The sequence below is a fragment of the Gnatocerus cornutus genome, chromosome 3 (assembly GCF_029298725.1).
Source record: "Gnatocerus cornutus isolate USDA-ARS CGAHR chromosome 3, icGnaCorn1.1, whole genome shotgun sequence".
Classification (NCBI taxonomy): domain Eukaryota; kingdom Metazoa; phylum Arthropoda; class Insecta; order Coleoptera; family Tenebrionidae; genus Gnatocerus; species Gnatocerus cornutus.
The window spans coordinates 2,651,429-2,723,517 of record NC_142235.1 but is presented as its reverse complement, the minus strand read 5'-3'; the positions used below and the strand labels follow the sequence as shown (position 1 = coordinate 2,723,517).

The 72,089-nt window shown below is 31.3% G+C and overlaps 5 protein-coding genes and 1 long non-coding RNA gene across 11 annotated transcripts; 4 read left to right on the top strand and 2 right to left on the bottom strand.

Moving 5' to 3' along the window:
• Positions 1–6,708: 6,708 nt before the first annotated feature.
• Positions 6,709–9,225, top strand: TwdlT (TweedleT). 3 transcript variants are annotated; one of them, XM_088033093.1, is made up of 6 exons: positions 6,709–6,735; positions 7,297–7,465; positions 7,516–7,617; positions 7,666–8,027; positions 8,248–8,341; positions 8,390–9,225. In XM_088033093.1, the coding sequence occupies exons 1-6, from the start codon at positions 6,721–6,723 to the stop codon at positions 8,542–8,544; spliced, it is 897 nt and encodes a 298-aa protein (XP_087889219.1). In that variant the 5' UTR covers positions 6,709–6,720; the 3' UTR covers positions 8,545–9,225. The 3 variants fall into 3 exon arrangements, with proteins under 3 accessions (XP_087889219.1, XP_087889217.1, XP_087889218.1); XM_088033091.1 differs by having other exon boundaries at positions 7,297–7,473; positions 7,515–7,617; positions 8,248–9,225; XM_088033092.1 differs by lacking the exon at positions 6,709–6,735 and adding an exon at positions 7,156–7,182 and having other exon boundaries at positions 7,534–7,617; positions 7,675–8,027; positions 8,248–9,225.
• Positions 9,226–14,802: 5,577 nt separating this feature from the next.
• On the bottom strand, positions 14,803–57,650 carry LOC148176836 (uncharacterized). Its single transcript, XM_088033199.1, has 4 exons — positions 57,435–57,650; positions 25,573–25,689; positions 25,344–25,509; positions 14,803–15,509 (listed from the first exon to the last, which is right to left on the bottom strand). Exons 2-4 carry the CDS (start codon positions 25,591–25,593, stop codon positions 14,803–14,805), a joined length of 894 nt encoding a protein of 297 aa, XP_087889325.1. The 5' UTR covers positions 25,594–25,689; positions 57,435–57,650.
• On the bottom strand, positions 38,698–39,448 carry LOC148176838 (uncharacterized). The gene is made up of 2 exons (XM_088033116.1): positions 39,277–39,448; positions 38,698–39,225 (listed from the first exon to the last, which is right to left on the bottom strand). The coding sequence occupies exons 1-2, from the start codon at positions 39,289–39,291 to the stop codon at positions 38,749–38,751; spliced, it is 492 nt and encodes a 163-aa protein (XP_087889242.1). The 5' UTR covers positions 39,292–39,448; the 3' UTR covers positions 38,698–38,748.
• On the top strand, positions 48,316–52,442 carry TwdlE (TweedleE). Its single transcript, XM_088033132.1, has 3 exons — positions 48,316–48,380; positions 51,609–52,034; positions 52,086–52,442. The coding sequence occupies exons 1-3, from the start codon at positions 48,366–48,368 to the stop codon at positions 52,203–52,205; spliced, it is 561 nt and encodes a 186-aa protein (XP_087889258.1). The 5' UTR covers positions 48,316–48,365; the 3' UTR covers positions 52,206–52,442.
• Positions 57,640–59,808, top strand: LOC148176835 (uncharacterized). Of its 4 annotated transcripts, none has more exons than XM_088033077.1 (3): positions 57,640–57,970; positions 58,030–58,468; positions 58,518–59,808. In XM_088033077.1, exon 3 carries the CDS (start codon positions 58,531–58,533, stop codon positions 59,767–59,769), a length of 1,239 nt encoding a protein of 412 aa, XP_087889203.1. In that variant the 5' UTR covers positions 57,640–57,970; positions 58,030–58,468; positions 58,518–58,530; the 3' UTR covers positions 59,770–59,808. The 4 variants fall into 4 exon arrangements, with proteins under 4 accessions (XP_087889203.1, XP_087889205.1, XP_087889204.1 ...); XM_088033079.1 differs by having other exon boundaries at positions 57,640–57,980; positions 58,030–58,458; XM_088033078.1 differs by having other exon boundaries at positions 57,640–57,980; positions 58,030–58,463.
• Positions 59,809–59,884: 76 nt separating this feature from the next.
• On the top strand, positions 59,885–62,832 carry LOC148176834 (uncharacterized). Its single transcript, XR_015769841.1, has 3 exons — positions 59,885–60,010; positions 60,079–60,491; positions 60,676–62,832. It is a non-coding gene; the product is annotated as an uncharacterized LOC148176834 (long non-coding RNA).
• Positions 62,833–72,089: the final 9,257 nt, after the last annotated feature.

Genomic DNA, 72,089 nt, shown 5'->3' with positions numbered 1-72,089 from the left:
AATTAGCAGTGAATAGATACAAAGAAAGATATCAATATACAAAAGAGATTTCAATGATAGCGTAGTAAATGAATTTTTACGAGAGATTTCAATAATAGAACAGGTAACAAACCGACTATGAATATGATATAAAATTATTTACAGGGTGATTTTTTAAAAACGGCAGGCGTTGTAGAATTTTTATTTATGAACCGATTTTAAAAATTAAAAAAACAAACTAAATGGTTTTTAATTTATTATAAACTGATGAATTTAGAATTTTTCTAAATGTCTTAGTATCTTTTCAGCGAAATTCAACTTTCTTATTTTAAATTGACACCCACATTTTTTTTGCATAATTTAGAAGATATTAATTTTCTTGATTCAGAAATGTGTAATATATTCCACTTTTACAAAAAATATTTTTAAAAAATTATCAAAATAGAAAAAATAAGCAATAAAAGTTAATAAAATCTAAGTGCATAATGTCAATTGTGCAATGGCAAAAACGGGATGGCGTTTCAACAGTATTTTAATTAAATTAGGTAGATGTTTTTTTCTGATTTGTAATTATTATTGTCTTTTGTTATCAATAATTTCAAAAAAGATTGTCAATCCTTTCTGTTATTTGCTGCTTTTTGACATTACAATAATGGTTATTTGACAGCACGAACCTAGATTTTATTGACTTTTATTGCCTAAATTTTTTAATTTTTGATATATTTTTTAAAAATATTTTTTGTAAAAGTTGAACATACTACACATTTCTGAATCAAGAAAATTAATATCTTCCAAATTATGAAAAAAAAATATGGGTGCCAATTTAAAATAAGAAAGTTGAGTATCGCTTAAAAGATACTAAGACATTTAGAAAATTTTTAAAATCATCAGTTTATAGTAAATTAAAAACCATTTAAATTGTTTTTTAAATTTTTGAAATTGGTTCATAATTCAAAAATTCATAAAAATTCTACAACGCCTGTCGTTTTTTTAAAAATCACCCTGTATTATATTTATATAAAAAAATTACCACCTCGAACTATGCGAATGTGAGTGCAATAGAATCCCGGAACCAAAATCCGGGAATTATAACGGAAATAATTATAACATTGGCACTCCTCCTGCTTCGCCGACACACATCCAAATTGATTTCCACACTAATTACTTGGTGTCTAATTTAAACAATCGAAATGGTACGTCAAAACATAAACATAAACAACGATTTTACACCTCTTGATTGCTAAAATCGTCCTCTTGCACTGCCGAACGGAACAATTATATCGGATCGCTTACGGGGCCTTAATTAGTTGCGATACGGAACTGATCGCGTTTCACATTGATTGTTGTTTGTAATTAATCTAAACTACGGATAAAGTGCAGTGGAGGCGGCGAAGGAGGCGCAGATATTTGAATTGAATTTTCGAAATTATTTCAAAATTTACCTACAATAATTTTGCTGTCCGAAAAAATTCAAATTTCTGAAATCTGAATCATCAATTTTTCCAAAATTAACGATGTTGTTGTTATGGAATTTGTCTATTTGATCTAATTTTTTGTAAATTGGTGATCTTACTAGAAGAGACAAAAAGAACAGCGCGTATAAATTTCGCTCTTGTGACACCAAAAATGAAGAAATTACAGTGTGTTGAAAAAATTTGAGTCTTCTATTTTTGCCTGGTTTTTCAGATGATAGAGATAAGGATCTAGAAGGTTTACAAAGGAATGTACCAATAAACGCAATTACGTAATTAGTTCGGAAAAAGTGGACGTTTCACTTAAGAAAATTTCCATCAAATTATAGCCCAAACCTCTATAAAGTTACGTCATTTTGACTATATCTTTAACAATAACAATTGGACATAAGAGTGTCATACATATGAAGAAAGCTGATTTTGCCGTAATGAAAACCTACTAACAAAATTTTTATTAACACTTTGTCATCGCCAATAATTGACTTTCACAAATCAGTAATTCATCTCGTATTGGCCACCCACTCAATACGTGACATTAAATTGACATCACGAACGACATATGTCTACAAACGATTCCGCAGAGTCTTCATATAACCGTTTTCTTTCGCCTCTATAAATCTTGTAGAAATCGAGACAGAAAGTTAATGTGGATAATCTGATGGCCTGAAGCAACGAAGCACGTAAGAACTACCTGAGGCACAATTACACTATTAAATAACATTATAATTGACCACCTTCCGATAGTAACAAAAGAGCATTTTATGCAGAAATTTCGAAATGAGACTTAATAACAAAATCTCAATTACACGCAATAAATAATAACATTACTTCAGTCGGCGAGTTCTCATCGTATTTTTCTTCTTTCCATATGCAGTTGCGAAATTCGGAACATCCATTGTATAAAAACTGGATGAATTCTCAACCTAAATTTCATCTCAAAGCTGATATTTGCGAATTAATTGTACTCGCTGCTAATGTGAGAAGATCTGATTTGACACAGATTAGCAGCGCCGGACTTTGATAAAAATAGGCCAGACAGTGACATTTAGCGAAAAATATGAGCTCTTTGAAAGCAAAATTCGCTTCTCACAAATGTGATGGATTACACCTTGTGACAAATATAATGGTGTTGAGCAATGAGGTCGTGAAAAAACGAAATTTTCTAGTGCTTGTTATGAAAGATTTTAGCAATCGTTCTCAGATGCAGTTCTGCAGACCAAGGTTCAGAGTTGAAAGTTTTTTCTGTTACGGTAAAATTAAGAAACGACCTCTTAACATGAAAACGAATAGTGCAAACACAAAAAGAAATTTATTCCAATTTTCTTAGCAAACACATTATCGAGATTTTTATTTTTTTATTTGAATGCTCGTGCGCCTACGTGTTATTATCAACGCCAATAAAACGTTTGGTGCAATCATTTCTTTTGTCGTCTAAGTATTTGCTCAATTGAAAGAAATAAAAGTGAGAACTGAAGTCTTGTGTCAATATTGACAAGAATGTATACAAAACAAGACATTAATTTTATTATCGATAAAACAACAACATAATCAGATTTATAATCATTAACTAATAGATTTCGAAATGTTCTGTGATGAAATAATATCGTTAAGTTCCATTCGAAGCGAGCAGTGCGGTTTGAACGTACGCGGCTTCTTACATGGTACTGCACACGAAAAAATTACTTTTTTCAGTGCCAACTGCGATTGGAAACTCAACGAGTTCAGTGTAAACCCAGAAGACGTTTTTCGCCATTTATTGAGAAGAAAATTTTCGATTTGGTTTATAAAGATTTTTTGAGAATTCTTTAAAATCTTGAAGATTTCAAAGCATGCAAAAAACTCAACAATTATTTTATTTTTAAATTTCAAATCTTTGTTTATGTCCGTTTTTGTAAATCTCCCTGATTAAATGCAAAAATTAATTTTTTTCCCACATTTTTTTAATATGGTTTTACAAAATGTGTTTGTTTTAGTAGTCAAACAGTTTTGAACGAAATTTGTACTAAAGCATTGAAAAATCATTGCTAAAGTAAAATTGTCTAAATCCGAAGCCCTTTTGCTCCATCAGGTTCGACTTCAGAAATATTATATTATATAATATATTTTTGGACTAGGACTATAAAGTGACATTTTACGGATGCAAAATCATATTTCCCATTGACCTCTAGTAATAAACCACTCAATATCGTTTCTGTGTTCCATTTATTTTGGATCTATCGTCAGTTAGAATAAATTTCGCCATTATTTTGTATTTGTTTGCAATGTGTATTTTTCACAATCAAACCCTTGAATTTCGAAAATTTGAAAACCCTTAAATTTCGAAAATTTGAAAATATATTCTGAGGATAAAGATAAAGACAATTTTAAAGAAAAAATGTATAAAAAAAGAGAAAAATCTATGAAAGTGTAAAATACCAGAAATTAAATCAACTAAGAAAATCTAAAATTCGATGAACGAGACGAAAAATGAAATCAAATAATAATATCACTAATCAATAAATTTTGGAAGAAATTAGTACTAGAACCGTAAAAATAATTGTGAAAAACGATCGGTTCTTAAAAACTATTTGCCACTTTTTTGCAGAAAACTTCCTTCATCGAAAAATATTAATTTTTTTAATTGGGTTTATTTCATAGCGGCAAAAAAAATGATGGCGAAGATCGCATCTTTCTATCTGTCAGAGTTTCGGACTTATTAAAGTTTATGCACTTTGGAACTAAAAATTCACTATCTGAAACTTTAAAAGCTTCTAACACAGTTATTTGTGGACATGCGTTAAATATTAACATATGATTTGGATTTGCGTGAAATTCTGTGTAAAATGAGCACAATAATTAAGCAAGAAATTGACCAAATTAGATTTAGATACATATTTTTTTTTAAATTTAAAATTTGAAATTCTTGATATGTGACAACTGATTTTTATTGGCCCGAAGGCAAGTAAAACGATGGTACAAACCGCATCGTTCTATCTGTCATAGTATATTTTTGACATTTCTGAAGTTCCAGACCTGACACATAGATGGCACCACTTTTGAGTCAAAATAAGCGCTAAAATTCAAAAAAATATGTTAATTAACTCAAAAACCTGTAATTTTTAATATTTTTAAAGTTCCAGACTTGACACATAGATGGCGTAACTTTTGGGTCAGGTCAGGTCAAATAAGTAAAAAAGCGCTAGAAAAACGATGATAAAAACCGCATGTTTCTAACGGTCTTAGTTTCGGACTTATCAAAGTTTAACATTTCGGAACTAAAAAAATGACACTTTAAACGCTTCTAGCTCAGTTACATATTTGCAGACCTATGTTAAAGAATGAATATGATTTGGATTTTACGTGAAATTCTTCGTAAAATGAGCACCAATACTTTAATTTTGCTCTGCAAATAAGCGAGATATTGACCGACTTAGATTTAGATAAGTACCTATATAATTTTTCGAAAAAAACCGAATTTTAAATTTGGGATATGTGACTACTGACTCTTATTGGCCCAAAGGCAAGAAAAACGAAATTAAAACCGCATATTTCTTTCTATCATAGTTAAGGAGATATAAAGCTTTAAAAATTGAAAAAACATTAAACAAAAAAAAGTTTTTTATTTTTGAAAACCACCGATTTTAAATGATGTGTCCATTATTTTAAAGATGTAAGAATCTGTTTAAATTCAAAGACGTAAAATGTTCTAGATAATCACAGAATTAACAAACTGCAAATTTTCAACTTTTCAAGAAGCAACAAATTTAGCCTTTTGTTTCCAAATAAAGTCTCTAATTTTTGCAAATACTGCAAAGTGTGCCAATTTTCTTATAGATCGTCATAATAAAGAAACGAAGAGTTTTCCAAATTAGGCAGAACTAAAAATTTACGAATTTTTAAGTCTCCTAGAAGAAAAACTGTTGCTTTAAAAAAATCTCGAATTTCGGTTTAAAGCACAGATTTTCCGAAATGTCTTCATTTTCTTGTCAACCTCATTTATTTAATTACACGAACGAAAATTTTCCCAAATCGACAAATATTAAAAAAAATTGAAAATTCTCAAACTGATTTAAACCAGAAAACTTTTTATTTTTGAAAACTCCCAATTTTGAAAAATATGTCAATAAATAATCTGTTTGCATACAAAAACGAATCATATTCTAGGTATCCACAGAATTAACAAAACTGCAAATTTTCAATTTTCCAACGACCAAAAATTTTGTCCTTCGGTTCCAACCAAAATTTCTAAATTTTACAAAGACCACGGATTTTACGAAAATTTGCAATTTTCTTAGAGTTCGCATATGTCTCAATAACGAAATGATAATTTTTCCAAATGCACACGGGAATAAAAAACCCTACGAATTTTTAAATCTCTTAGAATAAAAAAAAAAATTGTTAAACGCAAACATTTTCGGAAATTTTTCTTTTATATTTCATTTCATTTTCCAAAATTTGCAAGTAAGAATAAATGAATAGATGTTAATACAACGTTATGCAAGCGTATCATAAAACGGCGGGAAATAACTAATTTGAATCGTTCATTATATCTCAAAATTAGTAAGAAGATTACAAAACTGAAAATTACTTAATTCGTTTATTTACACCTTCACTGTTTGAGCTACCAAAGCTGGTAACACAATAAACCACCTTCATAAAATTTTGACCTTTTATACTTTAACACTTGGGTAAAAGTATCATGCAAATTACCATTTCTAACTCTTCAACACAAAAATGATTCATCAAAACGTGCCAAACATGAACAAAACTTTCGGTCAAACCGGAAATGTCCAACCATCTGTCGACGAAAAAAGCCACGATTAGCTTAATTGCAACTTAATTTTAAACAACAATCAATATGTAGTGACATAACTTTTTAAAAATCTTCCGCTTATCTTACATATTTTTTTGCAATATGTAATACTTTTCATCTGTTGCAACATGATAATACAAATTTTAATGTCAAATTACATAAATAGCCAAATAGCCTCACGCACGTATCGAGAAATTCGATTCTACATTTAGATCACAATAAATGAGGGCGAGGAATCCTCAAATCTGCACGAGACGTTGACCAGTTCGCAGAGAATACGATGTACTTTTGACTTTTTAAGTTTAAATTAGACCTTATTGAAACATAGTAAAAGTAATTTTTCTTTATAAAGTGAATGTAAAAGCTCCTATGACGATGTGCAGTGTGAATCTTCAGTGGCAGTGGGGGCGCTATCTATTTAAACTATGTGGGATAAATCGCATTCATCATTTGATCATAGTTTAGTGGTTTACCAAGATGAAACCATTCGTGGTACGTACTTAATTTTTATTTTGTATTTTGTGGGTTTGAGTGCGGTAAAGAGTGATTTTCTAAAGGATACTGCTAACTTTGGATTGCCTTTTAACGATAAATTTTGTTCCGGTTGCTTTTTTTAAACATTATTATTATATTTTATCAGTTTTTTTTGTACTTTCGTCTATAATTTTCCACGCGACATTTAACCTTTGCAAGCTACCAAACTTTCTTCGTCGCTGACTAATAAATATGTTTGAACAAATAGCTTAATTGAGGCTTCATCTTCCACTTTATTTGTATAACATTTTCACACGATTTCTATCTATTTAATTGTATAACTAAAGATCTCGAGTATTGCTAACACGCAAAGAAGCGTGTGAAAGATCCTCATTGTTGAACACTGTCCACTTCTTCCAGATTTAATTGTTTTAAAAGATGGTTCTTTTCCAAGCGATAGGAAAAGTAAGTTGTTTTTACGTGTGAAAGTAATTTTAGTTCGTTTGTCAAATCGACCCAGACTTCGCATGTCCCACACTTTCTCCATAAAGGTTTAGGTCTAGGTCATTTTTTTTCCAGTTATTGACAACTCTGGTGGCGTTAGCCAGCGCTAGACCCGAAGCTGGTTACAGCTACAGCCCTCCATCTAGCTCGTACGGAGCTCCATCTGGAGGCGGCGGAGGCTTCGGCGGCGGCTCCGGTATTGGAGGAGGTTTCGGAGGTGGCCATGGAGGCGGCGGCGGAGGCGGTACTTACTCCTCACCCCAAACTTTTCCCCATTTAATCGTAATTTGATAGGTGGCGGCTTCGGCGGAGGTTTCGGCGGAGGAGCCGGAGGCGGATTTGGCGGTGGAGCCGGAGGTGGTTTCGGCGGTGGATCCGGTGGCGGATTCGGAGGCGGTACGATCCCCCGGTTTTCTCTTTCCGGAGTACAGGTTTTTTTTACAGGAATTGGAGGAGGCGGCGGCGGCGGATTCGGTGGCGGATTCGGAGGTGGTTTCGGCGGTGGTACCACCGTTCAGAAGCACATCTACGTCCATGTTCCTCCACCAGAGCCTGAAGAGTTCAGACCACAAAGACCTATCTCAGTAGGACAAGCGCAGAAGCACTACAAGATCATCTTCATCAAGGCCCCAAGCGCACCAGCGCCAACTGCTCCAGTTATCCCAGTTCAACCACAAAACGAAGAGAAGACTTTGGTCTACGTTTTGGTTAAGAAACCTGAAGAAGCACCAGAAATTAACATTCCCACGCCCGCGCCAACTCAACCCAGCAAACCGGAAGTTTACTTCATCAGATACAAGACACAGGTAAATTGGGTCGAGTGAAAGAATGGGTGATGTCATGATCAGAATACAATTAGGTTTAGTGCACTTTCATATCACAGATCTTCTTCCGAAGACAATTTCTCTAATCATCTGTTAAACGGGTGAAAGTACAATTAAAGATGCACACTGTGACTTTCTTCGTGGGATATTGTTGACACGTTTTTGCCGAAAGTGAAATCTTCTGACCTTTGATTCTTTGCAGAAGGCTGCCGGAGGCGGTGGTGGACACGGAGGAGGCATCGGCGGAGGCATCGGAGGTGGCATCGGCGGAGGTATCGGAGGTGGCATCGGTGGAGGTAAACCCCATCACTCAACTCTCATCATATCTAATCAAATTTTCACAGGTCTCGATGGTGGTATTGGCGGAGGTCACGGAGGTGGCATCGGCGGTGGCATCGGAGGAGGTCACGGAGGCGGTATCGGAGGTGGCATCGGAGGTGGTTCCGGTGGCGGTATCTCTTCCAGCTACGGTCCTCCTGGCAAGTCTGGTCCATACTAAGATACTCAGTTACCTCGGGGGCGGCGTTAGTTTCTAACGTCGCCGTCTTCATCGGGTGCTCCATCTTTTCCCACAAGAAACTGATGGGGTTTCATAATTGTGATGCGAAAGTAAGGGTGAAATTTTTCAAATCCGTCGTTTCAAGACTTAGTTCGCCGTATTTGAATCTTCACCTTTGGGGGATTTGGAAATTTCATTTTTTGCTTTCGTATTTCTTGTAAATATCGTGCAATGTGTTATTTTATATTTTTGTATATTAATTCTAATGAATACGGTGACAAATAAATGTATTTTTTTAAAGTTTGTCCATTTTTTTGCACACGCTCTCTCCAAAAAAAGAGTGAACAAAAACGAATCAAGTTGGTTTTCTTAAAATCACGGATTTTAGAAACTTTAACACTCTAGAAAAATTTCCTCAACTTCTTCGAATTAAAAAATATTCACTGATGTAACCATACATGAAAATATCCAGAGTTCAATTAAAAATGACATTAAAAAGTATGTCATTAATAACTTATTTTTTTCGTATAATAAAATTAACGCTTTTCATATGTCAAATGTCAAATGCGATTGTGTGGGTTAATAACACACATACATTGATTACGACGTTTTCTTCTGTCAAAGAAGTAACAACATGCTATTTTTTTTAATTGAACATTCGAAATACCAAATAATTTTAGTTGGTTTTTTATCTTAATTAATACATTAAATAATAATATAATATACTTAATTGATTAAGCATTCCTGAAAGATTTATAATTAAACCAGCAATAATTACAGCCACAATTATTTCGTCTTTGAAATGTCGAATTTTTGCGTTAATCCGAAAGTAAAAGTTACAAGCGAAAATATCTTGCTCAAAACGAGAAGCAAATTCTCAGTATTTTGTAATTAATGAAAAAATTACCTTAAACATTTCGGTATTTACTTTCCTAATCGATATTTACTAAAAAAAAGTAAAACTCAAATAAATGCTCATCATCAATAAAGTGTAAGTGTTACTCTTTAATCCTACTTTCATGTATTTGCTGTATTTATATTTAGAGACTTACATCAAATAATAATAATAATAACTAAGTATAAAATTTTGTTATTCTTATCGTTTGCATTTAAGTAAAAAATTTAATAATTATTATCTTTTTAGTTGACTGCGTATTAATGACAATGTTAAAAAAATATCTTGTTTAAAAACGGATGCATTAATAGACGTCATTACGTAACTCATTTAGCGATTTGTTTGGTTCACTTGCTGTCGCTCATTCGTGCTTTAAACAGTTTCGATGATTGACCGCCTACATTAACAAACTAGTTTATTAAATAAACTTATAACTAATTTTTCTAGAAACTGCTATAATTCTAATAAATTCAGCACGAGTGCTAAAATTGGCCTCAACAACGAGTTAGCAATCAAGTTGACACATTACCTACTTCTCTTCTTCAATGTTTTTTTACTGTGACACCAAAAATTGAAATGAGTCATTTTTAAACGATTTTTAGTGGCTTCTTTTTCCAGCACGATTATTGGTGTCACAATAAAAATCACCAAAAATTCTTTAAATATAAATCTTTGTGTTTTCTCAACATAGAATAAACTCATTTTAATGCCGTCAGATAAAAATTTACATGAATAATGTATTACTGGTTGCATTTACAGTTTTTTTTGTTCTGACACTACGAGTTTTTTTTCTGGACGTGCAACTTTTATTTCGACAATGCCACTTATGTAAAAGAAAAAGTAAAAAAAACCGAAGGTAAAGGACACAAAAAACAATTTTGAAAACATTTTGTTATCCGAATGAACCAAAAATTCTAATTTTTAATTTTAAATTTGATATCTACGTATTTTTAAACACCAATAATCGCGCCATCTATACAACTCCATGAAAGTTGATATAAATATCTAAAACAAAATCTTCCTCTTTTGTTACCTAAATTGCTGTTATATTTCATCGGAACTCTTACTAGTTTTGAAAAATATAGATTTTTACAAAATGTTGATTAACTTGAGTATGAATAATTATTAATTTATCTCATAAAAAGAAAATGGTATTTGGTCACATGTAAAAAATCAAACAAGATGTGTGTATTATTAGTTGCATAGCATGAACGTTAATTTAACGCATAAATAATAGAATGAAAACTATGTTGTTGGGTTGCATGTTTTTTAAAACACGAATTTTAATTACATTTTCATTATTTTTTTGGTGTAACATTTCTGTAAAATTCTTAAAAATGATTTCAATCCTGTGGGTATACTTTAGAATGTTGCAACCTAACACAGTTAATAAATGAGTTAAAAATAGCAACATTGAACTAACTGCAAAAAAATACGAATTTGTATGAAAAATAAAAAAATAATGGTTTGCTCCAAAAATAAACAAAAAAAAATAAAAATAAAAATTTTCCATAACGTTTATCTGTTGCTTTAGAATGTTGCTACCAAGCACAGTTGATAAACAAGTTATAAATAGCAACGTCCTCAAATATTATCGCTGTAGCACAAAGCCAAAAATGCAGATTTTAATGTTAAATTGTGAAAACTTTTGGTTCGCCGTAAAAAGAAAATTTTCCAAAATTTGTATCTGTTGCTCTAGGATGTTGTAATTCAACACAGTTCATAAATAAGTTAAGAGCAGCAAAATCCTCAAATTTCATCAACGGGACCATAAATTTAAATATTTATGTGTTGAATTTAAAAAAAACTGAGGTTTGCTCTAAATTTTTTTTTTTTAAATTTGTATCTGTTGCTCTAGACATTTGAAATTCAGGACAGATAATAAATGAGTAAAGGTAGCAAAATCCCCAAATTTCATCGCTGTAGCGCTGATAGGACTAAAAATACAGATTTTTATGTAAAATTTTGAAAAATTATGGTTTGCGCTAAAAAGAAAATTTTCCAAAATTTGTACCTGTTGCTCTAGAGCCTTGTAATTTAGGATAGTTTATAAATAAGATAAAAATAGCAAGTTCTCCAAATTTCATCGACATATCATTAACAAAATTAAAAACACAAATTTTTACGTAAAATTTGGAAAAAATGTGGTTTTGCGCTAAAAAGACAATTTTCCAAAATTTGTATCTGTTGCTCTAGAGCCTTATAATTTAGGACAGTTTATAAATAAGATAAAAATAGCAAGTTCCCAAAATTTCATCGTTATATCACTAACAGAATCAAAAACACAGATTTTTAAGTAGAATTTAAAAAAAAATAGGTTCGTTCTAAAAAGATATTTTTAAAAATGGGTGCTTATTGCTTTAGAAGTTTAATCTAGCACAGTTAAATAAGTTAAAAATAGCAACTTCTCCAAATTTCATCACAGTAACACTAGAGTCAAAAATACTGATTTTAATGCAGAATTAAAATAAAATTGGTTTGATCTAAAAAACAGTTTTTCTAAAATTGTAACTGTAGTGTAAAATTTTGTAATTTAGGGCAGTTAATAAATGAGTTAACAGTATTACGATCCCAAAATTTCGATGCTGTAGCTCTAACAAAACCAAAAATTAATTCAAGTAAATTCAGACTTTTATGTCAAATTTTAAAGAATGTTAGTTCACACTAAAAAAGCAAAAAATACTCAAAAATGTTCCAAAAAGAAAAAAATCTTTAATTTGTGTCTGTTGCTCAAGAATCTTGTAAGTCAGGACAGATGATAAATGAGTTAAAATCAGCAAAATCCCTAAATTTCATCGCTCTAATACTAACAGAACCAAAAATACAGATTTTTATGTTTGAGTTTAAAAAAATTAGAATTGCTCTAAAACAAAAATTTCCAAAATTTGTGTCGGTTTCTTTAAAATGTTGCTACTTAACTCAGTTTATAAATTAGTTCCAGGTATCAAAGTCCACAACTTTTATTGCTGTAGCACTTGCAAATCCAAAAATACAAATTTTAATCTAAAAGTTTTTGGTTCGTTCTAAAAGTTAAAATCTACAAACATTCTATGTGTTGTTCTAGAAATATGAATCTTGATACAAGATACAATTAATAATAAATGAGTTGAAAAGAGCAAGTTTCTCAAAATATAGATTTGAAATTAAAAATTCATAATATTAATTAACTTATAAATATAAAATTATAATCTTGATACAGTGAATAAATTAAAAGTTCCCTAAATTTCATCGTTACGGCACTAACAAAATCAAAAACACAGATTTTTATGTAAAATTTTGAAAAATTGTGATTTGCGCTAAAAAGAAAATTTTTCAAAATTTGTATCTGTTGCTCTAGAGCCTTATAATTTAGGACAGTTTATAAATAAGATCAAAATAGCAAATTCTCCAAATTTCATCGTTATATCATTAACAGAATCAAAAATACAGACTTTTATGTAGAATTTTAAAAACTTTGGTTCGCTTTAAAAAGAAAATGTAATTTTTAGGTAATTGTGATGTTTGTGGTATCAACCCCTAATTTATTTTTTTTAATATAAATATGTTAAAAATATCTCAGTTGTTATTTTAGATTCAATGCAAATTGTCTTTAAAATTTGAGAAAAAAATTCTGTTTTATCAAGTTAGTTTAAAATTTCATTACGTCAAAATTGGGAACTACGTTTACACCCACCTGTCAACATCTTGTGTCACAAATGACATCTATCCTTTGGCTTGCTTTAAATTGTAACAAAAGTCTTACTTGGTGAAATTGTCGCTTTCTCGATGTTAATTAAGGATTTCTGGTGTCCATAAAGTGCAACTTGCCCGTTTTAATTAAAATGAACCTTTCTAAGAGTGAATGAAGTGACTTCTGAAATTTTAGTGTAAACGTAGTTTGCCACTGCGCTGTCATAATTTCAAAAACTAACTTGATAAAACAACGGTTTTTTCGCAAATTTTAAACAGTTTGCATTAGATTTAAAATAAAAACTCAGATACTTGTATCACAGTTATGTTGAAAAAAAAAATTGAATTTGCGAAAATTTCCGCAAAAACTCAAAAATCGCTAAAAATTATACTTCTTAGGCGTCGCGACGCCAACCAAACCGTGATAAAAAACAAATTTTTGCGTCAGCTTCTCGAGCTTTGTCAACTATGAGCGCATGCAAATTTTCAAAATTGTAACTTTAAAATTAAATCGATTTTGGGGGTGGACACAAGTGTGGCCGGACCCTGTATAATAACCAAAAATACACGATCTGAGAATTTTAATGCTTCTATTTCAGTTATTTGTGAACTTACGTTAAAAAATTACAGATAAGAGATAAATCATATGCAGAAAAGCGCAAGAAAAACTTTGGCAAACACCGCATCTTTTTATCTGTCTTATTTTCGGAGTTATCGAGGAACTAAAAATTTACTACCAGAGACTTTAAGTCCTTTTTTTACAGACACGTGTTTTGTTACTAGTTTTCCAATTTTCAGTGCATCTGCCGATTTTTTGCACAATTTCTTGTTCTTGGGAAGTGCATGTGAACATTTTCAGAGGTGTAGTTTGAATGACTCTAAATTCCAGATTAAAATAGGAACTTTTTTTAAGAGCTTTGAAAGTAAATTCTTTGATCAAGAACCTATGGCTGTGTAAAAAAACATAGTGCGCATTTATAAAGGGGTGCAGATCATCGACACCGCCCTCTGAGAGTTTACTACACCTTGTTCCAACGACTATCAACAGATGTCGCTCACAAGGCAAAGAATTCAAATGATGCAACTGACTGCATCAGAGATGAATTTGAATGAAACATCCGTCCTTGGTCAGGGTCAAGCCGCTGCCATCGAACGCTAACAAGGCAATGCATCTATCACCGACTATCTCTTTCACAATTTTCCCTTTAAAAAACATCCATTAGAATGAACAACTCAAAGAATTTTTCCCACGTGATTATCCTTCGATAATGCGACCAGTTTGACGAGGAATTAAATCAGAGCAGTCGTCCACAAAACAAGTGAAAGTCGATTTCGAAACAATCGTCCATCCTGTGAAATAATAATTAAATCACGCCGCAGCGATTAGGTAATACGCGCACAAACGGCACTTGTGGCTACCTTCACTGGATTCGTGAGCAAATTTGGCGAAATTCTTGTTTGCCGAAGACATTCTATTTGTTTTGCCGATGTTAATAAAATAGACTGGACGATGCTTATGTAACTTTCACTTAATTGCGGGTACCTTCACTGCAATATTTTTTCGTTACTGTTAAAAGTATGACATAACGTCTCTAATCAGCTGATGAGAGGATTGAGGATGACCATATCACTGCTAAAGTGAGAGAGTTTATTCAGTCAATTACATAATAAATTAATACAATAAATAATTACAACTACTGTGGAGACACCAAGCCACCGTACGAATTGAATTTGCCACCAAAAGCACTCGCGGGATTTTCTAAAGGAAGATCTGCAATGTTTCCGACCACAACTCTCCTCTCAGCGACATCCACAAGTTTGTTGTGGATCTTCTTCTTCCTGACTACTTTAACAATCTTCTTATGGGCTTCTTCAGGCCGCAGCTTCGATACGAAGAGTTCGGGCTCAAAAAACTGACGCTGAATCTCAAAATGTGGTAACGTGCTAAAATGGTAGTCGACAGGCTGGTGACTCTTAACGATTTCAGAAGTTGGATTTTTGAAAACGTGAGTCACTTCACGGAACGGAAGGAAGTTGAAACCATTTTCACCAAGTTTTTCCGTTTTCCTGCCAAAATTTGCCGAGCGATGGTAGTGGGGCAAACTGTTGAAGATGTAAATCTCCGCTTTTTCGGTCAAGACGGGTTCAACGATTTTCCGGTCGACCTGGCTGACGGAAGAAAATTGGACGCTTCCTTCCTCCGATTGTAACTTTTTAATAAGCAAATCTTGTGCAACCGCTTTGCCTTTTTCTTTAAAAATGATCGCATGGTCGAAGCGTGGTAAAGTGTTGAATATGAAGACTTCGGCTGGTTGAATGGGTTTTTCGTCTTGTTTCTTTGGTTCTGTGTGTTGTTCTATCTTTCTAGAGTTTTCCCAGGTCGATACTGGTCTGTATGGACCTAAAATTGAAAAGAAGTATGTAGTAATACATCTTAACTTTCTCGGATTTCTAATATTAATAATTAAACTTTGTTGATGTGTTTACGTTCAACAAATGTGTTCTTATAAAATTTTAATATGACTCATGCTAAGCGTAATGTGCAATTACTTCACTTTAACATTCAGTCATAATTAGAGTTTTCTAATTTCTAAGTCTCTTTCGGTTGAAAAATCTTGTGAAAGAGTTTAGTTATTTAATTCCAACAGTTTACGACTAATTTATGCATGGAAGATAATCTAATCTCGTTAGTTTATTAATATTTGAATTTTATGTTTTAATATTACGTCATAATTTATAGTGATGATGTACAATTACACTTACAAATAATAACATTTATTATATAATAATGTGACATATACACGTACAGTTTTTATGTGCATTTGCTATTGTGGAAAAGATGTCTATAATTTTAATGATGTCATTAAAAGCACCTGGAAATAATTTATAACCAAATGTTTCTAAAACGACGGAAAATTCTTCAATTCGTTCTATATAATTTGATACCCTTAATTCAAAACGTGTTTCGTAAGAAAATCTAATATTTTGTCCATTTACAAACGTTCATATTGCGTGTCTTAACACACATTTGCCACACTTATATCATAAATAGTTATTATGACATAAAAGTATACTAGTGGCAAAAACTAATTTTCAATGCAGAAATCGCAATAAAGTTGACAGCATTTGTGAGTCTGCGAACCTGTCAATTTTGTGTAGTCTTCAATTCACTTGCGATTACCTACTTCAAATAAATTGCATAATTTACTTTACTTGTTACTTTAGGACTTTCACTACATAATACATACTTACAAAGTATGTGTTCATAAAGACAGTTTCCCATCTTGTAAGAAAAAAATGCAGTTTGTTAATATTTCAGTCTGTTTGCATATTATGAATAGTTCAGAGCATGAAATCTCAAAAATTCAAACTTTAATTGGGTATATTTATTATATGAACAAGGGTTAAAACTTGTTTCAGGGTGAACCTGAATAAAGTGCAATGATTTTAACCACAATATCAGACACCGCTGTAGATAATGATTCCGCAAAAAAAAGTCGAAATTCGAATGGGGCAAAACCCCCTGGATTACCCGTAATTCGACGTAATTCCCAAAGACTGCAAAAACCGTTCGAACAAAGAACGCTCTTATCTTATGTGTTTAACTTTCACTTAATTACGGATTTTAAACGCAAGACAAATTTCAAAAATTAAGTATGACAAAAAATGAATTTAAAATAAAATAAAATAAAAAAAGAACCAATCTTTATTTCGATTGGTTTGTAAGGTGACTTTTGCCGACTCGCTTTGTGAACCAAACTAAAATTTTAATTAGAAACAAAATAATGAAAAAGTTACCTGGAGTTAATAAGAAAAATACCCAAATGCCCTCACCCGTAAACAAAACACTTTTTATAATTTTAGGTTTATCACAACACTTTTAAAGAAACTTTTGGCAATGAATAAAAAATCTAACCCAAACAATTCAAATTTGAACAAATCGGCACTATAAAAACCATATTTCTCTACCACGATTATTGCTAAACTGAGGGGAACTCAAATAAAGGCATTTTTGCCACTTGTTTATTAGCGTTTTTATTCCCATCTTATGAATGGCCTGGACTGGTGGTAAACTTAAACTAGAGCTTAAACTAGTGGCGCACCCAAATTTCTGCAGAAAACTTTAGTTTAAAATTTGGTCATCATGTCAAAAACGACGTTTAATGCCTTTGAGTTATGCATCAATTCAAAGAGCAGCCCAAAATTTATCAACCGGCCGGATATCAGATCAAAAGGTCAAATAGTATTACAATAGAAATAGCGGTAAAAAAAAACAAAAATTCAAAATGTTTCATCGTGTTAGTCGCAATTTTTTTTGCCCAAAAAATCAGCCATTGAATTTTGCATAACTTAGACTGGAATCGCGAGAAAAACGATTTCAAAAATTGCATCTTTCTGTCAAAATTTCGGAAGCTTCAAACCTTTGGCCGTATGACATTTACTCAAAATTTCAAACAGCTCTAATTCAGTTATTTATTGGCGAGACGAAAAAATATAAACTGTTTTGGATTTAGCGTGAAATTCTGCGTAAAATGAGACTCTACTACAAATAAACTAGATATTGACCAAAATACATTCTCAGAAGGTGTTTTGGGGGACATTTTCAAGAAGCTTTTTTAGAGTGAAAACGACGTTTAATACCTTTGCGTTACATTAATCAAAAAAGCAACTCGAGATCGACCAACTACCCGAATCTCAAATTGATTGGTCAAATAGTATACGAATGGCGATCAAAAAAACAAAAATTCAAAAATTTTTATTGTTTGAGTCGCAAAAAAATCTAATTTGGGAAATCTGACAGCGGATGCTAAATAAAAATAGAGCGAGAAAAACTATGGAAAAAACCGTTTCTGTCGTAGTTTCGAAGATATGGAGCAAATAAATTGAAATTGAAATTTAAAATTCATTTTTTAATGGTCATTTTCGTTCTCATTTTCCTGAATTATTTCGATTTTTCACTCTTCATTTTGTGTAAGTTTCGATATTTTCATACTTCGCATTTTTTGGGTTTTTTTTAGTATCGTCCGAATTTTTTCTATTCTTTACATTCTGCCTAATTTCTTTATACACTTTCTAAATTTCTATTTATAAAATTTATAAGTTATATTAGGTACTTTTAGTGGTATTGGAGAAATATAAGTAATAAAAGTAATAAAAGTAATAAGTAATAAAAGAATAAACAAACACTCGCCAATCTGTTGAAAAGTTAGCTCAAAATGGAGAACTGGATGTCACTGAAATTTTATTTTTGGTGTCTTCACATAAACTTTTCTTTTAGTTTCAACGTACAAATAAAAATCTGTAAAATTTGTTTATCTTTTTCAAAAATCTTGTAATTTAGCACACCTAAGAAAGAAACATGTCAAAAGTGACACTGGTTCCAAATTTCGTTCCTGTAGTGTTAAAACTGTTGGAACTACAAATTTGTAATTTTTAGTTTCAACCTAAAATTCAAAATTTCAAAAATTTGTTTGTTTTTTTTTGTAACATTTTCTTATTTGGCAGTTATTTGGCATGTTAATGTTGCAAATTATGGAATATAACAAAAATTTGCAACTTTTGGTTTCACCTCAAAAATAAAACTACAATTTATATGTATTTCTTGTTCTATAGCTTTATAATTTAGTAGACCTGATAAGCGTGTCAAAAGCGACAGAGCTTTGCATTTAATTCTTTATCTTTAAAACTTTTAAAATAGAGTTAAACTAGAATTCAAAGAAATCGCCAAATTTTGGTTTTATCCTACTAATGAAAACTACTTATTAAAAAACTTTATAACTTGGTTTACCTAATAAGAATGTCAACATTGACAAATTCTAAATTGCATTCTTGTAGCGTTGTTTCGGAATTATAGAATTTATTAAAAATTCAAAATTTTGGTTTCATTCCAAAAATAAAAAGACAACAATTTGGTGGCAGTAACCGATAAAAATGGTCATCAATTTTACGAAAAGTATGTGTTTATTACTTTAGAATTACTTTTAATTCTTCAAAAAATATGCGACGTCGTTCAAAAAATAGATTAATTCTTTGTCCAATTTCTCTTTAATTCAGTTATTTGTTGGTGTATGGGAAAAACAAAACAGTTTTAGATTTAGCGTGAAATTCTACGTAAAATGAGCCCCTGTAACATAAATTTTCTTAACAAACAAAACTAGCTATCGACCAAAGTAGATTTTCCAGAAGATGGTTTTGGAGTCATTTTCAAGAAGCTTTTTCGCAGCGAAAATGAAGTTTAAGACATTTGAGTTTACATCAACTTAAGGTCTATTAACTGGTCAAATTTTAGATCGTTAGGTCAAATATTTAGTATACAAGCGGCAATCGAAAACCACAAATTTAAAATTTGTCATCGTTCGATTGTCAAATTTTGTTTACCCAAAAAATCGATCAACTAATTTTGTATATCAGAGAGCGAATTTTAAGCGAGAAAATCGCGAGAAAAATGATTTGAATCAATTTCATTTTCGGAGCGTCGACATTTCTAAAGCTTCAAAATTTTGGCCCTCTAGCGACTACTCGAAATTTAAAACCGAAAAATTAAGAACAGTTTTCGATTCGTAGTAAAGTCTGCGTAAAATGAGCTCCTACAACATAAATTTGCTTAAAAAATTAACTAGATGACGACCAAATTACATTTTTGGAACCAACGAATTTTGAATTTTGGAGAGGCGGATTATAAGTAAAAAAAACGCAAGAAGCATTTTCAGAGCAAAAACGACGTTTGATACCTTTGAGTTATCCATCAATTCACAGAACAGCTCAACCGGCCGGATATCAAATTAAAAAAGGTCAAATAATATACAAATGGCGGACAAAAAAAACACGAAAATTCAAAATGTTTCATCGTGTTAGTCGCAATTTTTTTGCCCAAAAAAATCAGCCATTAAATGTCAAAATTTCGGAGATATGGCGCACCGACATTCAAACCTTTGGCCGTATGACAATTACTCGAAATTTCAAACACCTCTAATTCAGTTATTTATTAACGTAAGGAGAAAATAAAAACTGTTTTGGATTTTGTGTGAAAGTCTGCGTAAAATGAGACTCTACTACAAACAAACTAGATATTGACCAAAATACATTCTCAGAAGGTGTTTTTGGGGGCATTTTCAAGAAGCTTTTTTAAAGTGAAAACGACGTTTAATACCTTTGCGTTACATTAATCAAAAAAGCAATTCGTGATCTATCAACTGTCCGAATCTTAAATAGATTAGTCAAATAGTGTACGAATTGGTATCAAAAAACCAAAAATTCAAAAATTTTTATTGTTTGAGTCGCAAAAAAATCGAATTTTGGAAATCTGACAGCGGATGCAAAGTGAAAATTGTGCAAGAAAAACTATGGAAAAACCGTTTCTGTCGTAGTTTCGAAGAAATGGAGCAAATAAATTGAAACTGAAATTTAAAAATTATTGTTTTTTAATAGTCATTTTCGATCTAATTTTCCTGAATTATTTCGGTTTTTCACTCTTCATTTGTGATATTTTCATATTTTTTGTCTCTTTTTTATTGATTTTTTTTCTATTCTTTACATTCTGTCTATTTTTTTTGTACACTTTCTAAATTCATATTTATAACATTTATAAGTTATATTAGGAACTTTTAGTGGTATTGGAGAAATATAAGTAATAAAAAAATCCAGCAAATCTAAAGGAATTGAAAGAATATAAAGAAAGTCCAATTCACAAAATGATTAAAAATATAAATAATGTGCGTAGAATCCAACATAATTAAATTAGAAGCGAATTGTAAAATTACATAAAATTGAGAAAGCCAGGCCCAATAATTAAAAAAATTCCTCCAAAGTTTACAATAATTGAAAACTGAACATTCTAAACGAACTGACTAAAAAAGCAAGCGAAGCGTCAAAATAAATATAAGAATTTATAAAATAAGATCAAAGAATAAAACCTAAACTTTATAGATAGAAAACAAGAAAAAATCAAGACAATACAGGGAACTGTTTATTATTCAGCGAACAATCGAAAGGCGGAAATATCCATTGAAAATGTGAACGAAGCAGAAGTGAATTTAAAATTCTGTGGTGGGTGTTAGTTACATGATATTTTTTCAAAGCCAACTGCAAATGGAAATTTAATAGAACACACCATGTATATCATTAGGTTAAGGTCATTAAAATTGCGTTGAAGTTTAAAATAGCAGTTGTGGATGGCCAAGGGGTAATTGTTTTGTAAAAATTGTATGTCTAATAAGCGATAAAAGTATAATATACTGCTCATATAATTTTTTATACGTTTTGGTTTAATGTTGTAAATTCAAATGAGTCCACTAAAGTATCAATTTTTCGGACTGCGTTAAACAAAAATAAGTCGGATACAATTACTTCATATGTTTTATAAACAAATTCTAAAAAAAGATTTAATCAATTTTTTGAACGACGTCGCATATTTTTTGAAGAATTAAAAGTAATTTTATAGTATATTAAGTATTAAGAACGATAAGGACACTTTACCGATCGAAGACAATTGTTTGGAGGAGGAGCGCAGCGACGACTCCAATTATTGTCTGAGATCGGTATAGTCCTTAACGTTCGTGATGCTTATAATATTTTTTGCCCGATAGACAAATTTCGATTATTTTTATAAAACTAAAAATGTTACAAATAATTGACATTAATTGTTCTTCATTAATTCCTGAAAAGTCAAAATTTCGGTCTGAGAATGGATATAAATCCTTCTTTTTTAATGACTATTTTTAAATTTTTACTTACCGTTCTAGGACGGTAAGTAAATTTTGTACTTACCGTTTTGTTTATCTTGGTAACCAGTAAACTCAACTTACTGTTCCAACAGCAGGCGCGGTAACTAAGCAAAATTGTTCTATCGTGCAAAAAAGTAATAAGCACATACTTTTCGTAAAATTGATGACCATTTTTATAAAGAAAATTTATTGGATCAATTCTTGGTGTTGACAAATTATCAAAATTAAAATTTATCCCAAACACCAAATTTTCAAAATTTACTGTCACCAAATTGTTTAGTCTTTTTAATTTTGGAATGAAACTAAAATTTTGAATCTTTAATGAATTTTATAATTCCGAAACAACGCTACAAAAACGAAATTTGTAGAATTTGTCAATGTTGACATGCTTATTAGATAAACCAAGTTATAAATTTTTTTAATAAGTAGTTTTCATTAGTAGGATAAAAGCAAAATTTGGCGATTTCTTTGAATTCTAGTATAACTCTATTTTAAAAGTTTCAAAGATAAAGAATGAAATGGCAAAGCTTTGTCGCTTTTGACACGCTTATTAAGTCCACTAAATTAATTATAAAGCTATAGAACAAGAAATACATCTAAATTTTAGTTTTATTTTTGAGGTGAAACCAAAAGTTGCAAATTCTTGCTATATTCCATAATTTCGAAGTTTGCAACGCTATAGTAATAAAATAAAATTTTAGGTTAAAAGTAAAAATTACAAATTTAATAAAATTCCGCAGCTCCGACAGTTTTAACACTACAGGAACGAAATTTGGAACCAGTGTCACTTTTAGCATGTTTCTTATTTGTGCCAAATTACAAGATTTTTGAAAAATATAAACAAATTTTACAGATTTTTATTTGAACGTTGCATCTAAATGAGAAGTTTATGTGAAGACACCAAAAATAAAATTTCAGTGACATCCACTTCTCCATTTTGAGCTAACTTTTCAACAGTTTGGCGAGTGTTTGTTTTTTCTTTTATTACTTATTACTTTTATTACTTTTATTACTTATATTTCTCCAATACCACTAAAAGTTCCAAATATATGTAGGTTATAGGTAACTTATAAATTTTATAAATATGAATTTAGAAAGTGTATAAAAAAATTAGACAGAATGTAAAGAATAGAAAAAATTCGGACGAGACTAAAAAAAACCCAAAAAATGCAAAGTATGAAAATATTAAAACTTACACAAAATGAAGAGTAAAAAATCGAAATAATTCAGGAAAATTAGATCGAAAATGACCATTAAAAAACAAAAAATTTTATATTTCAGTTTCAATTTATTTGCTCCATATCTTCGATACTACGACAGAAACGGTTTTTCCATAGTTTTTCTCGCGCTATTTTTATTTAGCATCCGCTCTCAGATTTCCAAAATTAGATTTTTTTGCGACTCAAACAATAAAAATTTTGAATTTTTGGTTTTTTGATCGCCATTCCTATACTATTTGACTAATCAATTTGAGATTCGGGCAGTTGGTAGATCTCGAGTTGCTTTTTTGATTAATGTAACGCAAAGGTATTAAACGTCGTTTTCACTCCGAAAAAACTTCTTGAAAATGTCCCCAAAAACACCTTATGAAAATGTTTTTTGGTCAATGTCTAGCTTATTTGTAGTAAAGCCTCATTTTACGCAGAATTTCACGTTAAACCCAAAACAGTTTTTATTTTCTTCTTACGTTAATAAATAACTAAATTAGAGGTGTTTGAAATTTCGAGTAATTGTCATACGGCCAAAGATTTGAATGTCAGTGCGCCATATCTCCGAAATTTTGACAGAAAAATGCAGTTTTCGAAATCGTTTTTCTCGCGATTCCAGTCTCAGTTATGCAAAATTCAATGGCTGATTTTTTTGGGCAAAAAAATTGCGACTAACACGATGAAAAATTTTGAATTTTCGTTTTTTTTGTCCGCCATTTGTATACTCTTTGACCTTTTGATCTGATTTCCGGCCGGTTGATAAATTTTGAGCTGCTCTTTGAATTGATGGATAACTCAAAGGTATTAAACGTCGTTTTTGCTCTAAAAATGCTTCTTGCGTTTTTTTTGCTTATATTCCGCCTCTCAGAGATCCAAAAATTCGTTGGTTCCAAAAATGTAATTTGGTTGACATCTAGTTTATTTTTTAAGCAAATTTATGTTATAGGAGCTCATTTTACACAGAATTTTACTACGAATCGAAAACTGTTCTTCATTTTTCCTCATCGCTTTTTGGTAGATCAATTTTTTGGGTAAAAAATTTGACAATCAAAAGATGAAAAATTTTGAATTTGTGGTTTTTCGATTGCCGCTTGTATACTAAATATTTGACCTAACGATCTAAAATTTGGTCACTTGATAGATCTTGAGCTGGTTTTCTTATAGATGTAAACTCAAATGTGTTAAACGTCATTTTCGCTCCGAAAAAGCTTCTTGAAAATGTTATAATTGTAAGTTTTAAACGATAAGATTGCCGAAAAGGCAGGATTTCAATCATTTCAATGATTATTAAATTAGCTTTCCAAAACATTGAGTAATATTAATAAAAATAAGGATTTACTTTTACTTACCAATTTATAAGCAAATCCTTAGTTCTATATTAATAAAAATTTGATCAAGTACTTATGAAAAAGATTTTACTTATACAGGTGTCCCAGAACTCGCGCCCCAGAGAGAAAAGGCTTATGGAGGCAGATAGATAGATAGATAGATAGATAGGTTGATTTTAAAAAAACGGCAGGCGTTGTCGAATTTTTATTTATGAACCGATTTCAAAAATTTAACAACAAATTAAATGGTTTTTAATTTACTATAAACTGATGATTTTAGAATTTTTCTAAATGATATTAATTTTCTTGATTCGGAAATGTGTAATACGTTCAACTTTTAACAAAAAAATATTAAAAAAAATATCAAAAATAAAAAAAAATAGACAATACAAGTTAATAAAATCTAGGTGCGTTTTTTGCATCGATAAAATCTTTCCAAGAATAGAATGCGTTCCTAAACGAATAAATAATTCTGTGGGATTAAAAACCACAAACGTTAATAAAACGTTCAAAAGTCCACTTTTTCAACACAAATTTTTTCCAAAATTTATCTAAAATTTGTTAACTAGTGTCATCAAACTTGACAGAGAATTTAGCGAATTATTTTGGCAAACAAATTTCTATTAAAAGATTAATTTCAATTATTGCAAGAGTGATACATTTGAAGGACCGAAATAGACATGAAACCATTAATACCTATAAAATTATTCAAAATACAGTCTGAACAATTTTAAGTATTTAACTGATTTCTTAATTAATTCATTAATTTCCTTAATTAATGTTTATGTGACTGTAATAAGTATAATATTTCTGATTTCGAGCGCGAAATTGTAAAAAACTCAAAATCAATTTACGTTTAGCCTCTAATATACAAATAATAATAATAATTTATGCTTTAAACTGAAAACATGATGCCAAATCATTGACGTCAATGCGTATCGTAATAATTCGCCTTATAATTAAAATAATTACATACCTGATTTCGGTTTCGAACGATAAATTGCATAATCGTCGTAATAAGCATTACCACCAGCAAAATGACTCAAGAAAAATGGGTTAGAAGTAAATCTCGAAACTAAACTTCTTTTCACTTTTCCTGATTGAAAACTTCTGGCTCCCACTACCATCACAAAAAGAAAAATCTGTAAATACAGATAAATTATTACTTAGTTTTTATTGCCTATTGCATCAATAAACAAACTTACGAAATTTTTCATCGTCTTCATTTTACAGTCACTTCACGATAGATTGTGCACAAATGACTGAAATCCGGTGGTTGGCCAATAACCAAATTTCACTGCGTTTCCCCAAAAGGCACATTCCTTTAATCATACAGTTCAATTCATCTACTCATTAGACAACGTCATTTGGAAAATTTAGTCATCACTTTCCAATAAACAATCTTATTAGGTAATGTGCGGCTACTCATGTTGTAATTAGGAATGTTGATTGAGATTAATAAATTTTTCTGTTTAGGCATGTGTGGCTCGGTAATAATTTCTTGAAACAGTTTGTTCAATGATTGATGCCGATTTTTATCGTGTGTCCTTAGTTGGTCTAAACGAGTGAAAAGTAAGAGTAAAAATGTTTGTTGTAATCATCTTTTGAAAGTATATGAACTTTCCAATCAGTTCGGATCGTATTTGGCGAATTTATGACAAGGTCGGGACTAGAATATTACTCACGCATGGTTTTCTACAAAATTTTGAGAAAAAAAAATTGTGCAAAAGCATTACATTTCGCTAAAATTTTACGTAATTAGATACACTTATTAATGACCCACCAAACTTTATTGTTTAAATTTAAAACTATCCAATTTGGGGTTTAGATAAAATTTTCGATTTCAGGTTTTCTCCAAATCAAAAATTAAAGTAATAAGCCAGTTTCATAATCACCGCTTAAAGCCGGCTTTAACTAAAGTTTTGTTTTAAAGTATTGTTACAACAATGTTTGTTTCTATAGCAAAATATCACTTTAAATTTTAAAGGAACATAAAATAGTATATTAAAACACCGAGTTTCATAAGGCAATTTTTTAGGCACGAATCCAAGTTTATAAAACGAGCGGCAAAGAGGTTTTTATATTATTTTTCGTAATTTGTTGTTGTAACAGAGCTATTTTTGCTATTTTTGCATTCGTTTTCAGTGCTAGAATATCCATTTCGATACGGAATGTTAGAATAGCTTTGTTTCTATAGCAACTTGGGAATGTTTAAAATACAAATTAGGAAAATGAATATAAAACTCGCCCTAAGACAACCAAATTTTATTGTTTAAACATTCAAACTGTCACACGTTTTGAGCTCGTCTTTAAAATGATGAAATTTAATTAAGTACATATTTTAAGTCTTAAATAAATGTTTTAATAGAAAATTTTAAAATTTGTAATTGTGTGAGAAATGGAAACTTTTTGCTCTATTCCATAATTTACCACACTCTAAACTGCGTTCAAAATGTTAAATTTACCAAAGATCATTTTTTAGCCTGAGATATGACTAGCGTTTAAAATTTAATAATACTCCTAGAATATGTATTATTTGGGTTATTCTAAAATACACCATTGACTTAAAATTTTGAAATTTTATGCTCTTAATAAACTCCTTTAAGGAAATCCTAAAAAACATTGGCCAAGAAATTAAAAAAAAAGTGTATTGGAGAAGAAACTAGACATTTGTCTAGTGAAATAAGCTTTCTGATTCCTAATCTGAAGTCACTTTTCCACTGTCAGGTCCGGATTCAAAGATATTCTTAAAAAATATTTTTTTAGGTTTACTGTACAAAAATTCATTTTCTTCATTTTTTCTTGAAAACTTGTAAAGACATGGGATTACTCGACAATGTTTTGAAAAGCTAATTTTACAAACTTTCCAAACACCTATAAAACTCATTATTAGGGTAAGAACTTTCTATGATATTTTTGAAAAACTGAACTTTGTTTTGAGCTGATTTAGTGAATTTAAATGTAATTTAGAATACATATAAGAGATTAAGATCTTGCCTTTTAGACGCGCAGACAAATGCATTGATATATCTTATTGTTTAAAAATTACAGAACAAAAAACATTGAAAAGTTTAAAAAAAAATTAAAACATTTTCTACTTTTAGTTAGAAATCCGCTTATTTCGATGCTAATCAACGATTTCTCGCTGATTCTCGCCGTTTTCTGGCTTGAATTTGCAAAGAAAAGTTCGAAATTTACAAAACCACTAATTTTTATCAAGGTTCAACAGCTGAATCGTGAGAAAACAGCAGAAATCTGCACGAAATCATCAAAATTCTTAACCGACAAATAAAAATTTGTAAGTTTTTTTTGTACTGAAAAAGTTTGTAATTAGCCACACCAATGAAGCATGTCAAAAATGACACTGGCTCCAAAACTCATTCATTTAGTGTTAAAACTATCGGAGCTACGTAATTTAATAAAATTTGCAGTTTTTAGCTTCATCTTAAAGTCCAACATGTTTAAAATTTTTCTTTCTTGTTGCAAAATTTTGAAATTTGGCAGATCTAATAATAAGCATGTCAAAATTGACAAGTCCTTCAAATTTCATTCTTGTAGCGTTGGAAATTTCGGAGTTATGAAATTTAATAAAAAACTTAATTGCTGTAAAATTTTCTAATTTAGCATACTTAAAACAATAAGAATAATAGAGAATAATAAGTAACTTTATTATTTTTTGGTTCAAAACTGTCGGATTTTTGAAGTTTAATAAAAAAAAATATTGTTTTGGTACCAAAAAAATTAATTTTATTTACTTTTAAAATTGAAACTCTAATTAATCGTTGTAAGGCCAAAACGTATAGATTCAAAAAAAGACTAATTTTTTATTTTGAGTTTGAAAACTGATTGAAAATTGAAAAATCTTATTTGTTTTAAAATTTTGTATTCTCAGTTACTCAGGAAACGCCTCTATACCTAATAATAAATATTCCAAATTTCATTCCATTAGTTTTTAAACAAAAATTTTGATATTTGGAGTTCGTATTATAAATAAATAATTCTAATTATTACTTTTTGTTGTAAGAATCTGTAATTTGATAAAATCAATAAACATCTCTAAAAACTGAAACAAGGATGGAAAATTGCATTGCTTATTGTAAAACTGATCCACTTACATAATCTACCAATAGAAAATTTTGGTTTTGAGTTTGTCGCACCTGAAAAATTCGACAACTCCTTTTTTTATCTAAAATTGTGGGATTAAAACACTCAATAACTGTTTCTAAAAAGAAACAAGTAAGTACATCAAATTTTGTTGCTTTAATGACAAAACTGTCGCATTTATAAAATTCAATGAAAAATTTTGAATTTTAAATTTCCATTTAAAATTAATAATTCTAAAATTCGTACTTTTTATTTCAAAATTTCATTATTATTTGCTGATTTGTTATAAGTGGCAAAATTATGGTATTTGTTTATATTAATTCGTGTTTTAATAAGTTTCACTTCTTTTTGTGCTACCAGAATGTGATTCTACCTACATTTTAATACGTGATTTGTTTAAAATAATAATAATAAACGTACCATTGACCAACTTTTGTTTCTTATTGCTAGATATCTGAATACAAATTTTTAAATTATATTAATTATGCCGTATTTATGATATTTGCAAATAGGTATATTACTACTACTCATTAAATATTTGCATTCTATACAAATTTTTAGCTATTATTGCTATTAAAATATATTCAAGTAATTTATGTCTGTTTACACCACACAGTTTACGTGATGTTTAATTAATTACTTAAAAACAATTGTACCAAGAAGACGGAATTACATTTGGAAACAACATAACCTCATTCAAAGTTTACAGGCATCGCAACGGTAATAGACCTTTGTCGCTGCCAAATTATTTTGAAACAAATTGTAGTCTATGCATTACTGTCATTTTGACATGTTTGAAAATTTAATTTCATGTTATGAAACCCAATCAACTTTATCAATAATACAAATTAGGTTAGAAATGCGTCAAGGGTGCTTTACACTTTATGACTCTCAAATGAGTAAAAATTGCCCAACCGAACCACCCAAGATTGATGTTCCGAATTTTGAAGCCGTTTTTTTTATAAAGATTTAATGGTCTGAAAAGTTGTATCTAAGTATTATTTTTGATAAAGTTAGGAACATTTAAACTTTTTTGCGGCGAATCAGAAAAATGCATTTTTCTTGCAAACTACAAAAGATACAAAAAAAAACTTTTATTGACCTATTCACCATAGATACATCTATAAAATGAGTAATTTATTAAATTAAATTAAACAATAAAAAATATATTTTTTCTGAAAAAAAAAAATTTAAAAACAAAAAAAAATAAAAACTTAATAAACTTCTCGTATGTTTAGCCAAAAAATTAAAGTGCAACTTATTCTACGTTGTATTGTGTAAAAGATTAAAAAAAACATTTCTTGGCTGTTCATAAATAAAAAATTTATACCCATTTTATTTGAGGCGAGTCGATTTTATTGTTTATTGCAGTTTTTTATTTATTTAAAAATTGGTCGCAAAAGTCGACGATTAGTCTATACATTTATAATTTTGCGTTAATTAATGTATGTGAAAAACAAATTATTGTTTGCTGTTTGGTTTGGACTAAAAATGTTACGTGGCCTTAAGGCAAGAAGACTAAATATTTGTTACCGAGTAAAAGCAATAAAAAATACGAATAAATCATGAGTAAAAAGTGTTCAAATGTATGCATTTCTAATTCAGCAGAAATGGATTTGCTTGACTTTTGCACAAAACCCCCTTATAATGTGCCAACACTTTCACAAGTTCCTTTATTCATTGGCGGTGGCGAAAAAATTCCATTTTGCTGATATTCAAAAAATCTTTTTCGCGATATAGCAAGTTGACTTTATTTTATACTTGGATTCAGCCCCATCAAAAAAATAAAACAGTTTTTAATAGCAGCAGAACCATTACTTTTTCATACAGGTGTCCGGAAAGTGGCGCACCACCTTAAAAGGGGGTAATTGTGTGGTCCCCCAGAGTACCAAAAAAATGTATAAAAAAAATCCAGACTCTGTTTTCGCAGGAGGACCGAAAGAAAATTTGGAAAATGGCAACATTGCAGAACTGTACTCCCCATAATTTAATCGATCCACACTGATCGAGATTGTTGATTCAAAAATCTTGTTTACAGTTTTCAAGCATTTCTTAAAAGATTTTTCCGATTTTCCATGCCTTTGCGCAAAATGTCCTCTAGGTAACAAATTTATTTGAACGTAAAATTATTGCACAGAAATCGTTAATTTGCCTTTTCAATCCATCATATCTCGAAAAATGAGACGGATTTTTTTAACATTTTTCCGGTGATCTATGGCATTGTCCGATGATACAGTTTCACGGTGGTGCGCGACTTTCCGGGCATCCTGTATATTGAACTAATGTGCTGTTATACAGCATACATTTTGGGTCATAGAATTTGAGACAGAATTTTTACGTTAAGTCAAGAAACATAGTGTGAATGTCATCATAAGATTAATTTCAAAACTTCAAAGTTGACTTTTTATGGAAATCTAAAGACTATTTCACATTTGACTGTTAACATTGTTCAAAACTATACCTAGATCGTCCAATCTTTCTAAATTAGTGTCTTATTACTTGTTATTTTGAAATTATACATATAATTATATGATTAGTTATTGATTTTCAAAAATTATTCAAATAAATGGATGCCTTTGTTTCTTCCTTTTAAAGTTGCCCCAACTAAGAAGAAATATCTCTCATTAATAAGAAATTGAAGTAATTAACATTTAACTACGACTTTGTCCAATTGATGGTTACTACTACATAAGTAAAGTAATAATAATAATGCTTCGGTGATGTATTATTCTTTGGCTAATGACGTCATTACGGAGGCCACATTACGACTTTAATTTTACAGAGTAATTGGTCATTTGCATTTTCAATTTCGGTGTTTTAAGAGCCTCATTAAAGCATTGTCTTTTCAGTTGGTTATTGTAAAGCCACTTGTCACAGTCAGTTTGTGTCACTAAAGAAACGAACTTTTACCAACTTAACCTTTCTAGTAAAATTGCCTTAAGTAGAAGGTATCAACTTTTTACAATTATTTGAGTGCTAACTGATTTATTTCTTAGAGTTAGGTCCACAATGTCAAGAATTGGATGATTTGAATGATGACCTGAATAAACCAAAATTATTTGTATACAGGGTGTCCCAGAACTCATGACCTAGAGAAAAAAGGCTTATGGAGGCAACAATTCTGAATACAAATTAAAAAATATATATTTTTGCTCAAAAAACAATCAAGTCGGTAACTTTGGACACATACTATCACTCATTGGTCAGAGGAACATTACACTCTCGTTGCCTAGGATATTTTCCTCCGTCTCTAGAATAAGCTGCTGGGATTGGTTGTCAATTTTTCATCCTTTCTCGAATACTATTAAACTTAATTAATTTTTGTTTTAAAATTTACCATCTGTATTGCTGTCGGCACTTTCCCTTGCTCTATGGGTCATGAATTCTGAGACACCTGTATATACAGGGTCCGGCAACACTTGTATCCATCCCTAAATTCGTTTTTTATTTTAAAGATAAAATTTGGAAAATTTGCATACGCTTGTAGTTGACAAAGCTCTACAAGCTGACGCAGAAATTGGATTTTTTATCACTGATAGTTTTGGCGTCGCGACTTTTTTGTTTGTGAAATCAAGATTTCAAACGGTTTTTAAAACTTTTTTGACACTTTTTTGTCTGAAACTCCTAAATTGGTACTTAGTTTAGAAGTTGCATGGCAAAGAATATAATAATTTTTAGAAAAAAAATCACATTTTGTTAACTCTCAAAAAAATTTTGAAAATTTTTAACTTAATTGTAGTTTTTTGATAAATCTCGCGTATCTAAATGATTTAACTAGTCAGAATGGAAGATCATAGATAGAAATTATCATGCAGCAATTGTTAAAAAGTTGGTCGAATTTTTTAATCTTTAAGGATCAGTTTCATAATATAAACCTTTAAATAAAAGCCCTTTAAAATATTGTCATAAGTAATATAACGAGTGGGCTCGAAATTTCCCACAATTTCGAGCTCCCGAGTTATATTCGTCATGAGAATTCAACGAAATGACAAGCAACTGACGTGGAATTGTCACTCTCGCGTGGTATTTCCGCTGAAAATTTCACTAGTGGAAATTTCCAAAAAAAGTTTGCTCTGATTGGTTTATTTGAAAAAATAAATGTCTCTTATTGGTCGACTCTATGGTGAGTTGAATTCTCACAACAATCTGTTTCTATAGCAAAAACTCACTTTAAATTTTAAAGGGACTTTAGAATTATTATGAAACTGAAATTTAATGAAGTTTTTGTATTAATTTAAATAATTTTTTCGTCCCCAGATAGAATTTTCGTAAAATTGATAATTTTTATCTAGCTAGTTTTTTAGAGAGAGGTGAATCCTAAAATTTTAATTTTTCATTAAGTTCCATAATTCCGAAATTCCGTAGCTCCGACAGTTTTAAACCTAAAAAAGCAAAATTTGGAAGCATTGTTACTTTTGACATGCTTCTTAGGTGTACCAAATTACAAACTTTTTGAATAAAAAATACAAAATTTACAAATTTTTATTTGTAGGATAAAACCTGAATTTGAAAATTTTTATTGAATTTCATAACATTGGCACTTTTGAAGCTAAAAGAATAAAATTTGAAGGCTCTGTCACTTTTAATATGCTTATTCGGTCTATCAAATTATCAAACCTTAGTTTTATTTTTGGAGTGAAACCAAAAGTTGCAAATTTTTGTTAAATTCCATAATTCCCACATTTACAACGCTACAAAAAGAAAATTTGGAGAATTTGTCAATTTTGACATGCTTATTATGTCTACCAAATTTCAAAATTTTACAACAAGAAATACAAGTTGTATAAATTTAGAATTTTAGGATCAAACCAAAAATTGCAAATTCCGTAGCTCTGACAGTTTTAACATTAAAGAGACGAAATTTCGAAGCATTGTCACTTTTGACATGTTTTTTAGGTGTACCAAAAATCAAGATTTTTGATAAAAAAAACAACATTTACAAATTTTTATTTGTTAGTTGAAACTAACAAAAGTTGAAGATACAAAAATAAAATTTCACGACTCATTGTGTTTCCCAAAAATAGCAAAATTAGCTAAGCTGATTTTCCAAAACACTGTTGAGCAATTCCATAAATTTCCATAAATTTGTTTTCAAGAAAAAGTGAAGAAAATAAATTTTTGTGTAATATCTCTGAATCCGGACCTGATAAAGCAAAACGGACTTCAGATTTGGAATCAGCAAACCAATCCATTATAGAAATGACTTTCCACATCTTCAGTGCAAATTTTAGGGTTATTTGTGTTCAATACAAAAATTGCAGCCACTTTTAAACTATAAGTAGCACTTTAAATGCGCTTTAAATTTAAAGTTTATGGATGTAATTTACGTCCATTATTTAGTTGATTTCCTGATTTCACTTAGGCTCAGCACAGGTGACAGTGGCATCATTCATTATTTTGATTTTTAATTTTTTCCAGGAAGCTTTTGGTATACCCTTTCATTTCTCTATTTGACTACGCTTTGATGTATTTTGTTCTTCTATTCCTTTCTTTTACCGTTTATCTAAATTGCATGGACTACTAATTTTACAAAAAAATGAAGCAACATATTTCAACGCCGCACTGAGGTGTGAATCGGAATCACACCTAACACGTTAGAACTACTGTTTTTTATCTTCAGAAGATGTGCGGGCAACAGGTTTGTCGGCTAGTGTGAAAGTAATAAAAAGTCATTCTTCGAATTCCATGTCTCACTTAGGTAATGTTACTTGTATTTATAAGAAAAAAGTGGACGATACAAGAAAAACGACTTGGACTAAGCTTGTTTGTGATTTTTCCCACGACCTCTTATAGAAAGCATTCTGTTCTTTGGAATCATCTTGATCGGAAACTAAGAGATATCAAGATTTCACATAACTTGATATTGTTTTAATGCACTGGACAAAATAGAACAGTTTCCGCGCTGGTAACGAAATATACCTACTTTTTAATACACTGTTCGTTAATTCATAGTTTTGCGGACGCATTTAAATCCGCCAAATGCCACTTTATCGGACTAGTATGTACTTTTGATACATATTATCGGATATCTTTAATTTTTGCGTATTTATTAGTTTACTTTTCATCTGTATTTGCATTTGATGTCGCTTTTTGTTCCCGCATTAAAACACTCCCACAATTGCATTGTTAGCCATAAAAGAATAACCATTATATACATTATGTTACAATGTTTTATTATAGCTGAAACCTAAAATCAAGTTTAATAGTTGTTAATACTATTTGACAAACTAATCATTAATCATTGGTGCAATACTTTAACCTCTTGACATTTGTCCTACTCTGTCAAGGATACACGAGATACACACGCGAAAGAAAACTTCCCATAAGTTACGCCACTGGCCACACCTCAACGTAACGACATTAATACAATTACCTGCTAAAACAAAAATTAGCAAATAGAAAGTCACAATATGTAAGTTTAGAAACTTAAAAGGAACTGTAAAGAAAGAAAATATTGTTTTTGTCATTTCTAGAGCCAATAAATAAATAGTTAGCAAGTACTAGCTAATGACTCTGAAAATCGGAGCCAAAGTAAAAAATCATGATGCAGTGGCGCACGTTGAAAGTGTTAAATTGTCCGTAAGAACAATGCAACTAAACGCTTGATGGAAATTGAAAGTGTGTCGTAGATCAAAAAAGTGCACACAGTCACAGTCGGTCATTATTTATTCAATGAGTAAAAAAAAATTAAATTTAAATTATAACATTTTTGGGAACCACACAAATAGTGTCATTTTTTGAAAGTAAATCTACTTAAATATTGTCAAATTTAGAATCAATCGAAAGAGGAGATAAGAATCTTATAAGCGGACAAAATTTAAACTTAATCTAACTAGACTCATTAATTTTATCGCAATACTTCGACTTCTCATGGGATGTTTGAAGTGCCTTTGAAATTATGCAATTTTTTTGCTTAAAGACTAAGTCAAGATGAGCTATATGTAACATTGCTTGAAAGACGTCAACAAGATCTAAAAGTAGGTACACTTTCATCTAAATCTATCCCCAATTATTGAATTTATCGCGAAAATTAGCAATCGATTGGGATATTTTTGAGAAACACCTAAATAGTGCAATTTTTCAAAATTAAACCTAGTTAAAAATATAGTCAAGTTTGGTATCAATCCATAAAGAAAATAAAAAGCTGTAATTTGAACTCAACTATAATTATTGGTTTTATCGCAATATTTTGACTTTACTTGGAATATTTGAACAGCCACTGAAGTCATGTCATTTTTCTACATATAGACTAAGTCAAACTAGACAAAATGTGACATTGTTTAAAAGAACCTTCCAAAGTCTACTAAAGCATACAAGTTGATCTAAATCTATTCAGGAATATCAAATTTCTTGCAAAATTTGGATTTTTTTTGGGTACCACATAAAATGGTGTAATTTTTTACAGCAAATTTAACCAAATATGGTCAAGTAGAATATTAATCAAAAGAAGAGATAAAAATCTATAAGTGAGGCAAACTTGAACTCAATCGATATAAAATTAATGATTTTATCGCAATATTTCGACTTTGCTTGAGAAAGTTGGAGTACCTCTAAAGTAATGCCATTTTTGTGCTTAAATACTTGGTCAATCTGAGTTCAATATTAAATTGCTTGAAAGAGCTAACCAAGATCTACTAGTGACTACAATTTGATCTAAATCTATTCGCAATTATTAAATTTATCGTGACAATCGAGGTTTTGTTGAGCACCACACAAAAAAAGCATTTTTTTTTATTTAATCTACTCAAATATGATCGAGTGTAGAATCAATCAAAGGGAGTGATAAAAGTCTACAAGTTAACTTGTAACTAAATTTGAATTCTAACGATCTAAAGATATTGATTTTATCGCAAAATTTCAACTTCACTTGGAATATTTGGAGTGCCATTGAAGTAGTGCTACTTTTCTACATAAAGCCTTAGTCAAACTAGGTTGAGCGCAACATTGTTTAAAAGAGCTTACCAAAGTGCATACAAATTTGATTAAAATCTGTCCAGGGATATCGAATTTCTTCCAACAATTAACATTCAATTTGAATTTTTTGAATACCACATAAATACTGTCATTTCTTTTAAGTAAATCAAGTTAAACATGGTCAAGTTTAGTATCAATCAAAAGAGAAAATAAAAGTTTATAAGCAAGGCGAAATTAAATTCAGTCGATCTAGAATTAATAATTTGATCGCAGTATTTCGACTTCGCTCGGGATAATTTGGAGTGTCACTGAAATTATGCTATTTTTCTACATAGAGACATCGTCAAGCTGAGTTAAATGTAACTAACATTGCTTAAAAGACCTCAGCCAGATCTAAAAATAAGTACAATTTGATCTACATCTATCCCTAATATTAAATTTATCGCAAAAATTAGCAATCGATTAGGATTTTTTTTAATACCACTTAAATAATGCATTTTTTTTAATTAGATGTAATAAAATATGATCAAGTGTGGTATCAATCAAAAGAAGAGATAGAAATATACAAGTCAACTTAATTTGAACTCAATCAAAGTAGAATTATTACATTTATCGCAAAATTTTGACTTCACATGGGATATTTGGACTGCTACTGAATAATTCCCATTTTTCCACGTAAACACTTCATCAAAATAGACTGAATTCGGTATTGTTTAAAAGAGCTTATCATAGTCTATAAAGGTATACAATTTGATCTAAATATATCCACGTATTTTGAATTTATCCCAAAAATTGGCATTCAATTGGATTTTTTTGGGTACTACATTTATAGTGTCATTTTTTAAAGTCGATCGCATATGATCAAATGTAGTATTACTCAAAAGAAAAGATAAAAATCTACAAGCTAACCTAATATGAACTCGATCGGACTAAAATTATTAATTTTATCGCAATTTTTCGACTTCACTTGGAATATTTGGAGTGCCATTGAAGTAATGCCTTTTTCTGCATAAAAATTTGGTCTGACTAGACTGAATGCGACATTGTTTAAACAAGCTAACCAAAGTCTATCAGTCCGTACAATTTGATCTAAATCTATCTAGGCATATTAAATTTCTTGCAAAAATTAACATTCAATTTCGATTTTTTTTTGATACTACATAAAATAGTGTAATTTTTCACAACAAACTTAATCAAATATGGTCAAGTGTAATATTAATCAAAAGGTGAGATGAAAATCTATAAGTAAAGCAAATTTGAACTCAATCGATATAAAATTAATGATTTTATCGCAATATTTCGACTTTGCTTGAAAAATTTGGAGTACCTTTGAAGTAATGCCATTTTTGTGCTTAAAGACACAGTCAAACTGAGTTAAATATAACATTGCTTACAAAATCTAAAAATGAGTACAATTTGATTTACATCTATCCATAATTATTAAATTTATCGCAAAGATTAACCATCGATTAGAATTTTTTTAAATACCACACAAATAATGCATTATTTTCAATTAGATGTAATAAAATATGATTAAGTGTGGTATCAATCAAAAGAGGAGATAGAAATATACAAGTCAACTTAATTTGAACTCAATCAAAGTAGAATTATTACTTTTATCGCAAAATTTTGACTTCTCATGGGATATTTCGACTGCTACTGAATAATTCCCATTTTTCCACGTAAACACTTCTTCAAAATAGGCTGAATTCGACATTGTTTGAAAGAGTTTACCAAAGTCTATAAAGATATACAATTTGATGAAAATATATCCACGTATTTCGAATTTATCCCAAAAATTAGCATTCAATTGGTTTTTTTTTGGGTACTACATTAATAGTGTCATTTTTTAAAATCGATCGCATACGAACAAATGTAGTATCATTCAAAAGAAGAGATAAAAATGTACAAGCTAACCTAATTTGAACTCAATCGGACTAAAATTATTAATTTTATCGCAATTTTTCGACTTCACTTGGAATATTTGGAGTGCCATTGAAGTATTGTCTTTTTCTGTATAAAAACTTAGTCTAACTAGACTGAATGAGACATTGTTTAAACGAGCTAACCAAAGTCTATAAGTGCGTACAATTTTTTTGGGTATCACGAAATAGTGTCATTTTTTTTAAACAAATGTAGCTAAATATGGTCAAGTTTGGTATAAATCAAAAATCATAATGCAGTGGCGCACGTTGAAAGTGTTTAATTGTCCATAAGAAAACACAATACGACTAAACGCTCCATGGAAATTGAAAGTGTGTCGTAGATCAAAAAAGTGCACACAGTCACAGCCGTCCATTATTTATTCAACGTATAAAAAATTTAAATGTAAATTATAACAGTCGAAAAAGAATTGTCCCCACTTACGGGGTCTTGTACAGCAGTTTCGCAACATTAATGACGTCATCCCTGTGCTCTTCCAGAAGATCCCGATCCTCGTTCGTCACGTTGGCGTCCCTGTTAAACCTGCCGATGGAATTCTCCTGGCTATTTGTGTTAATCGACGGGAATAAAACCTCCAGGAAACTGGCTCTAGGCTCCTCCATAGGCTCCGGGAGTAAACTAATGGTGAAATTACAAACGCGCACAACAAAATCAAGGACTTGTCGCATGACTAGAAGATTCTCTCGCGCAAGAAGGGTGTTGACTAATTTCACAAAACGAACTTTGAGGTCAAGGAGTTGGTACAACTTTTGAATTTTGTTTTGGAAGAACTCAGAATTGAAAAGTACGTTGACTAACTCTGCTCCGATGTCGGCGGTGCTTGGTGGTGGTTCGTCGACGAAAGGGTCCGGATTTTGGGTAGTTTGGGCTCCTACTAACGCCACAAGTAACAAAAACTACAAAAAAATACCGTAAAACGGGGGTTAAGTTGATTGGAGCAAACTTACGACCAAAGGACCCATGGTGACACTACTAAATTCTTAAGTCATACTGGTCAAACTCTAAGGGTAAATTGAATTTTAAGTGATTTTTAGTGACGACATTATAATGGCCCTACAGGTGTAGAATTTTCTTTGAGTCAGACAAAGGAAAGTACATTGATGCGCGTACGGAACTTTCCTTTCAAATTACTGCACGTAATACCATTACCTTGAAACTGATCTAGTGTGCTAGGCACGAATTTGCGTTTGTCGGTTATCATTTAAATTTACTTCCGATGTTGTAATACTTACTTTTACCGACGGTATTATTTTATTACAATTATCGATGATGAGATTTCTCAGACAGGCTGTAATTTAATTTTCCTCGGGTATGGTAAAAACGCCGTAATTAAATGAACAATAGCGTACAGTTTGGGGAATTGACACCCGATGCATGGAATTAAATTTAATAGAAAGTGGGGGACACCGAGCGAGAAAGAGATTCTTGCATTCTTTCATTCTCACACACATCAAGAAACATGAATTTTCGGTGAGTCCAAGACCGATTAATGGACAAATAGATGAGCGCAACAAAGAAAACCATAATTGCCATTGGAGCGAGGAAGATAAAAATAATTTACCCCCATCAGCGCGAATGCATGCGTCGTGGCATTGTTTTATCATTTTTGGCAAGACGAGGTGTTAACATGATTGCTCCTTTAGTAATTCTTCGCTATTAGAGGGATTTGGTCCTTCGAATGCAAAATGCAACAATTTTATTTTTTTATGAGTAATGATAGGCATTGTATTTCTCAATGAATTTGAGTTACAATTTTCGAGAACTTTGTCGCTAGGATGCATTGAGGGGAGTAATGCCACCCACTGACACTACTCCTCTCCCACTTCTTATTAAAATTGTTCCCATTCATCGGGTATCAATTCCCCAAACTGTATGTGAAAGTGAGCAAGAGCGTAAAACTGACGACAATGTTAAATATTCTGATAATTTGTAATAATTTATTATATGAGAAGATATAATTATAGCTTCTTACGAATTTGCGCTACACTTGACCCTCTTTCTAAAAACGAACTCGTCTTTCTTCATCTGTGCTGACATTGATGTTGAAATTATTTATGACAAACTGAAGGTGTTAAGAAATGACTTTAACATGATTTGCTTGAAATTGGAAACGAGTATTACATTTAGTCTAACATTGAGCAATTAGCAAATGTTATGTACAAAATACAAATAGGAAAGGAAAATTGTGCAAAGAGAATTGGAAAAATTCTTCTTGCTTGATTGCATTAAAGAGAGTATTGAGAATGAATTAACATTTAAGTCTACAATTTTTTGGTTTCAATCAAAAAAAGAGATCAAAATCTATAAGTAAGTCAATCGAACTAGAATTGTTGATTTTATTGCGAAATTTCTAATGCCTCTAAAGTAAATCCATTTCTTTATATAAATACTTGGTCAAACTAGATTTTGTGAGGCATTGCACAGTTATCAAATTTATAGCGAAAATTAGCAATCGATTGGGATTTTTTTGAGTACCACAAAAATAGTGTCATTTTTTTTAAGTAAATTTAATCCAACGTAATCAAGTGAAGTATCAATAAAAAGAAAAAATAAAAATCTATAACTGAATTTAATTTAAACTAAATCCAACAAAAAATTATTGATTTTATCGCTGTCTTTGGACTTCACTTGGTATGTTTGGAGTGCCATTGAAATTTTGCCATTTTTCTGTATAAAGACTTGGTCAAATTGAGCGAAATCTAAGACTGCTTAAAATACCTCATCAAAATCTAAAAGTGAGTATAATTTCATCTAAATCTATTCCCAATTATTGCATTAATCGCGAAAATTAACAATTGATTGAGATTTTTTTTGAGTACCACCTAAATAGTGTAATTTTTTAAAATAAAATGTACTCAAATATAATCAAGTGTGGTATCAATTGAAAGAAAAAATCAAAATCTGCAAGTGAACCTAATTTGAACTCACTAGAAGTAGAATTATTGATTTTATCCTAATATTTCAACATCAGTTGAGATACTTGAAGTGTCACTGAAATGATGCAACTTTTCTGTATAAAGACTTGGTCAAACTGAGCTAAATGTGACATTGATTGAAAAAGCTCACCAAGATCTAAAATTAGGCACAATTTGATATAAATCTATTTACAATTATTAAATTTATCGCGAAAATTAACAATCGATTGTAATTTTTTTGAGTAACACCTAAATAGTGCAATTTTTTAAAATTAAATGTAGTCAAATATAATCAAGTGTGGCATCAATTGAAAGAGAAAATCAAAATCTTCAAGTGAACCTGATTTCAACTCACTAGAAGTAGAATTACTGATTTTATCCCAATATTTTGACTTCAGTTGAGATAATTGGAGTGTTACTGCAATTATGCCGTTTTTCTGCATAAACACTTGGTCAAATTGAGCGAAATCTAAGATTGCTTAAAAGACCTCACTAAAATCTAAAAGTGAGTACAATTTAATCTAAATCTATTTCCAATTATTGCATTAATCGCGAAAATTAACAATTGATTGAGATTTTTTTTTGAGTATCATCTAAATAGTGCATTTAAATAGTGCATTTTTTTTAAATGAAATGTAGAGAAATATAATCAAGTGTGGTATCAATTGAAAGAAAAGATCAAAATCTGCAAGTGAACCTAATTTGAGCTCACTAGAAGTAGAATTACTAATTTTATCCCAATATTTCGACTTCAGTTGAGATACTTGGAGTGTCACTGAAATTATGCAATTTTTTTGTATAAAGACTTGGTCAAACTGAGCTAAATGTAACATTGCTTGAAAAAGCTCACCAAGATCTAAAATTAGACACAATTTGGTCTAAATCTATCCCCAATTATTAAATTTATCGCGAAAATTTACAATCGATTGTAATTTTTTTGAGTAACACCTAAATAGTGCAATTTTTTAAAATGAAATGTAGTAAAATATAATCAAGTGTAGTATCAATTGAAAGAGAAGATCAAAATCTGCAAATAAACCTAATTTGAGCTCACTAGAAGTAGAATTATTGATTTTATCCCAATATCTCGACTCCAGTTGAGATAATTATGCCATTTTTCTGCATAAAGACTTGATCAAATTGAGCGAAATCTAAGATTGCTTAAAAGACCTCACCAAAACGTAAAAGTGAGTACAATTTGATCTAAATCTATTCCCAATTATTGCATTAATCGCGAAAATTAACAATTGATTGGGATTTTTTTGAGTAACACCTAAAAAGTGCATTTTTTTTAAATTAAATGTAGTCAAATATAATCGAGTGTGATATCAATTAAAAGAGGAGATCAAAATCTGCAAGTGAACCTAATTTAAACTCACTACAAGCATAATTATTATTTTTATCCATATCTTTCGACTTCAGTTGAGATCCTTGGAGTGTCCCTGAAATTATGCCATTTTTCTCTATAAAGACTGTCAAACTGAGCTAAATGTAACATTGCTTGAAAAAGCTCACCAAGATCTAAAAGTGAGTACTATTTGATCAAAATCTGTCTTCAATTATCGAATTTATCGCAAAAGTTAGCTTTTAATTGGGTTTTTTGGAAACCACAAAATTAGCATAATTTAAGTAAATTTATTCAAATATGATCACGTGTGGTATCAATCGAAAGAGCAGAAAAAATCTACAAGTTATCTTAACTTGAACTCAATCGATCTACAATTGTCAAGTTCGAATTGTGATTACGTCAAGTTGAGAATTTCGAAAACTAGGAAAAATCAAAACTCTGAAATGACTATGCTAAATCCGAAGAGTTTTCAGAAAATGACGCAAAAAATAATTAAAAAAATACGCCGCGAACTTAAAACATTCCATTGACTTCCACAACGCCAGGCAAATTAGAGGAAAATTTCTTTATTTATGATCAAGGTCGAAGAAACCACTGCATCAAAGTGCCGCCGCTGAAGATCCGTGCTGCATTTTTATAGAACAAAAAAATAAAATAAAAAAAAATGTTTACTTTATTTTCACCGATCACTGAAACATTCCCAAAAATGCGAGGTGAAATTTGTTTCGCTTGTTAACAGGCTAAAAATGGTTGAGTTGAAACTGGAATAACAGTTTCGTAATGAGATTTTATTGAGTGATCTTTCAATACGAAATTAAAAAAAATCGGCATTGTAATAAAAAAGTCAACAATGGCTTGTCAAAGTTTATTGGTTACACCTCCCATTTATGGTATTGACATGATTCTCAGCATTAGCCGGTTATTAAATTGTATTGTTTTGAAACGATTTATTTAAAACTAAAAAATAAGGAAACTAAAATAAAACTATTATTGTGTAAGTAATAACAGTACTTTGAAATAACTAATACATTCAGTAGGTCAAGACTTTCAGCGACATTTTGATAAAACCCTCATGTCTCTATACGTTACCTGTAAAGGACACATGTCAATTTTGATTCATAGATGGCTCCACAGCTAAATGTCAAGTTTATGAATAATAGGAAAATGTAATGATAAAAAACTTAATGACAATAAACTACAGCCAATCTGCACTTAAAATAACAAAAACAAGTTGGTGACAATCCGACAAATGTCATGATAGTTCTTGTTTGACATTTCTCGCGAATTGGAGAACCATATAAGAAACTCTTTGTTATTAGTCATTTTATTTTAAAAGTAATAAAATGTGCAAGTTCTGAAAGAAGTCTGTGGGCAAACTGCGTAGGGTTTAACATCACAATATTGACACCATAAGACTGTTTGCATTATATTATTATTTGTTGACACATGATGCAATAATTTTAGAGGTTAAACACTTAAGTTCCAGTAAAGTTTTATTACTTTCTCGAGTGTTCTATTTTATTTTCATTCAAAACTGCACATAAAATCTTTAATTTTGGTTAAGTAATAAGTAAGTAATAAAACAGTCTCAAGAAATAGAAGAAACGAAAGAAAATGAATAAAAAACAATAACAATTTAAAACTAAATACGTAAATATAAAAAATTAAGTTTTAAACAAGCATAAAATTTATTTCTTAAGACCAGTTTACAGAAGCTAAGCTAATTTTTAATTTCGATTAAACACTTATGTATTTAGTAACATTGTCTTAAGTGACATGTGATCCTTTTCCCCCAATCAAATATCAGTATTTATCAAATTAGTTGAGAGACTTAATTTCAATTAAATTATTATTGTAAACCGGCCCTTAAGTTTTTGAATTTAAAGTCTTAAAGTGGCCAATATTCCAGTTCAGCAAGAATTGAAAATTACAGAATCTCAGAATATGAGAAATTGAACATAGTAAAACGATGCTAAAAAATGATAAGGATAAGCCAAAGGATTTCCAAAGAACTCAAATGAAAAGAAGAACTTAAAACTCTCTATAAAACTAAACATAATATTGATTCGAATGATTCCAAAAAAAATCTAGAAAACTTATAGAATGTTAAAAAATGAATAAAAAACAAACAAAAAAACCCTAATGAATTTAGAGAATCTATAGAATCTAAAAACTTTAACCTTAAGAAGAGGAAATTTGTGGATTTGAAAAATTCTAAAGCCACCGTTTCTAGTAAAATCCCAATAACTCCTAAAAGTAGTCAATGAACTTAAAATGCCCTAAGAAATCCTAAAATTTCGTGGAAAAACTTTTCGCAAAATCTCGCTAATTCAAAATTTCTGAATCATAAATTCAACAAATCCACCAATCCAGGTTCAAAGATATTTTTGAAAAATATATTTTTTTGGATTCTACTATACAAACATTTGCTTTCATCACTTTTTCTTAAAAACATGTAAAGATATAGAATTGCTCTACAGTGTTTTGAAAATCTAATTAAATGAACTCTTGGCTAGAGTAAGTTCTTTCAATAATATTTTTGAAAAACTGATCTCATGATCCAAAAAATACGATGTTTGAAGTGATTTTCATATGTAATTTTGCCTTTAACTCAAAAATTATTACATCGACTACATGGGTTTGAAAGGCGGTGTCCTCAAAAAACGGTGGACCTCGAATTTCAATAGACCTATTTCTTATCGTTTAGAAATTACAGGATAAAAACCATTGAGAATTTTTCATAAAACTGTTTTTTTTTCTAAATCTGGCAATTTTATAAAAGAATTAAAACCATTGCTTAGAAAAAACAAATTTTTAGACACATATTGAGTCTAAAAGTGACTTTAATGAATTCTTTCTTTAGTTTCAACTTACAAATAAGAATTCATCAAATATCTTGTAAATTGGCACACCTAAGAAACATGTCAAAAGTTTCTTTAGTGTTAGAACTAACTGAACTACATAATTTCATTTTGGTTTCACTCAACAACAAAACTTTGTAAAATTTTTATAAATGTGTCGAAAGTAAGAACTCTTTTGATATAATTTAGATTTAAAACTACGATACCGGAGTATTGGTTTCAATAAAAATTTAAAATTCAGGTTTCATCCTACAAATAAAAATTTGTAAAATTTGTCTTTCTCATTTAAAAAGTGTGTAATTTTTCACACCTAAGAAGCATGTCAAAGGTAACAACGACTCCAAATTTATTTTTTTTTTAGGTTAAAAACTATGGGAGCTATAAAATTTAAAACAATTTGTAATTTTTGACTTTATTCTAAAAATAAAAATTTTTTGTTTTAAATATGTACTTACCTAATAAACGTGTCAAATTTAAAATAATTTAGGAACAGCAGGTTCATAAAAAAACTAAAATTTTGTAGATATTTAAAAGTTTAAAATGATCAAAACAAGCTTCTTTTTCAAAAAATCACACCTTATTCTTTGTCATGTAACTTCTAAACGGCAAGAGACAATAACTTGTTTAATACCGCATTAAAAAGCAGAAATCTCAACCTTAAAAATGACGTATTATAATAAAAAAAAATTAAAGCTCCAATTTGAGAGTTCTATGCTAAAAAGTGACAATAAAGTTTTTTTCTTAAATATCTTGGGAAAACTAAATTTCCCAGTGACTTCTATAGTTCGTTGGAAAGCTTATTTAATTACCTTTTCAATGATGTATTATACAGGTGTCCGGAAAGTGTTAAAAAAAATCCATCTCTTAACTTTTTCGAGATATGATAGATTCAAGAGAAAAAGTTTAATGCCTAAATTAACAATTTCTGTACAATAATTTTACTTTCAAATGAATTTGTTACCTAAAGGACATTTTGTGCAAAGAATGGTAGTAAAAAAAATCGGTAAAATCTTGTGGAAAATGGTAGAAAACTGTTAACAAGATTTTTGAATCAACAATGTCGATTAGTACAGTTAAATTTTTTTGGTTTTTGTTTTTTTTTTTGGTACACCCAATTACCCTCTTTTAAGGGGTGCGCCACTTTCCGCACATCTGTAGAGATTTATGATTTTGCAAGATTTTGCAAGCAAAATTGAAACACAAAAGTAAACGCGAGATGCGCAAAAAAAAAATATTTAACAAATATCTCTGACTTCTGACCTGATGGAGCAAAACTTACTTCGAATTTAGAATCAGGAGGCAATTCTACTTTAGAAATGACTATCCACAGCTCCAGTACAAATTTCATCCAAAATTTGTTGATTAATGTTATCTGAGATGTCAATACGTCACAACCTAGGAATATTAAAACTAAAAAAATTTAAAACTATTGAGAAAAATACATACAAAAAAGCAATAGAAGGTTTCAAGAATCCCAAAAAAATTTCAAAATTAGTTAGAACTATGACGACAACCTGAGAGCTTGTGGTCTTTTCTAAAAATTCTTTAAAAACTCTGAAGAGTCAGAAGAATGAGAAAAATTAAAGAAAATCTTTAAAAAGTCTATAAATTCAAAATGAATAAAAAGAAAGGCAAAGGAAAGAAAGAATTCGGAGAATCTAAAAGCAAAATCCAAAAATCCAAACAATCTGAATAATCTAAAATACTAAATTTTTCAAGGAATTTGTCTTAACATTTCAGAGAATTTTAGCCATTCAACGAACTTAAACGACTGAATGCACGGAATTTTTTAAATGTAAATAATATCGACAAGATTTAAAAAAGTAAAGTGAAAGAATCGAAAAAAAAATACTCCTAATATATTTTCAAAAGCATTTCCGGATTTTATTGTATGTTTCAGCATACTTTTTAAAATTAGCAAACTCCTAAAACGAATTTTCTTGAGGTTCAAGGGTTATTTGAACATATAGTTGTTTAGTTTTTTATATAAGTAGTCCTATATCAATCAAAATAACAGTTTAATTTCCAAAAAGAAATCTGAAACAATAACGAAACAATGAAAGACATAATAAAAGTTAATAACACGTTGCTTTGATGCAACGAGGAAACTTTACCGCTGCCTGAATTAATCTTCGTAGATGCGAGCAAAGATAAGCGTACACACATAACTGACCTTTAAATGAAAAATATGCGAATGAATCTGACATTGCCTACTTACTTGATTGCTTTTATTGATTTTGTGGATCCTTAGAAATTCGGGGCAGATTACATAACCGCGTAAACATATTCAAATGAACTCAATTGTAACACAATTGTAAGCAACGTGAAGCAATTGCAATTTTCATAAGACTCGTCGATTTGAATAAGAAGAAATTTTGCGCCAAGAACCGGAACATCAAAACAATAAACTTGCAGACTTCCGTTTGAGCACAAAATTTTCCGCAACGCTTCTGGAAACAGGTCATAGAAAAACAGATTTTCGTAACCGAGATCGAGATCTTCATTTCTTTATTACATAAACGACCTTGGAACCGTATCGAAAGTGAAGTTATCTTCGAAAATTGCGCAATCCGGATGGCCCCAGAATGCATTTTCTGAAAACTGGTTTGGGATCCTTACAACATATTTCGATTTTTTATAGACAAGGGCGTTTGATTACTCAAGAATGTTGACCGATCGGACTTTTACCTTTCATCATTCTGCCTACTACCTTCTAAGACTGTAAGAAAGTAGTGGAGGGTAGAGAGGGAAGAGATTTGATTTGACCTAACTCATCTTCAATTCACGGTACCCCACCTTATATAATTTTTTCTCCTATTCAACTTCTTGAAATTGGTTTTAGGGTGGCGGATATAAATACTTTCGTTCCGAAGAAATTTTCTAGTTGTGTGCTTCTTGCGCTAAGTGCTACAATGAAATTTCTAGTGGTAGGTACTAACCGTGGACGGTGTGATTAGTGTTGATCCAAGTGTGCTTTGAAGTTACAAAAATTATTCCATTTTTTAGTGATCGTACTTTAGGAAGTTTTTTGAAAATTTTAGTTTTGCCACATTTTTTTTATACAATTCTATTTTGAACATTTTTATCGTTTAATCAAACTGTGTCACTTTACTGGATTGTTTTGTAGTTATTTTATGCACCTTTTTTTAACTTCTCGGACGGAATATTATGAGAATTAATTTTAATTTGTATGATTTTAATCTTTTTTTATCCAGAGAATATAAACGGCATTTTTTCCCATTAAACTATACGATATTAATTAACCCTGTATAAACACCCTGTATATTTAAAAATTATTTTGAGCTTTTTAGTGTTGTCCTATGAAATTATTTTTTCAAAAATTTTCGATTTTGATCAACGCGCTTTATAAAGTTATACTAAGTAATTATTTTTCGAATTAATTATTACTAATTACATAATCCTAAACACACAATTACTGATTATAGCTTAAAAATTATTTTAATTTCTAATAAAAAATAGGTGAAAAATTAAAATAAAAAACTAAAAAATATTAATAAAACCAACAATAAATAATTAGCGACAAATTTTGGTAGAAATTAATTACAATTACTTTTTTACAGACTAAATATACTTATAATTGACCAAAAATTTAATAAAATCATTGATTAGTCAAGTCGAATTTTGACCAAAATTTGTAATTAGAGTATGTTTTATTTTATTAACTTTCATGAATTAACTAATTACAGTACTATAGCAAAATTATACTAAATTATTTTACTAATTTATTATTACTAATTACATAATTCTAAATATAAAAGGATCCTTACTGCCTAATGCTTAAAAGATATTTTAATTGCTAATAAAAAAAGGTGAAAAATAAAAATTAAAACTGAAAAATATTAAATACCTAAACAAATAGTGAATTAGCGTTGAATTGTAGCAGACATTTTTTTACTTTTTTATAGATTAGATACTTCTATTTGCGAAAACAAAAAGATTTATAAAATTATTGATTAAAATTTCGACTAAATTTAGTACTTAAAGTTTCTCATTTTATAAGCTTCCATGAATTAACTAACTCCAGCAAAATAAAACTAAATTATTTTCCTAATTTATTATTACTAATTACATAATTCTAAATACACAGCAATCCTCAATGCCCAATGTTTAAATAATATTTTAATTTGTAATACAAAAATATGGAAAATATTGACAAAACAAATTTTTAAAATTTGAATTAGCTTTAAGTTGCGACAGCAATTAATGAAAGTTGTAACTGTAAAAACATAAAAAAATTGATAGAATTGTAGATTTGTTAAGTCGAACTTGGATTAAAATTAGTAAATTTTATTAGCTTTCATAAATTAATTATATACAGTGATAATTCTGCTTCAAAATTAAGAAGTTTGACTGATTGTGAATTGATCTTATTATAACCTCTAAGAATTATTAGAAATTTGTCAAATTATTTGATTTCAATTTTTTTTAAATTAATCTTTATTTTTCTTTGATATTCATTCTTTTTGTCTCACTTTTTCAGTTTTTTTTTTCTCTTTTTATATTCTCCAAATTCTAACATCGCTAAAATTCTCATTTGCAGCTTGAAATATTTATTTGAATATTCAAAAGATCCAAATTTGCAGTTTTATTATTTAATTTATGATTTATTATTATATTTATCCATATATTATATGATTTAATGCATATTTTATGTAGAATAGAATTATGGAACATTATTTTCGATGCAAAACGCTATTCGGCATTCAATTATGTATAACTTTAATCAGTCAGTGGTTTCAATGTGAACACTGCGCATTTCAATAGTTTAATAAATAAGTATTTTTAACTCTAATTCTGCGTACTATTTGATAGAGGAAATGATCAGCGTACCTAACTAATTAAATTTTAAGCTAAAATTATTTTTTAATGTAGCCAACCTGGGCCAAAATTATCGTGTCTTTTTTCATAAAACGTTTTGTGAATAAAAATCTCATTTTCTCAGATTTATGACTAGTAAGATAAATAAAAAGATTTTATTCTCGAATTGTATAATAATATACTTTTTACGACATCGTTTAGCGTCCATAAAGTGATTCTTTATGGACGGGGTCCCTAATTTTCTAAAATCAGCAATTTTGGGTCCACAATTTTAAATCTGTTTACTTTAGAACAAGCCCAAGCATATTATTATGTGTTATAAAATGTGCTAAATTTAAAAAATTAAAATCCGGAAACTTGAAGTGAGTCCAAAAAAGTAAAAAATAAGTGCAAAAGAGTTAATTCAATGAAATAATTATTTTAATAAAATGTATGTTTTACGATATCGTTTAGCGTCAGTAAAGTGGCTTTTTATGGCCGTCGTTCGTGATGATAAAGTAAAACGGCCGCCTTAAGTGTCAAATAAATTATAAATAAATTAATGTCAAAATACAATTTCACTTCCTGTAAGTTTTTTCGTGCACAGTTCTAGACTTTGCTAGGAAGAATATTTCTTAGCTACTTCCTTTATTTTATGCAAGATCTAAGTTTTGCACATTTTGAAGCCGTTACAAGTTTGGATGCCAAAACTCATTCTCTGTCTTCACTGCAATCGAAGATAAACTCTTGTATGCAATTCTTACATAATTAGGCTTTGTAGACTCGCCTCATTTTTATAACAGAAAACCTTTTAAACATTCTCAGTTTGAAAAAAAATCATACTTGAGTAACAGAATTGCAGCAAAAATTTCTAACAAAGAGAAACTTTATTGCCATTAAACTGTTAATTCTAAGAAACGGTTTGTGAGTATTTCTCGTCAATTAAATGAAAAGCAGAAACGGTGTCATGGCGGTCATTTATAAAACTTAATTAGAGCAACGGGAAAGAGAACACATAGAGACTTTTTACTCCTCTATCTTATAACATTTTATATATTTATATTATATTTATTTATATATTTTTTTTATTTTGAAGTAGGTAATAAAAATTTGTCATCATTCATTTACAATGATAAAAGCAATTACGCAGTGAAAGTTCATGAATAATAAATATCAGCACACATGAATTGAGCCCAAATTCACCTTTAATGATGATCCACACAACAAAATGCGCTCTTTATTGCAGTCATATCCGTTACGCGCAATTACGCAAGTTATAATTATTATCCGTCACAATGCACCACTTTCTCTTCACAAAATTTCTTATCATTTTCCAGGTAATCTCTGTCTTACTGGCAGCGGCCTATGCCCGCCCCGAAGCTGGATACAGCTACAGCCCCCCTAGTCCCCCCAGTGGCAGTTACGGCGCTCCTGCTCCCCAATATGGTGCTCCCGCCCAAACCCCCACAGTCCACAAACATGTGTACGTCCACGTCCCACCACCAGAGCCTGAAGAGCACCGACCCCACAGACCCATCCATGTAGCTGCTCCCCAGAAACACTACAAAATTATCTTCATCAAGGCTCCAACCGCCCCAACTCCCACTGCTCCTGTTATTCCAGTTCAACCTCAGAATGAAGAAAAGACTTTGGTCTACGTTTTGGTTAAGAAGCCCGAGGAGGCTCCAGAGATTCATATTCCTACCCCAGCACCCACGCAGCCCAGCAAACCTGAGGTTTACTTCATCAGATACAAGACACAGGTAATACAAAAAAAAATGGTTTTGGTAAAAAAAATACAATGAAAATTTTAGAAACAAGAACAAGGTGGATACCCAGCCAGCGGTGTACCTCAGTCTCAATATGGGGCCCCTTCAGGTCCTTCAGCACCTTCCAGTGATTATGGAGCGCCTTCGGGTTCTGGTCCATACTAAAATCAGGGATAGTACAATTTTGATGCCAGTGGATTTGATACTCTTTTGGATACTAGTTAATGTGATTAATATGAAGCATTATTTTTGTATAAGAAGGGTGCAAATGTATTTTTGTTGTATTTTTTTAGATACAATGTTGTTACAGTCTGTGTACATAGTTTAGGTATAACTTATGAAAGCTTTATACGTTAAGTTTAAGGATAATGATAAGTCAATTTTGTATTTTTTTATCAAAATAGAAAATACACCATTCTGAAATTACTCTTATTATTATTATTAAAAATAATTATTCTAATTAAATAAGATTTCTAACTAAAAAAGTTGCCGGAAGAGTCAGTTTTTCCCAAACAATTTGGGCAAAATTGAGGAAAATTTCGAAAAATGAACAATTTTTAAACATTTTTTACACTTTTGCATAGAACTCCTACATTGGTGCTTTGATTTTTTATTGTATACGTCCTTTTAAACATTGAGCTCTCTACTTTTAAACGCAGCATCAATCAAGCTATTATCACTTGTCATTTAGAAGTTACATGAGAAAGAATATGGAGTAATTTTAAGAAACAATCATGTATTGTTATTCCCAAAAATTGTATGAAAATTTTAATTTAAATGTCTAGAAAATTTTGGTCAGAATAAAAGATCATAGGTAAAAACTATGCACCAACTAGAATAATTTTATTTTTAGGCGACTTAAACTGAAAATGAAATTTTCAGGCGACTTAAACTGAAAATGAAATTTTTAGGCCTTAAAAGCGGCCTAAAAGTGAGTCTTTTCTGGCCGCAAACCGATCTATGGGGGCGCCATCTACCCATAGTTTTGCATATTACGTCAAGATACCGATATTACCCTCAATTTTATAATTATTTGGGTAAAATCAAATCGACAATCTGCTGTAAAGTGCAACAAAGACGTGTTGAATTATTGAAAATAAACATGTCTAGCAGTGCTCCTGCAACAACATTAAAAAACACATTAAACCTAATTCATACAAATTGTGAAGCTACACATGCCGAAACTGCAAATGTAAATAAAGAAAATATAAACTTTTCTGAAGGATTCATAAATATTTACAATTATTCAGTTGTTATAATTATTAAATCAATAAATCATAAATAAAAATTAATTAACTTGTAAATTTAATGATGTCGCCTAAAAAATCTTGTGTGTAACACGCCCAAAAAGTGGCATTTTGCCCTCGCCTTCTTTCTGGCCGCGGCTAGCGCCTCGGCCATTAAAAAAAGGCTCGGCCAAAAAAGAACCATTTTTTGGCCTTGGTACACAAATAGCTATTTTAGGCGATCTTAACTAAAAACTGAATTTTCAGTTCTCAAATGCGGGCGAAAAATGATCGTTTTCTGGTCGCTTCCATTTTTGTCCGCACTCGGGTTGCGCCATCTATCGTTAATTTTTTAAATTACATCAAGATACCGACATTACCCTCAATTTTATATCTATTTGGGTAAAATTAAATCGTCAAACTGTTGTAAAGTGCAACAAAGATGTGTTTTATTATTACAAAAAAACATGTCTAGCATAACAACAAAATGCACTTTAAACTTAGTTCATATAAATTGTGAAGCTACACATGCCAAAATGTAAATAAAGAAAATATAAAATTTTCTCAAGAATTCGTAAATATTTACAATTATTCGGTTATCTATGATTAGATCAATAAATCATAATAAAAATTAATTAACTTGTAAATTTAATGTTGTCGCCTACAAAGTCTTGGGTGCATCATGGCCAAAAAGTGCCTCGGCTATCGCTTCAGCCATTAAAAAAAGGTTCGGTCATAAAATAAACACTTTTTGGCCTTGGTACACAAATAACCATTTTGGAATGAAACCAATATATTTAGAATTTTTTATTAAATTCCATAACTCCGAAATTTTCAAAAAATAAAATTAACAAAAATAAAATTTGTCAATTTTGACATGCTTATTGAAATTGAAATTATAATTTTTAGAATAACGGCAAAAACTACTCATTTTAATAAATTCCGTAGCTCCAATATTTTATAATCGAAAAGAACGAAATTTGAAGGCATTGTTACTTTTGACATGCCTTTTAGGTGGCTTTTAGGCCAAATTATACACTTTTTTAATAAAAAAAAACAAATTTAATCAGTTGAAGGATTAAACCAGAATTTGAAAATTTATATTGCATTCCATATTTGTGGCAATGTTAAAGCTTAAAGAATAAAATATAAAGGCTCTGTCACCCTTGAAACGCTTATTCGGTCTACCAAATTATCAACTTTTAGAACTAGAAATACAGATTTTACAAAGTTTTATTGTTGGGGTGAAACCAAAAGTTGACAATTTTTTTTAAATTCCATAATTCCGACATTTGTAACCATAAAATTGCGAAAATTTGTAAATTTTAACATGCTTATTAGGTTTGCAAAATTACAAAATTTTCCAACAAAAAAAAAACAAATTTTAGAAATTTTGAATTTTAGGATCAAACCAAAAATTACAAATTTTATTAAATTCCGTAGCTCTCACAGTTTTTGCCCAAAAAGAACAAAATTTGTAGTACAAGATTTTTGAAGAGGAAAGACAAAGTTTACAAATTTTTATTTGTAGGTTGTAGGTTATAAGTGATTTAACTTAATATTTTCCAAAATAGTTGTAACTATCAGTTGTTAGTTAGTATACTTAAAATTATAATTACTTAATTAATTAGTGAATTCTAAATAACAAAAAAACTTATGCAAATTCTATGCGCGGCGCCATCTTGCGTGGGAAAAAAAACATTACAGAAGGGTGTTGGACAAATAAATAGAATTTAAAAAATCTTAAACATAAATTTAAAAAAGTAACAAAAACCATAGAAAAAGATTTTAATAAAAAAAATATCGATACACATCGAAAGTTAGGAAAAATTAGAAAGAAAAATTTACTAAAAAAATATGACAAATCCGAAGAAAAAATCGTAAAAGCGAGGCGGAAATGTTGTCAAAAAAAACAAACTTATGCAAATTCTATGCGCGGCGCCATCTTGCGTGGGAAAAAAAACATTACAGAAGGGTGTTGGACAAATAAATAGAATTTAAAAAATCTTAAACATAAATTTAAAAAAGTAACAAAAACCATAGAAAAAGATTTTAATAAAAAAAATATCGATACACATCGAAAGTTAGGAAAAATTAGAAAGAAAAATTTACTAAAAAAATATGACAAATCCGAAGAAAAAATCGTAAAAGCGAGGCGGAAATGTTGTCTGTTTCAGCAACAAAACAAGAGAAATTAAGTTTCGAAATGTTCTTGGCAGCATACAAAAAGTAGCCGTTAATCATCAGCCTCAGGTGAATAATTTTCTTGTCAATAATACCTACATTCAAAGCATAATTTCGAATTTATTGCCGAATAACGATGCAATTACAAGTACAATTATGCTCCCGAATGGGTACCTAACTTTAATTTCGATTCGTTTTTTGTAGGTCAGTTTCTTTAATTTAATTTAAGATCTGTATTTTTTTACTACGTACATTACTTGAATATCACCCTAAAAAGACGTCCTGAAAACCTATTTTGGTCAATATCTAAATTATTTGTGAAAAAAAATTCAGTTGTTGAGCCTCATTTTACGCAAAACTTCACGTAGAATCCAAATCCGTTTTCAAAATTCCAGTACGTCAATAAATAACCGAGTTATCGCTAATAATAATTTCGAGTTGTCGCCAGAGGGGCAAAATTTTAAAAGTCCGGAAAATCGATTAAATGGAGAGATACTCGTACTGTTTTCCCCACCGTTTTATTCGCATTTTGTTTGTTACTAATCCATTATAAGGCATCTAAAATTCAATGGTCTATTTTTTTCTAACAAACAAAAATTTCTGACTCAAATGATCTCGCAATCTATTTGACCTACCGATCTGACATTTGGCCAGATGATAACGTGTGATCCACAAAATTTTAATTTAGGGTAGGCTTTGACAAAATTTACGTAAGTCGAGACAAAATTTGACAGTAGTTTGACATTTGACATTTGATTTAATTTCAATTAGATTTCAATACATTATTGATTCTGGAAAGACAAACGATACATTTTCTCTTATTTTCACCTCGTAATGTTACATTTTTTCATTAAAAAATTAAGGTTATATCAAAAACAAAATTTCACTGCGACATGACTTCTATGTTGTCTCTCTCTTTCATGGCCTACCCTAAACAAAAATGTTGTGGCTCATATGATAGAATTCGGGCTGCCCTTTTAATTGTTATACAACTTGAAAGCATGAAAAATCTCTTTCGACCTAAAAAAGTTCCTTAAATGAGACCCTAAACAGACCTCCTGAAGACCTATGTCTGTCAATATCTAGTTTACCTAATTATGAAGCAAATTTAAGTTGCTCAGCCTCACTTTACGCAGAATTTCATGCTGAATTCAAATGTATGCTGTATACATAATGATAACAAATAACTAAGTTATAGTTGATTAAAGTTTCGAAAAGTGAATTTGTTTGAGAAGAAACTTGGGTTTTCGAGGCTCATTTTACGCAGAATTTCACGCAGATACTGAATCCGTGCTCAAATTCCGCTACAAGAACAAATAAGTGAGTCAAAGCCGATTAAATTTTCGGATAATGAATTTTGAACTCCGAAATGTTTAATGCCCAATATTTTCAAAACTGAAACCAATATAAAAAACGGCCTGCGCCATCATTTTTCTCGCGATAGATTGATATATAAATCAAAGATAATAAATGTCGTTTTCGCCCCGAAAAGTTCCTTCAATATCACCCCAAAAAAAACCTCCCGAAAACCTATTTCGGCCAATTTTACGCTAAATCCAATTGTCAACAATTTTTCAAATGCCATTTCATACATAAGTATGTCGATTGGGCGTGAATTTTGCTACGAGTCAGTGTAAAAAAACACGGAAAAGTTACATGCTTGACAGGCATTGTCAATTTACGTGGATTTAGTGAGGAGTGAGGCGAAGAGCGCGTACTGACTGAAGCAGCATCGGAAAGTGCACAAGGAGGGGCGCTAACTGCTGATGAAGTAAAAAAAGGGGTGTTAAATTAGTGACAATCCTCCATAAAGTCGCTTTTGCCCCTTTTTTCCAATAAAAAATGAAAAAAATTGAAATTCCCGCCAATGACAAAATTTCAAAACAACGCAAAGTAGGCCATCCGCTATGACAACTGCCAGTTTTTTCGTTTTTGTTTTCTTGTGGGCAAGAAGGCGGTGACTGATTTCAAGAAGAAAACTCACCGGAAAACTATTTCCAGAAATGGTTTCCCAATTTTCTATTTTGAGGTTAGGTCCAGTAAGTATCTCCAAATTCTTCATACTTTAGTAACGTTGACTTCCCACAGGAACCCCCAAAATCATGTCAACAAGCACTCCCAAACTCTTTAAGTGTGAAGGTAGCCCCATCAATTTGTACTAGAGCAGTGACTGCAACTTCACAACTGAACACTGTCAAACCGCCACAGCCCTCTACATTTGCGAAAACTGTTATTTAGAGGAGCAAAATTGGTGTTTAAATGGTTTGTTTTGTTGAAAAACACACCATAAAGTCGCGTTTATCCCTTTATTTACAATAAAAAATTTAAATTTCCCGCCACTGTCAAAATTTCAAAATAACGCGAAGTTGGCCATGGAGGTTATGTCAACTGTCAGTTCTCGCTTTTGTTTTGATGTGTACAAGAATTTGTGAGTGTTGCCAAGTACCAAATTCACTGAAAGCTTCAACAATACGAGAGACTATCTGTCCAGAGATTGTTTTCCGAATTTTTAATTTTGAGGTTAGGTCCAGTAAGTATCTCCAAATTCTTCATACTTCAGTAACGTTGACTTCCCACAGGAGCCCCTAAAATCATGTCAACAAACACTCCCAAACCCTTTAAGTGTGAAGGTAGCCCCATCAATTTGTACAAGAGCAGTGACTGCAACTTCACAACTGAACACTGTCAAACCGCCACAGCCCTCTACATTTGCGAAAACTGTTATTTAGAGGAGCATAATTGGTGTTTAAGTGGTTCGTTTTGTTGAAAAACACCATAAAGTCACGTTTATCCCTTTATTTAGAATAAAAAAATTTGAATTTACCGCCACTGTCAAAATTTCAAAATAACGCGAAGTTGGCCATGGAGGTTATGTCAACTGTCAGTTCTCGCTTTTGTTTTGATGTGTACAAGAAGTTGTGACTGTTGCCAAGAACCAAACTCACTCAAAGTTTCAACAATACAAGAGACTATCTCCAGAGATTGTTTTCCGAATTTTCAATTTTGAGGTTAGGTCCGGTAAGTATCTCCAAACTTTTCATACTTCACTAACGTTTAATTCCCACAGGAGCCTCAAAATCATGGCAAGCAGCACTCCCAAACTCTTCAACTGTGAAGATAGCCCCATTGATATGTACACGTGCAGTGACTGCAACTTCACAACTGAACTAACAGTGTCTTTCAAACAACACTGTCAAACCACCACAGCCCCCTACATTTGTGAGAACTGTCATTTTGAGACTCACTTCATTTTGATCTGGTTTAAGCACGCCCTCCAGTGTCTCCACTGTGATAAATGCAACTTCACAGCGGAAACAGCTCAAATTTTGAAAAAACACGTCCGCCACTCTCACATCCACACCAACAAAATCTGGTTTGACTGTGACCATTGCGACTATAAATCCAACCAAAAATCAACCCTACAAAGACACGTAATCCAAAAACATTTGCAGGACCATGAAATTCAGTGGTTACAATGTGACAAATGCGCGTTCAAAACAAAACTAAAAGCGAATCTAAAACTGCACGTGGCCCACCGCCACGTCCCAGATAACGAAATTCAGTGGCTTCAATGTGACCACTGCGATATGAAAACGAAGTACAGATCCGGACTGAGGAGACACCTGCGAACCAAACATTACCCCGGCGAAATAAAAATGCTTTTCTGCGACCACTGCGAGTACAAAACTAAAGACAAATCAAATCTACGAAGTCACAGTCTCTCGAACCATTTAGGTGATGCTGAGATTCAGTGGTTTAAATGCGACCAGTGCGACTACAAATCCAAAAGGAGAGCTGGTCTAACGGCGCACAACATTAAACAGCACTTGCCCCCGTCTTCCGCGAACTGGTTTAAATGTGACCAGTGCTGCTTCCGCGCGAAATACCGGAAATTAATTGAAAAACACGCATTGAAGCACACTGAGGGCCACAAAATAGAGCTGTTTGACTGTGATAAGTGTCTCTATCAAAGCGAGACGAAATTGGCGTTGAAACTGCACCACGTGTACAAGCATTTGTCGCAAGGGGGCGATAAGACGTTTCAGTGTGGGGACTGCGATTACTACACGAAGTTTGGGGGCTCTCTGAGGACTCACATTATAGCGAAACATTTGGAAGAGCACGAAGTGCCGTGGGTCCAATGCGAAAAGTGCGAATTTAAAGCGAAGAATTCCAGCATCTTGAGGGCGCATGTCACTGCTAAACATTTGGAGGAGTCGGAAGTTAAGTGGTTTCAGTGCACAGAGTGCAAGTATAAGACGAAGAAGAAGTCTAATTTGGAGCGACATATGCTCAGTAGGCATTTGCCGAAGGTTTAGTGGCCTAAAACAAAAAGAAATAAAAAATTTGATGATGAAGTATTTGAATGTGGCGCCATTTCCAAGTCAAGAGTGAAGTTAGCAACAAGTGCACGTACGTGTTTCTTTATTTCAATGGCAGGTTTCACACTGTTTTACACTAAAAAGGGCTGTAATTACAAGAATTACTTTCTTGAAGAAGTCCAAAACGTTAAAACTCAGCTCCCAACTCATCCCCACAATTCAGCATGACGCTTTTGAGGTTAGAACAACGCAAATATATTAACCTAACTTATTTAAAACATGGTAAAACATCAACTGTTTTTGCAGGGACAACTTGATAACATTTTTCCGCAGCTGTAAAATCAGCCAACTCGATCACAAATCCGCCAACTGTGATTTTGTAATGACCGAATTCGTGGGGTTGAAGCGAGACGAAATTCAGGTGTTTCAGTGTGATAGAGTGAAGACAACAAACGCATTTTAGGTGGTCACCTCAACAAACCGTTGAATTTTTCATTGGAGAGAAAAAAATCGATCAAGACGGCGTATTTTTTAAATTTGCCGCCACGTCATAATGTCAATTTTGACATTGACACACGAAGCTAGCAACAGAGGGTCGTAGCACTCTTTTCTCATTAATTTCGCAAAAATTGCCACGAAATGAATCTCCAGTTGAAGAGTGTCGTTTCTACACCAGTCACGCTCTAGGGAACACCACAACTTTGAGGTTAGAAGATTTGGTAAGCAAAAACAAATTAAGTATCGTGTGATCCATTAAATTAAGTAGGCCATGCTTGCTCGAAACTGACGTTGCAACCATTAAGTTTTATTTCAACGCCAGCTGCGAATGAAAGTTAATTTATTTAGTAACAAGAATGCTGTGTTTTTTGACAACTCCAAGGCCTACATTGACCGTTTTTTCAGTGTGCCAACTGTGACTTTACAACGGACCTATCAGTGGCCCTGAAACAGCACAGACTCAACTGCAAATTCCAAAATATCACAACAAAGCGTTACTTTTGTAAAAACTGCGCCTTTTCGACTTTTACTTTGTCTTCAAATGGTTGAACCACGCCCTTCAGAGTTGTACAACGAAAAAACGTCAAATTCCCCAACCAGCGTCGCTCCTAAAGAAGACGAGATCCGAAGGACGCCACTGGATCTTTGTACAAAAATTCAAGAGGCAGCAAGAGGCAGAAAAGGTCTTGAAAGGGGAGGATTTGTGGTCTGTGAATTACACACACGTCACAGAAGGGGGGAAAAAGAGATATTATAGATGCAACAAAATGAAATTCTGATCAGGCGACGTTGTACCGCGTCGATGCTGAGCATGATCATGATCTGAAGGACTGTCAGTCTGAGTATAGTTTGAGTCAGGAGGTTAAGAACGAAATTGATAAACTCTTTGAATAGAAGCTCAAACCTAAGTCTACAATGAATAGTCTGGCAAAGTTGGAGGGAATCAAGGTGCCTAAAATGAGTCAGTTGAAGAACTACTTGAGCGAGCGGCGTCGGAAGAAAAATATTTGATTCCATTTTCAAAATACGCATGAAGTTAACTACGAAGGTATCAGCTGTTTCCTGAAAATACCGATTTGATGGTGAGGTCTCGACAGGAAGAAGTGAAAAATCGGAGCCCAAGTGTAAGTCACACGATGAACATTTTTGAATTTGTATTTTGGATCGCTACTCGTATGCTATTCGACCTATCGATCTCAGTTATGGCCAGTTGATAGATTTCGAACTGCTATTTCGATTGATGCATAAGTCAAAGGTATTACAAGTCGTTTTTGCTCCAAAAAAGCGTCTTGAAATGACCTCAAAAACACTGTCTGAAAATCTGTGTTGGTCGATATTTAGTTTACTTGTTGAGGAAATTGATGTTATAGGGGCTCATTTTACGCAGAATTTCACACTGAATCTAAAACTGTTTTTATTTTTCGCGTACGTCAACACTTCGATGCCAGTTTGTTTACTAGATGAAGCTATTTCTATTTTTTCAGCTAAAGAAAAACCCATGCTTTGAACGTCGTTTTTGTTGGGAGAAAATCCAACTTTTTCAAGAGCTTGAATATGATCGACAAGTTTCTTTTCCTACGACCTCATATGAAAAGGACATTTTCCACACGGTTAAATGACTCCGAAAGTTGATGTTTTCGTACATCCATTTCCGAAAGTAAAAGTCACTAGTGTGATATGAATATATCCGCACAGACCTGTCAAAATTGACAGTTATTTTCAGATACAAATGTAACTCCTGAATTTTTGTCTCAAAAATCTAGACGATTTACTGTAAAACAAGCATAATGATAAAAATGAATTGGTTAGGTCGTTTTTGACCAATCAGTTTTGACAGATCTGTGCGGATATATTCATATCTCACTAGTGATTTTTACTTTTGGAAATTGATGTACAAAGACATAAACCATCTAAATATGTGGAATACGTCACTTTTTTAAGAGGTTGTAGAAAAATGGCATTTAGAATAGATAAGAAATGAACTATTGTCGAAACTTACGGTTTCTTCCTGATGATGAAAGGTCATAGGAAAAATAGTGTACATAACTCGTCGGAAAGTGTCTTTCTTGCACTCGTGTAATATCTGCACTCGGCTGGCGCCTCGTGCATCTACTTTTACACTCGTGCGAAATTGGTCACTTTCCGTACTTGTTATGTAAATATCTATTTCATATTCGGTCTCCAGCTCCAGACCTTTGATTTTTAAAGTTTTTCCCAGTTTTCCGCGTAGTTTCTCGCGATGATATCCAAACGTTTAGACCTTTTTTGTTCATATGTTGAGCCCATTTTTGCACAAGGTCGTGATGTTTACAATCGACTTCGTCTAATCCATCCAGGAATATTTGAGCTTGGTTTTGCTTGAATAAAACTTGGTGAAGTTTTAAATTCAGTGCGTTGATCTGACACAATCTCTGCTGGGATGCCGTATCTAAGAATAAAATTTTTGACAAATGCTTTAGCAACGGTTTACACTTTCTTTATTTGGAAGTGGGTAAGCTTCAACAAAACTGAGTTCACATTGTAAAGTCAAAATAAATCGATTATTATTTACGTCATTTTCAATAGGTCCAAAAATGTCTAAAAAAAACTTTTTGAAACGTTGTTGTAATTGTTAATGGTTCTGTTTTGTTTTGAATGTTTAAATCTTTAACATGCATCGCATTTTTTCACAAATAGTTCTATGTCTTTTCGCAAGCTTGACCAATAGAAATATTTCTTTACATTATTATACATACGATTAATTCCTGCATGTCTCCCTGTAGGTAGCATGTGGAAACCGTTTAGAATGATTTGTCTTAATTCCAAGTCTGTTACTTTTTCAACATTATTTATCACACTTATTTTTCTTTATAATATGTTTTAATACTTGCGCGCATTTTCCATTTTTTAAATAACTAATTCCGGAATATTATATTTCATAACAACATTCTTTAGATCTCTCAACGTTGCATCTAGGGCAAACGTTGACCGAGCATCTTCTTTCATATAAATTACAAGTGTGTGAAGGTCGCATAGTAAATTGTTTAATTTGAAATCGTAAGCTTTATTTTTTACAATTGTATCATATTCATTTTTATAAATAGATCTAAGTTCAAAAGCTTGCGAAGGTCGTTGAATTAATTTTACTACTCCAGGGTGATCAAGCCTGTCTTGCAAAACTAAAAGAACTTCTTCACTTTTTCTCTCATTGTTCTTAATTTCTTTTACTTTTTGGGCTCGTGTCATTACGTTCATTGAAGAACACACGCTGTTTCCTAAATCTTCTGTTTTCTGGGTTGATTTTGATTCTAGATAAAGTGTCTGCTGTCACGTTTTCTTTTCCATGGATAGGTCATACCGATTAAATATACTAAGGGTCGATGGTTTGTATGAACTATGAATGTTCTGCCGTATAAATATGGTCGAAAGAGTTTTACCGCAAAGACAATAGAAAGAATTTCTTTTTCAATTGTGCTGTATCGTTTTTCTGCAGGATTAAGAGTTCTACTTGCAAAGGACACTGGTTTATCATTACCATTACAAAGTACTGCTCCTAGTTCTTAATTTGATGCATCTCTTTTAATTACGAAGGTATTGTCTTCTTAAAAATTTGGATACTGTAGTATTGGTTGTTTACATAAAGCCTCTTTTAACGTCTGATATGAATTTTGACATTCTTTATTCCATTCGAAAGTTACGTTTTTCTTGCTCAACCTTGTCAAAGGTGATGCGATTTCAGCAAAATTTTTAATGAATCGTCTGTAATAATTTACAAATGGTACAAATCTTTCGTGGGATTGGATAATCTTTATTGCATGAAATTTTTGATGGATCAGGTGAAACACTATTGGCTGAAATTATGTTACCTAGTTTAATCAGTTTAATCAGTGTAATCATCGCTCTGATGATGATAGCATTGCTATAGAAACGCCCGTCAGCATTTTTTGTCAAATTTGGTGTTTGGGGAATAAATTGTAATTTTGATAATTTGTCAACAACACCAAGAATTGATCCAATAAATTTTCTTTGATGTTACCTAGACATAAAATTTCTTTTTGTAAAAATTTACACTTATGCGGATTCATTCATTTCCCATCAATTTTGCTTCCCATGCTTGTTTCACTTGTGTCTCTTCTTGCTTACGTTCAAGGAGACTAAACTACATCAACTTGCACTTCTAATGTCGTTTCGTTTCATGTCAATTTCTCTTTTTCTGCAGCACATATTTTAAATATTCAGCAGCTCTTCCTCACCTTTCCCTCCTAAATATTTTATCATTTCAGGTGCAATTTCCTTAGGGGGAAATAGGGTTAGGACACCGTTTTCTCATTGATTTTTATGAGTTTTTTTATTTTATTTTATTATTATATTATTATTATTATTTATATATTATATTATTTTATTTATTTTATTTTATGAGTATAACGGTACAATATAATTTATTGAAAGTTTGACAATATTTTATACATATATTCAAGTATATACTGTAAAATTTTTGAAGTATTTCTTAATACACATGTGTCCCAGAACTCGGGACCCAGAGAAAACGGGCTTATGAAGGCAACGATTCTGAAACAAAATTTCAAAACAAAAATTTTCTAGCTCAAAAAATAATCGAGTTAAGATAAAAAAAACGGTAGCCAATCCCAAAGCTGAACAAAATTTGAAAATCGGTAACTATGGACACATAATATCGTCCATTGGTCAGACTCTCGTTGCCTAGGAAATTGGGGTGGCCTTTTACTCCATCTCTAGATTAAGCTTTTGGGATTGGTTCTTAATTTTTTATCTTTTCTCGAATATTATTAAACTTAATCATTTTTTTTTTAATTTACCATCTGTATTGCTGTGGGCACCCTCCCTTGCCCTCTGGGTCATGTGTTCTCGGACACTCTGTATGTCTCTTTTCTACATGAACCTAAATTCTATCAAAAAAATTGAAAGTTTAATTTTTTACAGAGGTCAATACAAAAATGTATGATTTTTTACCATTTTTTTTGTAAAAAAATTAATGATAATATTCCGCTTTTACGCTCATATAGAGCGCAATACTATAAATAAAGTATACAGGGTGTCCCAGAACTCGCGCCCCAGAGAGAAAGGGCTTATGGAGGCAACAATTCTGAACCAAAATTTTAAAACCATAATTTTTTAACTCAAAAAATAACCGAGATAAGACAAAAAAACTGTAGCCAATCCCGAAGCCGAACAGAATTTGAAAATTGGTAACTATGGACACATACTATCATCCATTGGTCAGTTCAGCATTAGATTCTCGTTGCCTAGGAAATTGGGATGGCCATTTACTCCACTTCTTGAATAAGCTACTGGGATTGGTTGTTAACTTTTTATCAGTTCTCGAATACTATTAAACTTAGTCAATTTTTGTTTTGAAATTTGCCATCTGTATTGCTGTCGGCACCCTCCCTTGCTCTCTGGGGCGCGAGTTCTGGGACACTCTGTATATACCTGCCAATTTTCAAAACGATTGGTCAAAAAAAAATCGATTTGAGAAAAACGCGTTTAAAAAAAGTACCAAAAAAACAAAGTCAAGGCATTTTTTTTTTAAATTGCTTACCGGTTAATTTGCTATTCCAATACCATAGAGTAATCCTTCTTGAAAACTTTCATTTTGGGTTCGAAGCGACTAGAAATTTTTATCTAAGGTAAAAATACATATTGCGCGTTCGAGGACCTGCAGGAGGAGTACTGATTTACGAGTATAACAACAGAACGAGCCGGAATTTTTGTTTGAAATTTTGAGAACATATTTTTCAATAGTTTCTCTAACAATTTATGAAATAAAAAAAAAAGATTTTTTGAACCGTCTAATCCTATTTCCCCCCTTAAGGCGGTTTTGTATTAAAATTTGGGCATTTCTTTTCATAAAAATTGCGTACGTCTAATGACTTTGTAATAGCTGTCGTAGGGCGGTTGAAGCGGTTGGAGCGTCGACTCTTACAAAAACAAATTTGGCGGTTTCTAAACTTGACTTTCCGTGCTTTTAGGAGGTTTGCAAAATTTTCGTCTAGAATTTTTACCTTGAGAATGTCGGGTTCCGGCAAGCTGTCTCTTGACTCGATTGCGCATCGAAAGTTGTCAAGCTATCGGGAAGGCTATGTAGTAACATAATGGATTGGAACTCAACGCAAACTTCTAAAAACATTTCACCGAGCTTGCTGATGATTTTGAAAAATTTGTTGCCGTGATGTACGACGTCATTATTTTCTTCTAAATTAAGAATTATGAACCTTTTCCATTGATGAGCTTTTCTTGTTATTTAAGTATTCCAAAAAAGTTGGTAACGCTTGTTTTAATTTTGAAAATGTTTTTTTTCTTGCATATTTGCACTTGACAAATTGGACATTCTCTTTTGGATGATTTAGGCTATGATTTGAATTATGACTAAACTATTTAAAATTTTCTTCTTCAACAACGAGACTGATCGCGTTTTCTAAAGAATTTGGATGCTGAAGGCGATCTGCGAGTTGAGTTTCGTTTCGATTGATAAACGTTTAAATGACATTTCATTATACTTAATGCTGAATTTTAATTTGTCTTTTTGCTGCGTCGATGTTTAATGCCGATAGTTTAGAAAACAGTAAACTTATTACGTCTTAAATTCTAATTCCAAATTAAAAGAGCGTTTCTGATTTTTGTTTTTTTAAGGATTAGATCTTGGACAATGCAATCAATACTTCTTTGATCTGAGGTGTTAATTAGAGCTTCTGTCTTTTCCAGAAAGTTTTGATAGAATTGTATCTATTAAACATACATTAATGGCATTGTACATCTCCAAATGCTGTATAAAAATTTCTACATGATTTCAGAAATTTCTGTAATCGACGAGGATTTCTGTCAAAATGAGGAATATTATCAACTTGATAATTGATTAATGTTCTGCGCCATGTTGTACAAGAACTTTTGCTTTTTTCTATTTAAGCAAATGCAACACAAACATTGGTAAGATGTCACCAATTCAAACCGCTGCAACTGTTGCTCACAACAAATGAGATCTTTTCGTTATTAGAGTAACTATTTGCCTTAGCCTCAAGGCTAACTGCGCGATTATGCGTAGCAATAAAGGCCTGACTTATTTAAAAAAAAAAATTATTTATTTCGTTTTAATTTGTAATTATACATATAATTATGTTTCACGACACAAGAAACTTTATAAAAAAATAACTATTTAAAAAATTACAGCGTGAGCTCTCTAGAGCTAAATCTAATAAGAACTGAGTTTAATTACATTGGGCGTTACATTTTAATCGACAATTTTATAATGTGGTTATTGTAAGAAAAATGATTACAATTGGGCCTTTTACATTAAATGGGAGGTTTGTTCTAATTGAATGAATAATAGTGAATAATCTATTGATAAGAGGAGTTATCGTGGTGTGGGTCGACCACCCTGGAAGCTACATCCGGATATAATTCCTCCCCCCTTAGTTCAGAGCGTCCTCGCGTTTCGTAATTCTTGGACAATCTTGCAACTGGATGATGTCTGTTTCTTGTTCTTCCGTTGTCTTGAAGAGAGTTCTCAGGATCAGTAAAATGCGTTGTCGGAAAACGTAGCTTACTATCGCCAAGATAAGCAAGACTGTTACGAGAATTGCAGTTGTTGACAGGTGTAGTAGGTGTACCATAGGGTGAAGTTCTATAGGCGAATTTAAGTTTGTTGCCTCTTCTTTTAGTTTTGTAAAGTCTTCTAGATGCTTTTGTTCAAGATGAATTTGTTTCGTTTCTTGAAGGTTGTTATTTGGAATCTCTGGTGTTTCATAGTTGTAACTACTGTACGTATTGGAGAAGGTGAGATGATCTATGGTGATTTTGCAACGGTCGTTTTCAGAGAATAGTAGAGCGTTTTCGATGATGTTTTCTTGATTTATCTTGTATTTGCATACTTCTAAAACTTTTAGGGGTTTCTTTGTAGATACCAGAATCTTGTTGTTGTCAAGTTGTTTGATGATTCTGTAGTCGTTCGTGGCAAGAGCGAAAGTGCAATTTGAAATATCGCCGTTGATGGAACATTTGTTGGTTTCTGGAGGATTTATGCAGATGATTATCTCTTCTATTTTTGTACATTGTTCGTTGGTCCAAAGTTCTCCTTTTTCACCAAATAGACGGTATTTTCGAGGCGGCAAAAGGATTTTGTGATGGCTATTGGGTATGGGATAAATTCTTTGGTAACTGAAAGGGTTTGGATTTAGGATTGGGATGTACAATATACATGTTATAATTTTGTTAACTGATAAAATTTGGTATTTTGAAAATTCAACAATTTTGAATAGATGTGTTGAGTCCAATTCAATTAACTCGTCAGTTTTATAAATTAATTTTAAGTGGTGTATTATTTGAAACAATTCATCGGAAGAAATTATTTCTAAATTTGGTGTTCCAATAAGGGCAAATGTGATAGTTCTTTGAACATTTTGTATGGCAAATAGTAGCTTCTTGGCTAATTGAATGTTGTATTGTACTTGTATCTGATATTCTAATTTATTATTCTTGTTCTATAGAATGAAGTGAAACATTGAGATTTTGTTGATTAGAGATATCTTTAGCGTATCTTTCTGTAATGTAATTTGCAAATGATGTGTATTTGTCAATTTGTTTAACAATTTTTGCTTGGTTTTGGAAAAGATTGTCTAAGTTTGCGTTAATTTCTTTCATATCATTCTGGTCTAGATTTCCGGTGATGAAGCGTATTGTCGAGCCTAAGCCATCAAACAAGGAACGTTTAGTCCTATGATTAAATTTTTGTAATGCATCATCGATTTGTCAACATACGTCATGCAAAATTTTTGTTAAGGGTCTCAGTTCTTTAGGGCTTCTTAATTCTAATATATAGCTATTGGATAAGAGTTTTCTATAACTAGATTCTAAACTACTAATATTGAAGTAAAAGTAAAACTTATGATAATGGTTGACCGTTTTTGCACTGCCAACTGTTTCGAGGTAATATCCATTGTTATATATCCTCTCGAGTTGAAGGCCCAGGTTCGTCCCTATTAGGATGACGACGAGGGTTAGTCTGTAATGAAAATGTTTTCTTAAGTCTTTTTATTCTGCGTGTATGTGCTGTTGCGGGGAATTTGGATTTAGCTTTAATTCCTTTCACTTTATTTTTCTCGGTTGATGTTATGTTTAGTTTTTCGTAACACGGATCCATTTTTCGGATTCTTTGCTTTTTAATGTAGACAGAAGATTCGGTAACCTGTATCGTTTCGTCTTTGTCTTTATTGCGTTTTTCGAGAATCTTACTGGCGCGTTCAATTTGTTTTTGATACAACTCTTTATAAAACGGTAATATTTCTTGTTTTCGTTTGTTATTATACGATTCTTGCTTTGTTTAAATCAATTTCGTGGATATTTAAATTTTCGTATGGACCGTATAATTGACTGAATGGTGTGTATCCAGTGCTTGAATGGACTGATTGATTATAGATTAGGATTGCGGATGTCATTAGGTTTTGTGGCGATTCTTTATCATTTTCTATTTTAAGAGTCCTAATTTTCTCAATTAAAGTAGAATGAATTCTTTCTATTGGGGAATTTGAACTCGGGTTGTAGTTAGTAGTGTAATGTAAGGTGATCTTGAAGAGATCGCAAAATTCTTTTACAACATTGTTTTTAAACTCTTTACCTTCGTCGCAAACAATTTTCTTGGGGTAGTTATGGTGCGTGAAATAGTGTCGTAATTTATTTAATATTGTTATGCCTGACGAATCTTCAATGTAATAAGCTTGAGCATATCGCGAAAACAAATCTACCACGCACAGTGGTCGGTTTTGCAAATCTAGCCGGACAAAACCCAAAATTACAAAGTTCATAAAATTGGTGCCTAAACTGTCTCTGTTTACATGAATCATCGTAGAACTATGCAGTATTCTTTAAATCCTCTCTTTCATTTGCATAACAGGTAGAAAGCGACCCTTTCAGTACGTTGATTAAGTTTGGACAAATCAGTCGTTTGAGTGCGCTTTACTTATCATAAGCGTTCAGAGTTTTTACGCCTAAAAATTAACACTTTCAATAATGGAGATTTCTTTCAAAGATGCCTACTTTTCTTTATCTTGCTTTTGGTTGGTAAATGTTACCATTCTATTGCAATATCAAACCCAAATCAAGCGATATTTTTTCGTTGTCAATGTAAAATCTTTGAGCAATGATTAATAAAATTCTCTGTCGTAAAATTTATGTCAGAATTTAGTATTATTGCTGTTCATTTGGCGACCAAAAAATTACTGCCGGATCTAGCCGGTTTACACGATTTTTGTGTTTTTATATATAGACGAAAAACCTCGGTAAATTCGTGAACATTGAAACTTCGGCCATGCTGGACTTGACATTTGTTTTTTTCTAACTATTGTCTCATTCTAAATGAGTGAATTAAAAAAAAAATCGGAAATTAGAATTTTTATTCACAAAACGCGAATTTTCGTTGTATGATATTTGCCATTTTAGTCGGCCATGAATTTTCATGAACAAGGATTATATTGTTAATCAGCAAAAACGAAAACTTTAGATTAGTAAAACATTCAGGAGTTTTAACATCGTTTCAGATTTTGTCCAGCTAGATCTGCAATTCCGACCACTGTGCCACGGTAAGAAATTTGTTGTTATCGAAACTAAATGTATCTATGTGAATGACATCAAAAGGTCGTTTGGCTAATAACGGACCAGAAAATGGTGTTTGATATGGATGCCTTTCGTTTTTGCTTTGCAAACATGTGTCGCAATCGTTGATGATTTTATTGATTTTTGTTTTCATATCGGGCCAATAGTAGACCTTCTTTAAATGATTATAAGTTTCAGTGCTCCATTATGCTTTTGAGAGTGGTATTTATTAATTACCTCGTTTTGTGAATCTGGCTTATCAAGATCTTGGCAAAGTATATTACATTTTATTATTTGTACATTGCTTTCAAAAATTTCGGAACATAGTTCTCGGAATATCGGTTCTAAATTTTGATTATCGAAATAAACTCCATACAACTGTTTGGGGTCAATAACTTCTTTTAGTGCCGTTAATAAGTTTTCCTTTTCTTGACCGTTTCTGACTGATTATGCGATTATGTTTTTTGAAGGGTTTGGTGTAAGTTATATTATATTGATCACCAGTTTTTATTATTAATCTGTTGGTGTAACAATTGACAGATTTTTCCGAAATCGGCATGCTGAAAATTGGATTTTCTATAGCTGTATGTTGAGTATTAGAACTATCTGGAGAGGTAAACTCATTTTCGAGAATCTCGTCGGCTTCTTCGGGAGTTAGATCACTATCTTCGTCAATTTGTGGCAAAATTGATATGAGGTCCAAATCTTCTTCGTTAAGGTCTTTGTCATGAATGTTAATTTCTACTCTGGAGAGTGCATCTGCAACTAAGTTTTCTTTTCCCTTTTTATATTGAACTTTATAATCGAATTCCTCTAATCGAAGTCGCCATTTGACTAATCGCGAATTTGGGTCTTTAATCGAGAATAACCAAACAAGAGGTTTATGATCCGTTTCGATTATAAATTGTCGACCATATAGATAAGGACGAAAATGTTTGGTAGTTGCGAGTAACTCTCTTTCGATTGTGGAATAATTTCTTTCTGCAGAATTTAAAGTTCGAGAGTAGAAAGCAATGGGTTTGTTATTTTGCGATAAGACGCCTCCAAGAGCAATGTTACTTGCATCGGTAGTTAAATGAAATGTTTTGTTAAAGTCGGGATAAGCAAGAACCGGTGCGTTTGTTAGCAAATCTTTACATTTATAGAGTGCTTCCTTATATTTTAGATCTTCAGTATTAATTTTCGCTCCTTTCTTTAGACAACTCGTGAATGGTGAGACA

Excerpts from the sequence above, each read along its gene's own strand:
- TwdlT (XM_088033091.1), top strand. Across the intron at positions 7,474-7,514 it reads GCGGCGGAGGCGGTACTTAC|GGTGGCGGCTTCGGCGGAGG; the intron begins TCCTCACCCCAA and ends CGTAATTTGATA. Across the intron at positions 8,028-8,247 it reads TCATCAGATACAAGACACAG|AAGGCTGCCGGAGGCGGTGG; the intron begins GTAAATTGGGTC and ends GATTCTTTGCAG.
- LOC148176836 (XM_088033199.1), bottom strand. The coding sequence starts at position 25,593 with ATGAAGACGATGAAAAATTTC. Across the intron at positions 25,510-25,572 it reads TGAAGACGATGAAAAATTTC|ATTTTTCTTTTTGTGATGGT; the intron begins GTAAGTTTGTTT and ends CTGTATTTACAG. Across the intron at positions 15,510-25,343 it reads TCGTTCGAAACCGAAATCAG|GTCCATACAGACCAGTATCG; the intron begins GTATGTAATTAT and ends TTTCAATTTTAG.
- LOC148176835 (XM_088033077.1), top strand. The coding sequence starts at position 58,531 with ATGGCAAGCAGCACTCCCAAACTCTTCAACTGTGAAGATAGCCCCATT.
- TwdlE (XM_088033132.1), top strand. Across the intron at positions 52,035-52,085 it reads TCATCAGATACAAGACACAG|AAACAAGAACAAGGTGGATA; the intron begins GTAATACAAAAA and ends TGAAAATTTTAG.